Source organism: Pantherophis guttatus, chromosome 2, assembly GCF_059756535.1.
Source record: "Pantherophis guttatus breed Tessera chromosome 2, ASM5975653v1, whole genome shotgun sequence".
Lineage (NCBI taxonomy): Eukaryota > Metazoa > Chordata > Lepidosauria > Squamata > Colubridae > Pantherophis > Pantherophis guttatus.
Genome location: NC_142064.1, coordinates 206,418,293 through 206,490,381, shown reverse-complemented (window position 1 = coordinate 206,490,381; position 72,089 = coordinate 206,418,293). Strand labels below are relative to the sequence as shown.

The following is a 72,089-nucleotide window of genomic DNA, read 5'->3' as shown; positions in this document are numbered from 1 at the left end:
TTCTTAAAAACTTCCAGTGTTGGAGCATTCACAACTTCTGGAGCCAAGTTATTCCACTCTATTAATTGTTCTAACTGTCAGGAAATTTCTCCTTAGCTCTAGGTTGCTTCTCTCCTTGATTACTAGCAGGAGAAAGGGGGGGATATTAAAACATCCTTCAGGAACCAGTCTTCCCATTGTGCCTAAGAAGATCTCCTATGTTTCAGGGGTATTCACTGGATGTGAAAAAAATGTGAAGACTGTGACTGAAAAATGTGGTTGAAGTTCCATTTTCTATATATATGAATTCCTTCAATCACATATTTACATCCACCATCTTGTTTTTTTTCCAATCACACCCCATTGACATTCCTGCTATGTTTCTTATTTGTGGTAGAAAACATACCTTACATTTTGGAAGAGAGTATGCTGTGCAGGGGCTCCCCAAGTGACACCATGAAATAAATTATAGGTTCATAACAGAATAACTGAGGAACCTTCCAGATATGGCTGAACTACAATTCTTGGCAAGCCTCTCTATTGGTCATTGTAATCCAGTGTATTAAGAGGGTCAGAGATTCCCCATTTCTGCTTATTGTTCTTAAATATTATGTATGAATTTTTTGAATTGAAAGACAAAAAGCAGAATGTGGAAGTAATGTATAGGATAAAGTAGCTCCTCTTTATTAAATTAAAGATAAATCATTTTTATTTAAAAAATAAAATTTATTTAGAAATCAATACTGTATTTTTCAGAGTATAAGACTCACCTTTTTCTCCCAAAAAGAGGATGAAAATCTGGGTGCTTCTTATACTCCGAATGTAGCCCCACCCAGCCTCGCAAACAGAGATTTCAGAGGCTGAAAGAAGCCTCTGAAAGAAGCTTCAGAAAAAAAGCCTCAGAAACGAAGCTTCAGAAAAAAAGCCTCTGAAAGGCTTTTATCTAAAACTAGCTGATAACCCGGCATTGCCCGGGTATTTATTTATCCCAATCCTGTATTAGACAGGAAAAGCCATCACTCACTGTGGTAAGAATTAGAGACCTAACTGCCCTGGCCAACAGCCTGGGAAAAATTCTACAGGGAACAGCCTTTAAGGTGATTATCTGCATTACCAAGCACTTCTCCCAACAATTTGCCCTCTTTGCTTGAAGCTGAGAGCCTGGGGGGTTCATTGTTTGTCTGTCTGTTTGTTTGTTTAAGAACCAATCCCCCTTACCAGAGGGAGCCCCCTTGTGGAGTACTGTGAAGACGTTACCATGGCAACTCCATTATGATGTACATTAGAAGCCATTTTAAGGCACAACAGACTGTATCTTAACAGAACCTGAATACAATATGCACACTATCACTGTCAAAAGTACTGTGATTTGACACTATAGATATAATTCATTCCTTTTCATTTCAGCAGGCCAGGCATTCCAGAGTTATGCTGGAACACACACACACACACACACACAGACACCCCCCCAAGGGGTGTTAGGGGTGTGTTACCTCCTCAGTATTTTTTTTCCAGAGAGTAAGTCATCTGGGTAGCAAGTTTGGTTAAAATTGCTAGAGGCGTTCCAGAATTATGCTGGAACACCCCAGGGGTATCTTACCGCCACAGTATTTGTTTCAAGAGAGCAAGTCATCTGTGTACCAAATTTGGTTGAAATTATTCGAACTGTTCCAGTGTTATGCTGGATCATATACATATATATACATACATAGATCCTTTTTTATATATATAGAAGATAATAATATGGCAAGCAACAAAAGAAGAATCAGTAAAGGTTCTAACTATGTTAACAAATCTGGAGAATGACAAATAACCAACAGATTGGAAGAGGTTAATCTACATACCAATACCAAAGAAAGGAGATTGTTCAGATCAGAGTACAGATAGTCCTTCAGAAAAAAAAGCCTCTGAAAGAAGCGTCAGAAAAAAAACCTCTGAAAGAAGCTACAGAAAAAAAGCCTCTTAAAGAAGCTTCAGAAAAAAAAACTTTTTTTTCTGAAGCTCTGTTTTGGAGGCTTTCAGAGGCAGAAAAGGTTTTTTTTCTGAAATAAAGTTTCAGAATTTTCAGAGGCAGAAAAAAAAAGCAAGGCACAGAGCTCACAACCAACCAACCTGTTGCTAAAATTCACCTCTGGGAACAGCTGATTGGGGGTATTCCGGGAGGCCGATCCACCCGCCAATCAGCGTTTTCCTTATTTTCCTCACCAAAAACGAAGGTGCATCTTATACTCTGAAAAATACGGTAATTGAAGGCAAAATAATCTTTTATTAGCAAGGATTTCTTTATTTTCTTTCTTTTTTGCTCAATTATTTATTTTTATGTATTTTTCATTATTATAAAGCTCAAGAAGCTTACAATCCACAGTTAAAATGCAAGAGAGTATGAGCGGATTAAACACTGCATGAAGGAGAATCAACCAAAAAACCCTCCATCGAACATTAATGCTATATACACGGAAGGCTGGATGAAGAAATAGGTGCTTTGTGAATTTCAGTAAGAAGACCATTCCGGACCAAAGTTGCTATTAGGGAGAACAGTTCTTAGCAGATGGTCCTTGCTATCATTAGTGGCATCATAGGACCAACATTTTCCTGCTGTTCCTTCTCTTAGCTATCGAGTTCAGAGACCTTCCTAAAACAGTGGAACTGGAAGAGAGTGCGGAACCAAATTCAGTTGTGACTACCTTCTCTGTCAATTGTACAAACACAAGCGATGTGCCTGATACATCCCTGAAAATCGTCGCCCCAGTTTCCTCTTTTTTCAACTTTCATATCTTATCTGCTGGCAACTATCAGGTAAACAATATAGGCCGCCAGCCTAATATATCTTGGAATAATTTTTGAGGAATAGTATTTGTATTGATGTATTGTATTGATAGCCAAAGAAATGCTAAGTGAAATGTGGCATTTTTCTAATAATTTACAAACAGTTTGGACTCTTACTACTAAGTGTTCCAGCTTCCTTCAACCCTTTGCACTCTGAAGTTTTCAGATTACAATTTGGAGAATCCCATAATGGGCTTGTGGTCCAACAAATCTGAGGGCTCAGGTTTGGGGGCAACTAGGAGAAAATATTGGGAAAGAGATTGTGGCTCTGTTGCTCTGATGCAGAACAGAAATGAATGGTGGATTTAGTAAATAATGCCTCTTCCAATGCTGAGAAGGTCTTAGGAGAGGCTCTATTTATGATGTTATCAGTGGATAGTGGTAATCTAAATAAGTACTTATTTACTTGTATTCATCCTCACTTTGGAACTCTCTTATGTTCAAAGTGCATGACGTAGTTCTTAATAGTATATTTTATGAATTAAGATATTTATCTATTTATTCATGTGAGGGTTTTTTTGATAGGTTCACTGATGACTACGGCATTTGACTGTTTTTTTTTTTACAATTCTTGGTTTTATATATTTTATATTCATTCTGTAAATCACTTTGCAGTACTTGATGAAGAGTGATGTGCACATTAACAGTAATCTCGAAGAACTGAAAGAATGAAATATAAGGTTAATAAAATCTTCATCATCCCAACACCATGTTACTGAGTTAGCAATAAATTGTCTAAGCTCTTAAACACAGCTGATGTTAAGAAATTATTGAGATCCAGGGTTGCTTTTGAAGTGGCTGACAGTCCAGGGGTGAAATCTACTTACTTTCCCTACCGATTCGGAAGTGCACATACCGCGTGCATGTGCTCACTCTGCGTGCGCATGGGTCACGTGCGTGCTTGGACCCTCTGTGCATGCACAAACCCTTCTGCACATGCGCAGAGGGTAAAAAACAGGTTACTTCCTGGTTTTAACCAGGAAGTAACAACAACCAGGCAGGTGGGTGGAGCCTCACGCTGCCGTCGCTACCGGTTCTCCGAATCACCCATTGCCATTGCTACTGGTTTGGTCAAACTGGTCCGAACTGGTAGCATTGCACCCCTATGACAGTCCTTTGGTGGAAATACCCTCAGAGATGTATAGGGGAGGGAAGAGGCTGGTGAATTTGTTCTAATGTAACTAGGTTCTAATGCTTACTTAAGAATCTCAGCAAGGTTTTTTCTTTTGATTCCCAGGTGAGACTTAGTCCCAGTGCTGGTCTAGATGCTAGAGTGGTGAATCTGTATGTCTTAATGTTCACTGCAAATTGTAGAGGAGAAACAAAAGATGCTCAACTCTTCGTTCAAGTTAATGAAACAAAGAGAATAGTGTGCAATGAAGGATATACTGAGATAGGTAAGAATACTGCAGCTTCCTTGATTAAGTTAGTTTTGGCACATTCGGCAAAAGATAAAAGTGCTTTAATTAATTAATTAATTAATTAATTATTTATTTATTTATTTATTTATTTCGAATTTATATACTGCACCTTCTCCCGAGGGACTCAGGGCGGTGTACAGCCAGCTAAAAACATACAATACAAACATTAAAAACAATTAAAAGGATATATATTAATTTGGCCCCAATTTAAAATGACAAACCAGTTAAAAATGTTTTTAAAAAATGTTATGTTAAGCCAGCCCGGCTTGCTGGAAAAAGAAAGTTTTAAGGGCATGGCAGAAGATTACATAAGATTATAGTGGAATTGGATGAGGTGGAGATTAGTCAGTAGTCAGTGGGATGCATTGAATTTTCCATCAACATGGAGCAGATCCTGATCAGCACAGGATAGCAAAATATTATTTTGACCAAGAAAGAAGAGAGAGTAGAGTAGTGGTAATAGAATAGCCCAAAAGGTCTCATAATCATGAAACGAGGGACTGTTCAACCTCAGCTTGCCCATGTTGCCAGGTTCAGTTCACTACTATGTTAGTTTCCCACCCATCTCTCTTATATCATAGGACGGTTGCGTATACAAGTTTCAGAGGATACTCGACCTGGAGAAACAATCTACACAACTGTCTTGAAGAGGCGGGGCACAGGCAAACTGACCGTAAGTGCAGTGGTTGGGAGAAAAAAAGCAGAAGTGTGCTTGAGAAAAGCTCTGTGATCACAAGGAAGGATAAATTGTTATCCACAAATGAGAGAAAAAATACCTGTGGATCATCTAAGATGAGGTGATCATCTGAGGGGAGCTGGCATTTTGAAGGGTGAGTCGGACAGGGTGAGACTCAGTGGCTGGGGTAACAAGTGGAGGGTATTATCTACTCTATAATCACCACATTGTCTTCCCATCCCACAGTTCACCGTTGAGAATTCTTCTTTACCTTTTGACATAACTTCAGAAGGAGTCCTGCAGGTACCTGCCACAGGTTTCACTCGTGAACAAGCTGGCAAGGTATGTGCTATTGTTTGCCTTGCACATATATCTGCTTAATATCCCAATGAAATAGTGGGAGTCCATTCAAGGCATGTTACTCCTTGGCTCTCTATCATATCCCAAACAATTCCAAGGAGAATTGCATGCCTGCAGGGAGCTTTCTGTTGTCTTCATCAGCATTTTGCCACTAGACTTTGATTTCCACATGTCTTGTCTCAGTTCTTTGGACCTTTCTAATTGTACAGTTCCTAATAGTTTCAGAGAATTATCTGTTTCTAAGGCTTCTGTAGAACCATAGGCTTATTCGTTGGGCCTCTTGGATTCAACTAACCTTTCCTGTATTGCCCCTGCAGACATTCTTTCTAAAAATTGTGGTCAAGGATGCTACCTCAAGAAGTTGTGAAGTGCCTCTGTCTATCCAGGTGAACCCTGTTTACCATAACAAAGTCAGTTTCAGGTGCGTTGGAGGAGGTGGGGATAAAGACATGGTGATATTTATATGTGCATGTTGGGTTGCCAGCAAATAGGTATGGCCCAAGACATCCTGCTCTCCCATTATATCCATTAAAGACATACATTACTATAGAATCCCTTGCAGCAAATAGCACAGAACTGGAATTATGTTATACAATAATTATCACTTCAGAGCTGGTCACATGAAATCCCACTTGATCCCACAGTACAATCTCAGAATCCTCTGTGATATTTACAGGTAGTCCTCAACTTACAAACACAATTGAACTCCAAATTGCCTCTGTTAAGCAAGACAGTTGTTAAGTGAATTTTGCCCCATTTTATGACCTTTTTTGCTATGTGTTGAGTGAATCACTTCAGTTGTTAAGTTAGTAACACGGTTGTTAAGTGAATCTGGCTTTCCCATTGACTTGGCTTGTCAGAAGGTCGCAAAAGGTGATCACATGACCCCACGACACTGCAACTATCATAAATACATGCTGGTTGCCAAGCAACCGAAGCTTGATCACGTGACCACGGGAATGTTGCAATGGCCGTAAGAATGAAAACTGGTCATAAATCACTTTTTTCAATGCCGTTGTAAATTTTAAAGGTTACTAAATAAATGGTTGTAAGTCGAAGATTACATGTATTGGAATTTGAAGATGCACTGCTCAAAATGATGCTTTGCTGGCACCTCTAAAATTTCTGTCTGCTCAATCATTCATGGCCTGAGGCAGGGCCACTTACTACTAATGGAAACCCCAGCACATGAGGAATCACCTAGTCTCCATCCATTGTACATGACTTATACCCTTCTCTGGGGAAAAAACTGGAAGAGCCAAAGCTTGAATCAAGTTGCACACTTCTGGAACTCCTGAGATGTTATGTTTTCTACTGAGATTTTTTGAAATCCCTGCCGTGTAGATCAAATTGTGGATCTAGAATGTATTGCAGAAAGGGGATGAGGAGATTTGATCCTCTTTCTATTGTCTTATATAAGAACAAGTTTCCTGTCTCTTCTACCTCATAGGTCTAGGACTCAGGGGTGGGCAATTGTGGCTCTTTTACAACCTGTGGACTTCAACTCCCAGAATTCCTGAGACAGCTTGTTGAAGTCCACAGGTTGTAAAAGAGCCACAATTGCCCACCTGGTCTAGGTCACATAGATTGAACAGACTGGAGTATGATCCATACTTGTAGCTCAACCAAACACCATTACATGAACCAAATATATTTGGAACTCTGAGGAAGACATGCATGGGGGCAGATTTACTTCAGGATATATCCTCGTCAATGTTTATATTTTTGGGCCCATGTAACCATATAACTAATTTTTTTACTTCAAGTAGGCAGAGTAAACAGTATTGCGCTTGATAGGCTTCTGACTCGGAAAGAGTTATTTACACTTTTGCCTTCATAATTCAGGGAATCATCAGTTGCATGTTCAATACTGGAAAATGTACCACCTTTGTCCAACGTCACACAGGTTCGAGCAAGTGGGGAATCTGTGCTCTACCAGATCATCTCCCCAAGAACAAACCTTTTCACCATTGAACCAGGTAATGAAAGCCCCAGGTAAGCCATAGCATCCACACCACCTCAGGAAGTCTCTAGTAGCTAGCTACGCTGATTTTCAATTCTCAGCCCTCTTGCCTTCAAGAGGCTGAGAATCATTCTTCCTTCATTATAGGGCAGGGATGTCAAACTCGATTTCATTGAGGGCCATATCAGGGTTGTGTTTGACCTTGGGGGCCGGGGTGGGCGTGGACAGGGTGGGCGTGGCCAGATTGATGTCACTCGTGTCGGGGTCATCTGTGGTGGCCTAAGTGGTCTGCCAGCAAAAACGGGCTCCTGAGCTCCATTTTCAGCCGTGACAGCCTCCTGCTGCCCTCTGCCAGTGAAAACGAAGCTCAGATGGGTCGCATGCAGCCCCCTGAGCTGTGTTTTCAGTGGCAGAGGGCGGCAGGAGACTGTTGCAGCTGAAAACAGAGTCTGGGAGGGCTGCTTGTGGTCCTTCTGAGCTCCGTTTTCACTGGCAGAGGCACCGTGGGCTGGTCCTTTGTTGTTTCTAGGATGGCCCTGCGGGCCAGATCTAAGTACCCCATGGGTTGGATCCAGCCCCTGGGCCTTGAGTTTGACACCCCTGTTATAGGGCTTCCAGGGGAGGTATGGTGAACTGAAAACAGCTCTGTAAAAGCAACAAAAGTAAAAACAAGTGGTAAGGACCAAGGAACCAAGTGAGTTTGGTTCCTTGGAACCTTTCCAGATAAGGAGAGGACAAGCTTGCCCATATGGCTGCTTCTCGCAAGGAGACTGGCAGTCTTCTGCGTTTGAGTACCAGGAATTGAAAAGATCAACCATCTTGCTTACAACCATGGAAGAGCTTTTAAAGGACACTAAGTTTCTAATTACTTTTGGAATTTGCCTACAAGTTCCTTACGACCACAAAATTGAACCTAAAATTTCCTTTGCTAAGCAAGACAGTTGTTGAGTTTTGCTGTATTTTATGACTTTTCTTGTCACTGTTGTTAGTCACTGCAATTGTTCAGTTAGTAACATGGTTGTTAAGTGAATCTGGCTTCCCATTGGCTTGTCCGAAGGTCACAAAATGTGATCACATGACCCCGCGATACTGCAACATTATAAATACATGCCAGTTGCCAAGCGTCCAAATTTTGATCACATGGAGATGTTGCAATGGTCATAATTGTAAAAAACCATAATCAGTCATTTTTTTCAGTACCATTGTAATTTTAAATGGTCATTAAATGAATGTCAGTCAAAGGACTATCTGCATTTATTATTCTAAAGCTACAGTATTAGAGACCTTTGGAATAACAGGTTTGAAGTCTTCATCAGGAAAATGTATCTTCAACTCTGAACAAAAGAAAAATTAACTACAAACTTAAGAGATTAAAGAATTTGAAACAAACAGCAAAAAGCTAAATAAGTTTTTGATCTACTGTAAGAAAGTTACTGTACAGATGGATTTTTATTTATTTATTTATTCAATTTATATGCTGCCCCTCTCCGAAGACCCAGTGCCGCTCACAATACACTCAAAAAATTACTATAAAAACACTTAAAAATTAAAAACCTTAAAGACATTAAAACCCATTCACACCATTCATGGCCGGATCTCGTCAGATCGCAAAGCGAGATCAACGGCCCCAGGCCTGCTGGAAAAGCCAGGTCTTCACCGCTTTTCGGAAGGCCAATAGGGTGGGGATGGTCCGGACCTTGGGAGGTAACTGGTTCCAGAGAGCTGGGGCAGCCACAGAAAAGGCCCTCCCTTGCGGGCCCGCCAGCCGGCATTGTTTAGCTGACGTGACCTGGAGGAGACCAACTCTGTGGGATCTTACTGGTTGCTGGGAGCTATGTGGTAGAAAGCGGTCTCGAAGATTAGGGGTCCAGATAAATTTGAAGTATTGACTTTTACTATAAGATTTTGGAATTAACTCTAAAAAATAACAACTTCTTGTAGGAAACAGTTGTTTTGATTATTGCAATTGGAAGTGAGATAAAAGATAAGTTATGATTTTAGAAACTAGATACTAGAGCAGAGGTGTCAAACTCGCGGCATCACATTGTCGTCATGTGACATATCACGACTTTTTTCCCCTTCGCTAAACCAGGGGTGGTTGTGACGTGTCTGGCCCGCGGGCCATGGCTTTGACACCCCTGCACTAGAGGGAACTAAAGATTTTAAGCAGGAGACAAACAGTACTGATGTCAATTAATACTGGGACTTACAATATGATACAAAACATTATAACTTCAGAAATATTAAAGGAGATCTTTGAAGAATAAATCCATCAGTTAGTAACTAGAGTATCAACAGTGTCAGTAACAATGTCTGCTTCTATAGGTAATTTGTGTCTAAAAGATGTTAATGAAGGAACAACAAATGTGATCAGAAATTTTATCTGATAAGACAAAGTACAGAATGTGGAACTACAAATGGCAGACCAAGAGAACAATTTAGAAAAGGACAGATGATGAGCCAAGGGAATGGCTTGAAAAATGTTTTCTTATTGGATCTACAAGAAATCTGTGTAATAGGATAAAAAAAGAATTGAAGAGAAATAAAATCCTATGACAGTATTCTATTGAATTAAGACTGCTAGAAATAAAAGGAAGGAATATAAAGTTGTTTATATAATCAAGGTTAAAATTATTTTTTGTAACGTTCTAGCAACTCTTTATGAGCTTATTAATGATACCAGGGTTGAAAACTTGATTTTTTAAATGAATTTGCATATAGCTAAGACAGTGGTGGGCTGCTGCCGGTTGTAACAACCGGTCCGCCCAGAACTGAAAATGTGAGTGCGCGCCTTCCGTGCATGCACGCAGCATTGAAAAACTGGTGATTATATGGGACGTGATAGCGGGTGGGCGGGGCCAGTCGCTGGTCGGAACTACCGGTTTGCCCAAACCGGTCTGAACCGGCAGCAGCCCACCACTGAGCTAAGGGATGGGATATGAGAAAAAGAGATATCTGTTTATAAACATTGAAGAGTTATTAAATTTGTTTATTGGTGTTAATTTATTTCTTTTCTTTTTCCTTATTATACAGGTAATCCTCGACTTACAACAGTTCATTTAGTGACCGTTCGAAGTTACAAGATCACTGAAAAAAAGTGACTTATTTCACATTTTGACCATTGTAGCATCCCTATGATCACATGATTTACATTCAGATGCTTGAAAACTGACTCACATGTAGTATGGTTGCAGTGTCCCAGAGTCATGTGATTGTCTGAGAAGCAAAGTCAATGAGGAAACCAGATTCAATTAAGAAGCGTGTTACTAATTTAACAGCGGCAATGATTCGCTTAACAAATGTGGCAAGAAAAGTCATAACATGGAGCAAAACAAATCACTTAACAAATTTCTTACTTAACAACATCAATTTTGGGCTCAATTGTGGTCGTAAATTGAGGACTACCTGCATTTTCTTTGCTTTTCTTCTTTCTTTTTATTTTTTACTCCACTTTTATTCTTACTTTCCATTCTCTTCTCTTTCTCAAGTTTAGTTTGTATATGTTTTTCCAACCGTAATTAAAATTCTTAATAAAATAATATTTTTTAAAATTATGCAGATACAGGCATCATCAGGACCACATACTACTTAGATCTGAAAAACAATCCAATCTTAGCCAACACCCAGTTGGAGGTGAAAGCTTACAATATGTTCAACCACGCTGATCATGCCATCATCATTGTCAACATTACTGTGAAACAGGAGAACTTGGAAGGACCCTTGTGTTCTCCTGCTGTGATTGTGTACGTCTCTGCAAAGGAAATTGTGGTAGCTTCAGCCAAGATAACATAGAGTACTAGAATCAATTTGAGGGTGTCTAACTTTCTGCATAGGGATGCATGTGTGGTAGATTAGGTGATTAGGAAGGCTACTATTTCTGAAGTGAGAAGTATAGGAGTTAGATTGCTGAGTGGGGAGAGAGTTTAGGATTAAGGTAAAGGTAAATAGATCCAGGTAAATTCCTTAATCAATTAAAGTTCATCATCTCCAAGAACTGTGGTGGTTTTGATTGTGTAATCCAACAAATCTGGAGGTCACACAAGTTTAATTAACTGTGGGCTAATGGTTTGGAGAAATCAGAACCCAAGGTACATATCTTTTGACCTCATAAACCAAAACTAAATTAGTGGCCCTGTTGGAAATCTTGAAGTTCTACCTTTTCTTTTAAAAGCAGTCTTTTAAGAGCAACTTCTGAAAATCAACGGGAGAGGAGAAAGTGGATATATTCTCTTTTTCTACCTTCTTGTTGTTTCTTCTTCTTCTTGTGATTAGTTTTATTTAATTCCAGGACTGAGGTTCCAGAGAACTTTTTAATTGGGAGCACCATATTGCCTCTGTCTTGCTATGATCCAGAGAACATCAGTAGCAGCTTGACGTACAATATAGTCAACCAGAACCCACCTTATGCCTTCAAAATGGATGGCCCAAATTTTCAGGTGAGTCTTTGGAGTGGAACATCAGTTGCTAGGTATATATCAGGGGAGGCTTGAATAAATTCGTCCACAACAATTCATATGAGCAGTACTGAAAATGTACATTTAAATGAAGAGTACATTTAGTACAAAGCTCAAAGAGACCTTGATTGGAGCTTTGGATCTTAGCTGACTAAGGATCCCTCTTTTGTAGAAGATGCCATAAGCTTTTCTGCCGTGGGTTAATAACTAAAGGTAACTTCTGACCTCTTTCTCCTGATCTTTCTATCCTGTGGACTGATAGGTAAATAGCAGTTTGGACTATGATTCAAAAAGTATGGCCGCTCGTAACTTTCCATACAAAGCTGACATTCTAGTGATAGATGAAGGAAGTCCTGCACAAACTAGTAAGTACCACATTGCTAAAAAGCACTATTCAAAGTTTGTCATTCCTAGATATTGATGAAATATCTATTGATGAAAGAAACCTGGAAGAATTCTAGAAGATATCTCTCCCAAATGTTTGGACCATGGCTGCATAAATAGCTATTTGAAATGTGTTGATAAAAATAAATTTAGAATGTTTATCACTGTTGTCTGACCTGGAGTAAAGTACTACTAATATGTAATTTTATGCAGAAAAGCAAAGCTAACTAATATACTATTGTGCAATTTCCTGCCCTTTGTATAAAACAAAAAACAAAATAAAAGTTTGTATCAGGGTAGTTGAAATTACAGACTAAATTACTAAAGAATATATTTTTTCCCAAATAAGGAGAATTATTTAAGCATGAGAAATAAAATTTGAATCGAGTTTCACATTTAGTGACTAATAGATCATATACTTTTCTTGACAAACATCTTCCTGTTTTCCTGGTCATTGTTCAGAGTCAAATGTTCATACTTTTTTTTCAGTACTATTGAAATAAAATAGGACAATTATTAGTTTGCCCAGAAGCAGTTATCAGCATTGTTAAGTGTGGGAGTTGAAAGAAGAGGCAGGACTCCAGCAAGTAACTTCAGCTTTTTATTTGCGGCTTGGAAAAACTTCTGCAGGGCTTTAAAGGGAGCTGTCCAGCAGCCTAGCCACTGACGTTGCTTTAATTTTCCCACCGTTTGAATGGACTAATGAGCGGCGAGTATGCTAATGTCCTGCTAAATCCGGACCTGAGTGAAGCCTATGCTCCAGGCTTCACTCTCTCTTTACATATTCAACAAGCATATTAATGTAAAGGCATCAAAGAGACTGAAAGAAGCAATTGAAAAACAGCAGTTGGTTGAGACTGATGGGAACCATGCATTGGTGCCTGACTGGAGACAATTGCTAAGTAAATTTGTGATAGGCAAACAACAGCTACATGTGATCTGTGTCCTTCCCCCATAGAAAGCAGATCAGTCGGAAAGCCCACGATAAACTACCAAGATGTATGTTTGATAAATCCATCAAAAAATTAATACAATTGAAATAATAAAATTATACCAAATGGGAAATGTTCAGAGGCTATTTAATACAACTGTGTTCTTCCTATATGTATTAGAATAAGCCTTTCCCCAATGGAACATAACTATTAATTTTAGGGTACAACACTTAAAATACATATACAAGTTGAGCAAATTTAGCAGAATGCCGGTATGTAAGAAAATCAAGTTGTTATACTAAGTTCTAACCATATTAAGCCAACATATGAATCATTCCTAAAGATATGCATACTCATCCTCTATGTTATGGTGCTTAGCCGTATTTGTCTATATAGGCCCACCTCATGGGTCTCTAGTGTGGATGCCAGAGTGGGAATGTGGCCACAGACATCTCATTTAATGGCTGCCAGGCTCCATATCTTTCCTGATCTTATTTTTATTTTTAGATTTCTTAAAAAACCAAGGTGGTTTGGTTCAGAACAAAACACCAGCCTCAAGCATTATCTTTGTTTCCAGCAGTGTTTCTGAACTTCACTATACACCCAGAGGCATTAGAAATGACAAATGATTTGGTAGCTAGAGCCAGTGTTTTGTTTGGCAGTATGCCCAGCTGCCCAGAAAAATAAGGACAGATGTAAGGTGAAATGGTAGAGATGGGGTCGCAGGAATTAACCTCTTTAGTTTGCCTTCCAGTAAATTGGCTTTTTCTCACTAGTTGCCCCATAGTAGCTATTTTATGAGAATGCTCATGGCAGATTTTAAAAATTCCTAATATATTATGGGTCCCAAAAGATTGGGGATCACAGGTCTATGCCCATTCATGTATAAAGTATGATTAAGGGCAAACTTTCCAGTGAAATGGACAGAAGAATGTTGAATTCTTCTCCATGTGACTTACATCCCAATATGCAGTGGTGGGATTCAGCCAGTTCGCACCTATTCAGGAGAACCAGTTGTTAACTTTCTAAGCAGTTCGGAGAACCAGTTGTTGGAAGAAATCTTATTTTGTTTTTTTCCACTTTACAGGGCTAATCCTGTAAGGAATGCAGGAAGGAAACATTCTGGTGTTGTTTCTAGCTTACTCTTTATTGCCCTGCTTACAGAAACTGCCTCTCTGCTTATCCCTTTATTACATTGTAACAGCTAAGGCAAAGCACCCATTGACATGAGTGATATTGAGTTGGCCACACCCACACAGTCACATGATCACTGAGCCATGCCTACCCAGCTGGTCATTAGGGCAGAGAACCGGTTGTTAAATTATTTGAATCCCACCACTGCCAATATATATATATAGGGAACTACAGAGATGGCCTTGAAGAAAACATGCAGTAACCATTAGCAAAACTTGAACTTAGTCCAGGAAGGCAGAAAAGTATGCCAAGGAAACCCAAGAGTAACTGTCTTTGATATAAGAGAGACAGAAGGAGAAATTCTGTCAGTCTTTTGTGTTATTATAGCTTATATAGAGTTCTAGTATTTCTTGTGGTCGATTCCTGACTGTGCCTTTAAGAACGGACAATAGCACTGTGAAAAGTACCTAGAAGGAGTTATCTCTGGGAGATAAGCAGATGATAGTTTCTCACTCATTTTCATCCCTGCTTTCCTCTAAAAATCAAATCACCCACTTGATTGGCAAACCTAGGGGTAAACCTTCAGATCTACATCCTTCATGTATTACTGTATTTGAGTTTTGCTTGCTGTCTGTAATTATGTAGATTACTTGCCAATTACAGTGTGCTTGCTGGAACTTTGTCATCATATAAGATTTCTGAGTTTCTTTCTCTATCTTGCAGCCACTGTTTCTGTGCTGGTGACAGTAAGACGAGTGAACGAATTCCCCCCAAAGTGCTCGAAATTGGAATTCCATGTACCAGAGAATACTGAGTATGGATACAGCATTGGCAATGTCAGTGGCTCTGATCAAGACTATCCATTCGACAACATTGAATACAGCATAATGGATGCGGATCCTAGAGTTTTCTACATTAATAGCCGTACAGGTAAGTTAATGGTGATCCTACATGGCAGGGCCTCCCCAGGCTTTATTTACTAAACAGCTTAAGGCAGTGGTGAAATCCAAATATTTTTATTACCGGTTCTGTGGGTGTGGCTTGGTGGGCATGGCTTGGTGGGCATGGCAGAGGAAGGATACTGCAAAATCTCCATTCCCACCCCACTCCAGGGGAAGGATACTGCAAAATCCCCATTCCCTCTCCATTCTTGGGGGAAGGATATTGCAAAATCTCCATTCCCACCCCACTCTGGTATTTGCTGGTTCTCTGAACTGCTCAAAATTTCCGCTACTGGTTTTCCAGAACCTGTCAGAACCTTTTGTATTTCACCCCTGACTTAAGGGTCTTCTTTCACTAATTGTTTCACCTGTCTGAAACTGACTCCATCAGGACTTCCTCAGGGGGAATACAACAATACACTGAGCTCCCATATTTAGAATCAAATTATGTTTAGCAACTGCATGAGGAAGGTAGGTTCCAAACTCTGTAAAGTATAAAATAGGCACTACCATATATTTTAGGTCAAACAATTCCTAAAGAAGAAAATGAAACTTACAAAAAATAATTAGTGAAAAGACAGAAAGCTTGTAGGGTTTTCTATTTTATTGGACAGAATGTCAAATAGCTTAATTACAAAAGAAAGAACAAGAAAGAAAGAAAGAAAGAAAGAAAGAAAGAAAGAAAGAAAGAAAGAAAGAAAGAAAGAAAGAAAGAAAAAGAGGGAGGGAGGGAGGGAGGGAGGGAGGAAGGAAGGAAGGAAAGGAAGGAAGGAAGGAAGGAAGGAAGGAAGGAAGGAAGGAAGGAAGGAAGGAAGGAAGATTGATTTTTGACCATTGTTCATGTTTCTTTCTCTCTCTCTCTGCTTTTGCCTGCCTTCCATCCCGGCTTTCCAGTTAAATGTTTTGATATTTTATATGTATAATAAATAAGCACCAACTATATTTTTGCTAGCTGAACTGTGTGGCATGTGGATATAGATACTGACAAGGAGCAGGCTCGGTCTGGATGCAGACTAAACTGGAAATCACCCAGAATAGTTTTTTTTATAAAATGTCACAGGTCAGCTGCATGTACTTTTGCCCCTGGATTATGAAGATCAGAAAGTGTATCATCTGGCTGTCATTCTAAAAGACCTGGAGAATGAAGCAGCTCGCGGCACTCAAAAGACAACGACATGTAATGTCACGATTTTCGTGACGGTAAGTTGAAAACAGAAGAGAGGCTACAGTATGTTGATACAGACAGAGCATTGACTAGCCACTGCCCTGCCCCAGCTGCACCATAAATTATATCCCCCAGATCAAGCAATTGATTAAGTGAGATGACTGGAGAACTCTGACTTGCATGCTGGATTCCCACCTCACTTGGTAGCTCCTGAAACTCTGCTGAACAATTCAGCAGCAGCAGCAGATGCCAGCTTTTGTGGGACATAATTATTGGTTATTGGGGTGGGGGGAGGAATGTGCATATGTCTATGGATATATATGTTTCAGGGGTGGGTTCTAAATTTTTTTACTACTGGTTCTGTGGGCGTGGCTTATTTTGTGGGCATGGCTTGGGTGGTGGTGGGTAATGTGACTTGGTGGGTGTAGGCAACTTTTTTTTTAAAAACTTTTAAAAGCATTTTTTCTACAACCTTAAGTGGTTGCAGAAAAAAATGCTTTCAGAAGCCTCTTGACGATCCCAGCTGAGCCGCGTGATCATCAGAGGCTTTTTTTTAACTTTTAAAAGCATTTTTTCGACCGAAGAGGTTGTAGAAAAAATGCTTTTAAAAGTAAAAAAAAAAAAAGCCTCTGATTAGGTGGGCGAGGTAAGCGAGGTGCGACCGGGCCGGGGATCAGGCCGGGGACTGGTTCGGGGGTGTGGCCAGCCAATGTTATTACCGGTTCTCCGAACTACTATAAATTTTTACTACCAGTTCTTGCGAACCGGTGCGAACCGAGAGCAACCCACCACTGGTATGTTTGAATAAAAACAATATTAAGGCTATTAAATGCTTTACGCGGCCTGGCCCTAAAAAAGAAAAACCCAAACAAGGCAACGTGTTCAGCTCTAACCTGTGTAGCAGCATGACTAAACGTCCCCCTCTAATTTTTAAAAGTGGGGAGTGCAGCCACTCTGTTCACAGAAAGGTTGGCCCATCTTGTGCTAGGAAAAGCTGAGCTTTGAACAGGCTCCTTTTCCTATGATTTACAATTACTCATCTGCTATGTGAGTAGTGGGGGCAATACGCAAATGTATCCTGTGTTATATATTTGTATCTTTCCACTTCTGCTCTTTAATAGGCTATACAGCAGGGGTGTCAAACTCAAGGGTGCTTAGATCTGGCCCACGGGGTCCCGTGAAAATAGTGAGGGACCGGCCCTCGATGCCTCTGCCAGCAAAAACAGAGCTCCGTTTTTGCTGGCAGACGGTTGGAGGAGGCTATCGCAGCTGAAAACAGAGCTCTGGAGCCCATTTTTGCTGGCAGAGCACTTGGGCCACCACAAGCGCCCCTGACACAAGTGACGTCAAGCTGGCCACACCCACCCCGGCCCCCTGAGGTCAAACACAACCCTGATGCGGCCCTCAATGAAATCAAGTTTGACATCCCTGCTATACGTTAATGTATTTTATTGGTTTTAAGTTATCACTCTTCTAAAATATCCATTTGTTAAGGACATTTGCAAGGAGAAACATGGCCTGTTGTCCTCCCTGTTGCTATAAAGATGCCTATCTATGGGTCCTTTCTGTCAGAAACCTTGAAAACAAAAATTGCACTGGCATAATTGTGTTTTTTTTTTTTTATTCAAGTGGGAGTAGAGAGCTGTATAGAGTAGCCAAATTGGTGCCTTCTAAATGCATCGGAGTCACTGCCCATTCTCTCACAATCCCTAGACCAATAGCTGTGCTGGTTGGGAATTGTTGCCAGAACATCTGAAATGTACAAAGTAGGATCATCTCTAAAAGCTTTGATTTTATAGCCCGGTATTTGCATGCAACTTTTAAAACTGCATACAATAGTAAATAGCAGCCATGAAACCTGCTTCAGATCCAGAGCACTGTAATACAAGAGAAAAGCAGGGTAGCCATTTTCCCTTTTGTTGCTCTGCTAACAAAAATAAGTTCTAAAACTTCTGCAAGGCCTGGATGGAGCAGGTTTTCACTGAGGGCAGTGGGTTGCGATCTTAATACCATATCCATCTATCAATGGGCTAGCAGGAATGCCTGCTAGCCCATTGAATACAGGTAGTCCTCAACCTACAACCACAGTTGAGTCCGAAATGTCTTTTGCTAAGCAAGACAGTTAAGTGAATTTTGCTCCATTTTACGACCTTTTGTGCACAGTTGCTAAGTGAATCACTGCAGTTGTTAAGTTAGTAACACGGTTGTTAAGTGACTTCACTGACTTTGCTTGTCAGTAAGTCGCAAAAGGTGATCACAGACCCCGGGACACTGCAACCATCATAAATAGGAACCAGTTGCCAACTGATCTGAATTTTGATCATGTGACCATGGGGATGCTGCAAACTGTCGTAAATGTGAAAAACAGTCATACTGTAAGTCAATTTTCTCAGTGCCATTGTAACTTCAAATGGTCACTAAACGGATGGTAGTAAGTCAAGGACTACCTGTGTTGTAATCTCATCTGGCAAATAACCAACTGCAGAAAGTCATACTTTTCCAGCCCAAAATCACTTCTACAAGTATCTGCTTTATGCTATTATTTAGTCTTATTTGATTTGTGTAGATTTACATAGCTAAGCTATGCTGGCTGGAGAATTCTGGGAGTTGAAGTCCACAAGTCTTAAAGCTGCCAAGTTTGAAGACCTCTGGTGTAGAATTGCACTTATACACATGTTGCAATAGCTTAATTCCCTTTGTGGCAACAGGGGAAGCCTGAGGCCTAGAAATCTTTCTTGCTTGGAGGCTTGTGTTTTGGAAAGCCTCTGATCATTACACAAGGAAGAGAATGTTTGGAAACCTGTGAGCTGTCTACCATGAAACCTGGTATCTTTTTTATCCCCAGGATGTGAACGATCATCCTCCTACGTGTAAAGAATCATTTTTGATGCGTTCCATATATTCCACTGCAGCCAGAGACGTAACCAATATTAATTGTGAAGATAAAGACACGGGAACCAAACTGACCTACAACATTGTTCGCGGTATGGAATGGGTTGCAAATTGCCGGGACCTGTTTAAATAAATTAAAAGTTATTCGTACCAGGGTCTTCTTTTGGACCTGGAAAAAGAAGGAATAAGCTGAACTTGAAACAGGGAAAAAGTTGGAGAATAGAAGCTCACCAGTGAGGGCTGTTACTGCTGCTACTTATAAAATGATTCAATAATTAAATTGCAGGAAAAGTGGATTTAGCAAGATGGACCCAGTTAGTGCTGGATAGCAATGATAGAGGGAATGTGCTGGAAATAAAGCATATTTTTTCATAGGGATGCTCTCCAGGTAGGGATGTCATCCAGCTGGTTCAATCCAGTTTCTGCAAAATGATTGTTAACCATTTTTGTCCCCTGAGATCTGGAAGGCTATGCCTTTCCTCATTTTGCCTTAATTGCCCTAGACCAGTGATGGCGAACCTTTTTGGCACCGAGTGCCCAAACCGGAACGTATGTGCATGTGTGTGCATGTGCCAGAGTGCTGGAAACCCGAAGACCAGCTGGCTGGCTCATGCATGCCTGGCTTTTGGCCATTTTTGGTCATTTTTCAGGCCACTTTCAGGCCGTTTTTGGCCCAAAAAATGGCCCCGAAACAGCCTGTTTTTCAGGCCTTTTTCTGGTCATTTTTCTGGCCGTTTTCAGGCACTCCGGCAGCCGCGAAGACCAGTTGAAAACCAGAAGAACAGCTGACAACGGTGCATGTGCCCACAGGGAGGGCTCTGCATGCCACCTCTGGCACGTGTGCCATAGATTTGCCATCATGGCCCTAGACTTTTTGATGATGATCTGAAATGGGGCTCCTGACCTCTGGGAATTATAGTTCAAAGTAAGCTAAATGGAAAGTGATGGGGCTTCTGTGAGAATTTCTTGTGGACGACTGGCCCAGCAAGTGGGAAAGCACTCAGAATGGAGGAATATAAAACAAGCAGGCTGGCAGAGATGGGATCATTTTTCAATGTGTGGCAAAATCTTTTGCCTACTGAACTGAAAAGAGACCAACTTTTTATAGGATCATTCTTGCTGCAGGGGATAGTCCATTTCCCAGCTGGGGGAAAACTGGTCTCTTCCCACATCCTACTTCTTTGGCTCAAGCCAGGAATAACAACAACCTTTCCCCCTGGAACCTTCTCTGCTCCCCCTTCCAAGTTCTATACTAAGGTGTCTTCATTCTGGAGCTTGTCTTTTCATGGATCTCTGAAGGTTGACTCAGCCTTCCATCCTTCTGAGGTTGGTAAAACGAGGACCAAGATTCAGTGGTGGGTTGCCTCCGATTCGGACCGGTTCGCAAGAACCGGTAGTAAAACCGATGGGAGGCTCCGCCCGCTGACCCCGATGCCATCAGGAAACTTCTGTGCATGCGCAGAAGCGCGCACATGCACACAAGCGAAGCAAGCACATGCGCGCGGCCCCGTTGTGAATCGGTAGTAAAGGTAAGTAGAAAACACCCCTGCCAAGATTGTTGGGGGCAATATGCTGACTCTGTAAACCGCTTAGAGAGGGCTGTAAAGTACTGTAAAGCGGTATATAAGTCAAAGTGCTATTGCTATGGTTTCACAATTCACAGAAGGTTTTTAATGCAACAGTGGAGTGGAAGTCCTGTCAATGGGAAGTTTTGGAGACATTTGGATGGATTTGTTTATATATTTTTTAGAATGTACACTTCTACAAGTTTAGGAAAAAAAAAGATTAATGAGGCAGATCTTTATGTGGAGTGTGGTTGTGGGGTTATTACTCATTAAATGCCACTAGTAGTTCAGAAGGTAACTGGCTGGATTTTTGCTCCCAGTACTGGCCAGCTGTAGAGGAAGGAAGGAGAGCACTAATTGGTTCAGGAGGGTCTGTGACAATTCGCCATGGCCAAGTCGCCACGGCCATCTCACCACAGGACATCTCGCTGGGGACAAGAGTTACACTAATATCAAAGAAATGTTAGAAAAGAAAAATTAAAGAAAGGATGCAAAAGGAGGGACATAATAAAATGTGAATGGCAAAAATTAAAATATTTTTTATTTATTTTAAATAATTAAATAGAATTGTTACCATTAGAATTGTTAGAATTGTCCCACAGCAAGTTGGCCATGATGAGTTGGCTGCAACAAGTTGGCTGTGGTGAGTTGGCCGCAGCAAGTTGGATGTGGCAAGTTGTCCCATTCCTGGCTCAGAATGCTCCCAGTGACTATCAGAGTCACAGGTGTGAATATAACAATGCCTACTGTATTTTGGTGTTGACAGAGATCTAAAATAGTGAGGATGATTGTGGATCAGTTTCAAAGAGCTTTCCTAAAGATTTCTGGCAGAAAGTTACAAGCAATTAAATTAGGAATAAATTTAACACTCACTTAAAAAAGCAATGCTCTTTTCTTTTCTAGGCAATGTAAATGGCCGTTTTCGCATGGTAGAACAAAGCCTTTTCCATAACACCTTTTCCTACAGACCTGATGGTATATATGATCCTCTTGTTTTTGTGCTTCTGGTGGAAGTGACAGACGGTCACTTCAGCACCATGGTCACAGTTGTTGTTAATGTGATCCCTTGGGCCACAACTGTATCTACTACCACCATAACTACTACGGTGAGCAGTCATATGTGTTGCAGGCGCAGACTTTTTCTTTCATTTGCATCACTGGAGTTATCACACATTTTTGGTATTTGTCCCACAGACTATTCCCCCAGTCTGTGAGGTAAGTCATGAGAATGGATATTTATTTCTCTATCTACATTGCTTCCATAATGAAGCATTTAGATGCCTCCAGAGGAGTGGCATTTAAAGATTGCTTTATAGGTTCTGGTAATGTGAAAGCCCAGTGGATTGTCTGAGGCACTGGGAAATTAGCACTATTTATTTTTATCCCACCACAGTGAATATACAGTATATAATACTCCTATTTTCCCTATAACAACAACCGTATGAAGTGGTTTGGGCTGAAAGAGAGGGACTGGCCCAAATTCACTCAGCTAGCTTTCATGCCCAAATTGGGATTTAAATCAGTCTTCTTGTTACTTTATGTTACTTTTTTCCCTCTCCATGTGATTTGGAATATGTGTGTGAGAGTGAATGACTCTGAGGCTGTTACTCAGCATGGTTTTATCTTGCTATTGTAAAGTATTCTGACTTAGCTACTGAGAGAATGTCAACAAAAACTCCTAGAGCTGGTAGCATTAATCATACTAGTTTGGCTGCTGCAAATTGTAATTTGCAATAGGCGTAGGGCTAAATATTCCCTGGCATTGTTGAAGCACTATTGCAGGCTGAATAAGGAATAATAGATTGAATCGGAGTTATGATGAAGAATGAATTGAAAAGAAATGTCCATAAAATTCAAGAAGAATCAGCACCCAATAATTTAGCTCTTTCATGAGCTACATGGGTAAAGTTTGGCTGGGCTGAGTTTAGCATCTGAAAAAGCTGTGTGTCTCTGCATACTAAATTTACACCATGATTATGATTTCAGACAACCCCCAAGAAGCCGATTGTTTTGCACAGAACTGTGACATATTGGGCACCAGATCCATGGTTTGTGGTGGTTCTTACACTCACTGGAATCCTCTTATTTTCTGCGTTGGGTTTGCTGTTTTGGCAATTCTGCCGGAGGTGAATATTCAGGAAAATCACATCTGTGTTACTAGCTTGAAATCTAATATTAACTACAGATTGACTTATTGATTTTGTGTCATCAAGTCAATGCTATTAGCAACTACTTAGATGAACCTTCTCCAGGATGACTACAGTTACCTGTTCCCTGAAAATAAGACATCCCCTGATAATAAGCTCAATTGGGCTTTTGAGCGCATGCGCTAAAATAAACCTCCCCCCGAAAATAAGCCCCCCCAAAAATATTTAAACGCAGAGCTGGAAATCAGGTAAGATGGCAAGAGGAGCCCCATCTTGCTCCACACGCCCCGAAATAATAAGACCTCCCTGAAAATAAGGCCAAGCGCTTATTTCGGGGTTAAAAAAATATAAGATTTATTTTTGGGGAAACATGGGTATTAGCATCAGCTATTTCAGGATGCATTATGAAAAGGTATTAGACTGAAACCAAAGATGAGTAATCCTCAACCAAGGAGCATGATACTATTTGGTAAAATATATTGTAGCCCTTCCCCTGAATGGAAACCTTGATCTTTTCCAGTTTACTCTATGCTCCAAGAAACCATTCCCTGATCTTCCAGGCTGAAAAAAACATTATAATTTATTTCATACCATCTCAAAGCTCCGACTACATTCAAATAGGAGATGATGTCTTCTGAAAATTGACTCTGTTCTTGTTTGGCTTTCAGAAAGTCACCAGGAGAGATATCTCAGTCTCTATTGCAGAACACGTAAGTGCTTCTTGTCATGAATAACTTGTAATCATCATGTGAAAATACCGTTTCTATATTTCATGTCTAATTTTGGGGAGAAAGCATTGGAATAAGCTACAGATACAAACTATTAATTAGAAGCCTTTTATGTTTAAAGTCCAACAAAGAAAAATAAGATAGCATACCATCAATATCAAAGCTGTATGTGTGGAAGTAGAAACGTAATTTGTAAACATTGGCATTTGCTAAAGATTATACCTAGAAATAGGAATACATTACAGGCCAATACTGACTGGTAAATACAGTATTTGAACCGCTATCAATATAATAGTTTTACAAGTTCTGCTAATAATAGAACTCACAATTTAAGGGAATTTTCATCTGTCCATCTAAAGAAGTTGTCTATGCTATCTAATGGCCATGTTAACTTACTTTGCATGGGCATGACGTCGCAGCTCTATCAACAAAAGCAGCTTTCAGATTCCATTAGAAAAGCATGATTTAGAAAAAGACCACAAGACACAGATTGTAAAATTTTGAGAAGGTTAAATGTGAAAGTGACAACTTTCAAAACACTTTCTTAAAGTGGGAATTCTAAAAATTTAAAACATGTCTTTCCTTTGGACTCAATAGGGGAATGGAATGCCGTAATATGGAGTGATTGTTGTCATTTCCCTTTATTTCTGCCTTGAAATATAGTTGGTGAAAGGAATTTACTACTGCATTTCTCTGTGTGGCAATTATATTCACCTTTAACCCTCACAACATTACCAATAACAGTCTCATAGTCCTTACAGCTTTATAATTTCTACAGTAGTTTTGGCATTTTGTTTTGTTTGATCTATGGATCAGATAGTTATGAACTTAAACTCATGTTCCTGTATATGTATAAATATATGTATATCAGGGGTGGGTTCTATTTACCTTTACTACCGGTTCACAGCGGGGCAGAAGAAGCTTCTGCGCATGCTCAGAAGCGATTTGATGACCTTGGGGTCGGTGGGCGGAGCCTGCTGCCAGTTTTACTACCGGTTCTATAGAACCGGTGCAAACCGGGGGCAACCCACCACTGATGTATATGCATATGTATTTGTTTATTTACGCACACACACACACATAATGATGATGTTATCCTCTGTCATGTCCGACTCTTGGTGATTCTATGGGCCAGGTCTCTCCATGTCTTCCAATCTTGCACTGATTCTTTGAGTTTTTCTTGCTCTGCCAGCTTTTATGGTGTCCAGCCATTGTGTTCTTTAGTGGCCTAGTTTCCTTTTACTGCTTTTACTGCTAATCTTCCAAACATAGTTGTTTTTTTTCCAATGAATTCTCCTGCAGCACATGGCCAAAATAAGTAAGATGCAGTTTTGTGATTTTTGCCTTCTAGGGGCATGGCTGTTGTTATGTACTCCAGTACTTGCTTGTTAGTCATCTTTGTTGTCCAAGGAAGACACCGGAGCCTTATCCGGAACCACAGCTCAAACGAGTCGATTTTCTTCCTGTCTTGCTTTTTTAAGGTCCAGCTTTCACAACCATAGGTAGCTGTGGAGAACATGGTAGAATGGACTAACCTACATTTGGTTGCCAGGATGATGTCCTTGCTTCTTCATACTCATCATTGCTGAATATGAACATGGCTCAAGTTCATCATTGCTGTGCGAATGGGATGTTTTATTCAGGGGTTGGTTCTACTTACCTTTACTACCCGTTTGCAACGGGAGCGTGCGCGTGCATGCGCAGATCACCTTTGATGACATCGGGGCAGGTGGGCGGAGCCTCCCACCGGTTTTACTACCAGTTTTATAGAACCGGACAGAACCGGGAGCAACCCACCACTGGTTTTATTTCTGGGCTGTATCCACCAGTTTGATCCATTCAAACTTCCACCCATTCTATCTCTTCACCTTCAATTTCTATTGTTCCACCCATTCTATCTCTTCATCTTCAATTTCTATTGTGATGTTTCCATTCCTTGCAGTGGTCATGAGCTTGGTCTTTTTAATGTTCCGAAAGAGACCAAAATTTCCACCCCCCTCCAGAAGAAGGATACTGTAAAATCTCCATTTCCACCCGACTCCAGGGGAAGGATACTGTAAAATCTCCATTTCCACCCCACTCCAGGGGTAAAGATACTGTAAAATCTCCACTTCCACCCCACTCCAGGGGAAGGATACTGTAAAATCTCCATTTCCACTTCACCCCACTCCAGGGGAGGGGAAGGATACTGTAAAATCTCCATTCCCTCCCCACCCCACTAACTTGCTTTCCAGCTCCCTTCTCCTGTGCAGGGCAACAAAAGAAGACCCAGCCAATCAGCTGCGACTCGTTCAGCTGGGACTCGGGAGGCAGCGAATAGATGGGGGCAGTCAGAGGTGGTATTTGCTGGTTGTCACAACTACTCAAAATTTCTGCTACCAGTTCGCCAGAACCAGTCAGAACCAGCTGAATATCACCTCTGAGTCACATAGTTGTTAAGTGAATCTGGCTTCCCTATTGATTTTGCTTATCAGAAGGTCGCAAAAGACTGATCACATGACCCTGGGACACTGCAACTGTCTTAAGTATGGGCCAGTTGCCAAGCATCTGAATTTTGATCACGTGATCACGGGGGTGCTGTAACACTCGTAAGTGTAAAATTGTTATGTCACTTTTTTCAGTGTTGTAACTTTGAATCATCACTAAATGAACTGTTGTAAGTCAGGACTACCTACATACATGCACGCACGCACGCACACAGACATGTATATTTATATAGACTTAAATGGCTACTTTTGAGAACGGTACAATTGAAAACCATTTGTTCTGCTTCTACATGTTCCTTTTTGTTATTAGGAATTCCATTCTTCTGGTCTTTGTACAGTTGTGTACAGTGGTGGCTCCCTTGCTGGTTATACTAATATTTACATTTTTATAAATTTGTGTGTCTATAAATATGTGTCTGTATTACATGCTGGTCCTTTCATTTGAAATGAGCTATTGGATATACACCATACTAACAGACTCCGTTTTTACATTAACTGATGGTGGAACAAAATCTTTTGCAAAGCGTGATGTGGATGGGGCTCTGTTGAATACACCCCAACAGATGAAATTCTGTGCCAGCTTGGAAACTCTACATCAAAGGCTCTAAGAAAAATAACATTCTACCATAAGAATGTTTTATGCAAATTCAGTTTATTGGCTTTTTAATTATTCTGCTTCTGGCAGTCTAGAGGGAGGAACCATTATAATATGCTAAGCATCAGTGCTTTATTCTTTAGTTCTGTGGTTCTCACACTTTCAGGTATTTTGAACCCTTCAAATAAAATAAATGTATATTAATTCCCCTAGGAATTAATGGTTTCATTAATGTTAGGATTGGGCAAGAAGTGAATATATCACTTCTAATAATTCAGTTTTAATCTATATACCATATGGCCTCTCAAACATTATATTATATGACTTCTCAAACTTTATGGAATTGCTGCCCACTGTGATCATTTGGGTAACAGAGAACAACACCCAGAGACAGTTTTAATAGTGTCCCATGTCACTTGCATAAGCCTGATCAGGTTTTTAAAAGTACTGTGATCCCCACTTCTAAGTTGTTTATGATTATTCAGGATATCCTGACTCTATATGAAACCCCTTCAGTCTACCCCATTAAACTCTCTTGCCTCACGCAGCCGTAAAAAATTCATCAGACTGTGCCATTTTTATTTCTTTGCAATCTTTCCTTTTAAAAAATGATAAGAGAACAGTTTTCATACTGATGTTATTCATTTACTGAAAATATGGACAGCTATAGCAATGAGATTTTGCAGTTGCTGAGAAGTCGGTGCTGCCATTTTTTTGATAATCTGTCTGCAGCAAAGGCCTGTGGATGACTCTTGATGTCCAAATCCTACATTTCAGATTTAAAGGATTAACAGAGTTGGAAGGGACATTGTAGGTCATCTAGTCTGACCCCCCGCCCAAGCTCTAAAATGCTTCTAGAAAAATTTGGGGTGGATTTGTGTGGCCTAAATGTACTGGGCTATAATTCTTACTACACCTACCCATACCAGCATGATCATGCTGTAGTCTCCATATATTTGTGGACACAAGTTTGGAGAAAACTGGAGTGGAGCATCAATTAATTTGTGATCGAGCTCCAGGCTGTATCTTTTATTGTCGGCGTTTCTCAACCTTGGCCACTTGAAGAGATGTGGATTTCAACTCCCAGAATTCCCCAGCCAGCAAAGCAAAGTCCACACCTCTTTAATTGGTCAAGGTTGAGAGCCTTGGTAGTACAGTGGTCTAAAGCACCCTGTTATTAAGACCAGCTACCTGCAATTACTGCCGGTTCGAATCTCACCAGGCTCAAGGTTGACTCAGCCTTCCATCCTTTCTAAGGTAGGTGAAATGAGGACCCAGTTTGTGGGGGCAATAAGCTGACTTTGTATAAATATACAAAAGTATGAAGGCTATTGCTTAGCGCATTGTAAGCCGCCCTGAGTCTCCGGAGAAGGGCGGCATATAAATCAAATTAAAAAAAAAACAAAACAACAACAACACTGTTTTATGTCATTCGTTCTGCTAGACTTCTCTCAGGACATTAATGGAAGAGCTCTTTTTTTCATGGAATGTCTCGCACTCTGTAGGAGCAAAGAAGTGGGAAAAAATTACAAGGTGACAGAAGAAGCAAGGAAGCAGAAAAGGAAGGATGTCACTGACTTGCAGAGTCTGGTATGTTATCGTGGGCTAGCTTGATTTTTTTTTTTTTACATTCAAGACTGCTAAAGCTGCTGTTGTCTCCTGTAGTTGATCAGTTGCAATCATCCTTGTGGCTATATGTAGCAAGGGAAGTATCTCATGGAGTACATAAAATAGCATTAGCGTAGGCAAAATGGCACTGTCCGCTCGATGCATTTATGTAGGACTTTCCTCTGGAGGATGTCAGGAAGTTACAAGCAGGTAAAAAATGGCTATAATGTTATTTACTACCTCAGCTGAAAATCTTAAGTATTCAGTGGTACATTGGTGCTTCACCCGAACAGGAAACACTGTAGCAGGGTTTCAAAACACTAGGATTTTCAGATAAACAAGGAATCCATATAATGCCTCAGACAGGTTCGGTCTTTTATGGGAAGAGTCTTTTTCAAGGAGGATAGGTATCCCAGCAGCTCAAGATGAAAAGTCCTTGGAGGGAAGCTAACGGGGATTGTAGGGAGGGGGCACACCCACAGATGTGTATATGAAGCAATTGGAGGGGAGGCATTGCCCATAACAAAACGAGGTCATGAATGAGGCTACACTATGCTACTTGAGCCAGCAACATGGAAAACACCACATTTGATGTATAGCAAGAGAAGATTGATAAAGGCTAGGGATAAATTGAGAATGACATTAACTTCTTGATAAACAGGGAAGTGCCTGATTCCACTGCAAGCAGGACATATGGATGAGACCTTTGTATTGCTCTGGGAGAGGCACTAAATGACAGAAGGTCTCTCTCTCTCTCTCTCTCATTATAGGAGCACCAATTTGATGGCCGGGCTCAAGACCCAGGTAAATTTAATCTGTAGTTGGTTTTAAATCATCTTGACCTCTAGAGCATAGTCCAATCAGTCAATAGAAAAGACATAAATTCTCAATTTCCCATAAGAAAGGAAATACCAGAGTTCATCTTTTAGCTAAAGCTGGATTTATTTGCAAGAGGCTGAGAGCTGCAATTGCTGTCACATACAGTATCACGTGCTTCTACAGAGACTGCAGAGCTTAGGCAGTTGAAAACCTTTGTTACTATATGTTGCTGGTTTCCCTCCACATAATAAGGAATGATTGCCAGAGACCATACTGGATTTATGCCATTGTTATGCTCTGCAGAGGGTAATACACTACCCTAATTCCTTGCTGGGAAGTCTGACTTTAGATGAAGGACGTCCTGTCTATGCCCTTTCCCATAATTGTTAACACCGGATTGTGCTTTTTAAAAAAATTCTACAGAAAAATTATATGAGAATAGGTCACCGTATTACATGAGAATAGATGATTACACATGTGTACATTGGTTCTCATTCAGTTCTTTGGTCACTTTTGTCTCTTTGTGGCCTGATGGACATTCTTTTGCCTAAATTGTCTATCAGAAACCCTTAAATTTTTGTAAGCTCATGCTTGTGTCGTCAGTGACAAGTTTTTCTTCCTCCGTGTCTCACCCATTTTTTGGCTGCAGCCCACCACAAATCATTCAGATTTAGTCCTGGGGCAAAAAAATCCCCCCACTCCATCATCTCCATGTATTGGGTAGTTTTCTTGACAGACCCACATTAGTGATTTGGCTGCTTTTTTAAATTCCAGTCTCACTTGCAGCCCTTGTATTCTCTGCTGGTTTTGTATTAAGTATTAAGCAGTTTTGTATTCAAGTATTAAGCAGCCCAACCTTATGTAGCTTTGAAACACAGACATTTTGCCAGATGATGTTACCTGCTGTAGAGCATGCAAAAAGGATGAATAATTACATGCCTATTGGTGGACCACTAGGAGTTTTCTGGATCTGTGCATAGTGTTACAAAGTCAAACCATTTCATATTTAGAAGTGAAATTGTTAGCAACTCTGGATAAATTGCTATTTTCCCCAATTCTGTAGAGGAACAGCTTTTAGGTATTTCAGCACATTGCATAATATTATGAAATTACCTCTGTCTTAGAGCTGAGTTCGGAGATGGGCAGCTCTACAAAAATAAATAGAGCAAAAGATAGGAAGATAACTCTAAAGCAGGCAAAAAAGGTAATACTATCTCTTGTTTTTTGTTTCAAGTCTCCGGCCAGTATTATCTGTTTGACAGCAGCACTGGAGCACGGCGTTGGGTGTGAACATGGAGGAAAATGAAGAGCCAGCTCTCTGGACACCAGCAACTCTCTGTCTGGTATCTGCTGTATCTGCTGATAAGGTGGCATAAGAGTAGCTTTCCATTAGTTACATGTATTTTAATAATCAGAGGCTGTCACTTTCCTTTCTTCTTTTGCTCTGGTTTCCATGGTTGTTTCATCGGTGAAAAGTTCTTTCCACTATTTATGGTACCCCCATATCTGGAAATTCTCCATATTATACGAGATGGTAACAATGGTGATATGATATTAGATGAAACATCAATCACTTGTCCCTCCTTACAAAGCCATGTGTCTATATGAGAAAGTGCTGTAATAAAAGTTCTTTTAGTGTTGCTTGAGTGCAGAAGAATCATATGTCGACTATAAGATCTGGTTCAAAAACAAGGGATAACAACTGAGTTTAATATTAAATTATCTATATCTCTGGTTAGGCATATTCACTTCTGTTGTAGCTCAGTGGTTCTGAAGATTTGTGGCATTTCACAATATAGCATCATGTATATATTTATTTCCATCGATTTCATTTCTCTTGCTGATTGTTGGGGATACTTGAATAACTGAGAAATAATAACAAGAATTATGCAGAGCAACAACCTGTTGGTCAGTATTCCAAAGTCAAACACAGCAACATGGGATACAGTAATTGAAATTTTCTAATACTTTATTCAGTGCAAATTAGGTGTATTCATGGTGAGGCATATTTTTTCCAGGCGCTCCCTAGGCAAAGCTTCACTCATACTAGTGCTATTATAATATAATAAAGTAATAAAAAAGAAATAAAAAATCTTTCCCTGACAGATAAAGCTATCAGAAGTCAGACATTTTTAGGGCATGAAATAGCAACTTCCAGACCAGCTGTGGTCCAAATGCCTGTCAGATTGATTCCCTTTTTACTTCAAGGGGATGTGTTGTTTTTCTGCTCAAAATCTGGGGATTAGTACTGCAGCTTGCCACTAACTTGTAACTAAGCCTATTCTCCTTGATATCCTAAAAAAAATCTGCCTACAATGGCCAATGATTGTATTTACAGCATTGTATTATTTTAAATATTTGGATAATCTAAATTTTGATTATGTATGTAGTCCTAACATTACAGTTTATAGTAACTTTTTTTTTTTTGGGTGTGCAGTAGTCGCCAGGATAAACTTGTGATGTGAAAGTGCCCTCTGCTGGAGCAGCCAATTGAAACAACTTGATTTGTTACTGGAACTAATATAAGATTATACATTAGGGATATTCTCAGTGTTGCACAATAAAGTAATTAATTGCTTAATTAAGTACCCTGTTTCCCCAAAAATAAGACATCCCCTGATAATAAGCCCAATCGGGCTTTTGAGCGCATGTGCTAAAATAAGCCTCCCTCCGAAAATAAGCCTTCCCTGAAAATATTTAATCGCAGAGCTGGAAATCAGGTAAGACAGCAAGAGGAGCCCCATCTTGCTCCACGCACCCCAAAATAATAAGACCTCCCCGAAAATAAGGCCAAGCGCTTATTTCAGGGTTCAAAAAAATATAAGACAGGGTCTTATTTTCGGGAAAACATGATAATTAATACAAGTAATTAATGACAAGTAAATATGTTTATAGTTCTATAGGATTCTATGATTTCTTTTTAATAGACTATTGGTATGTTTAATTGTTAAATATATTGAAATACATAGTGGAAAAAAGAAATTATTGAAATAGAAAGTAGAAAAAACAAAAAAGATGGCTGTATTTGAAATAAAAGAAAGCATGGTGAAATTAAGCCAATTGTATATTTTTCTTATCCACCTGAGCAGCTGCTAGCTGAAGCTGAAGCAAGTGAGAGAAGCTGAACAAACAACAAATGAATCCAAGAAATAAATAAGAGCTGAAATAGGGAGTGCCTTTTGGGATTATGGGTATCCAGGAAAAGTCAAAATGTCAAAATGATATTGAACTACATAGTGAGGACAAGATTGAATTACCAATAATTTACTATGTGTATTGGCTGATATGACTGTAACTTAAATCCTTTCTGGAGAAAAGATATAAAGGTATAGGCACCAAAGACACCATAACTATTTTTGAAAAATTAATAACTATCCTTCTCAATTTAAAGGAACAATCTCAACAAATTATACGTTATTATTGAACTTGGAATTAGGTAACCTCTATTAATAGTGACTCTTCTTGATAGCTAGCTTATGTACTACTTGCAGACTCAAGGGCTCTTTATCTTAAAATACCAACAACTAAGAAGCAAATTGAAAAAGCAATTTACATTTAACTTCTACACTTCTGCTTTTACTTTTGCTTCTAATTGGTTGACAACTATTACATACAATGCTGGATGCTGGATCCTGTATAGGCCTCCAGTTAAATCTGTTAAGTTCTGTGTATTTAAGATTTCCAAAAAGGAATATTCTGTGAAATTTTATTATACAGTCAATGTTTCATATATGCAATTATGTGTAGGCTGGAAGGCCAATATTAAGGTTTCACATACTACTGACTTTCAGATGAGTGAAAAGCACTTTCTGGATACATGCAGGAGATGCGGCTACAATATGAATTTCACTAAAAAGGTCTATAATTTAAAAATAATATTTTACTTGGATTGGTACTTTGTATGTGAACTTACTTTCTAATACTGATGAAACAGCCATGTTCAGAAACTCTCTTGTCATTGCCTTGGTCAAAAATAAGGTTCCTTTAATCTTATTTGATGGGCAAATATTGTATTTCTCCCTGCTTGTTTAGAAAACTAGCAGAAAGCCTACACCAATTATATTTCATTGTGATACCTTGCATTATTGTCATAGCTGACAGTTCATTTTCCTGCTGTGACCTATTTTTAAAAAATCTGGTTAGATGTAACGAACAATATTAAACATGTTGTCTTCAATAATTAAAACAATTCCAAATGTCCGTAGCCTCTTCGTTTAATACCAACCAAGAAAACTTCATGACTTTAGTACTTGGGGTTTTTTAAACAACAACAACAACAACAACAACAAAATCAGGAGTGAAATGTATGTACAACTATGAGCAACTGTGACATTTCCCTGCATCTCTCATTACTGCAAGTTTGAACTGAAATTTGATTAAATTTGATTTAAATAAAAAATAAAAAAGAGGACAGAGAAATGTTTTGTAAAGGTATAAATTATCTGATGGGTTGGGATGTGTGCAATGGGTTCCATTTGACCTGGATAATTTGCCATAGGACAACCATAAATTGGCAACAGAGAAATTTAGAAAATACTTTGTTTTTTCAAAGACCGGATGAAGTACCAGTAGTCTGGTACTACTAGTACATATATTCAGTTATTATTTATTGTAAATGCTTGAATAGAATAGAATAGAATAGAATAGAATAGAATAGAATAGAATAGAATAGAATAGAATAGAATAGAATAGAATAGGATTAGATTTTTTTTATTGGCCAAGTGTGATTGGACACACAAGGAATTTGTCTTGGTGCATATGCTCTCAGTGTACATAAAAGAAAAGATACGTTCATCAAGAATCATAAGGTACAAACTAGGAACTTTTTTTTAAAGTAAAATTTAAGGCAATCTTAGTCAGAGGGCAGGTTTTGACAGCCCGGATAAGGCTGGAGTTTGTAAAACATTTAGATTAGAAAGTCTCCTAAGAGATAAGATAGTATGAAAAATATGTCATGCCAGAGTTCAGAAGCTAAGCGGCGGAAAGTTAGCTTAAGAATCACTTTCCTAGGAAGGCTCAGAGGTCAATTGTTAAAAGAGCAGCCTCAAGAGGGACATACAAAATAGCAGCGAAAGGCTTTTATGATTGGTTGGTGAGTCACTCATCCTTAGCCAATAGAAAATAGCCCCCGCAAAAAGGTTGCTTTCGTCACATTTGCGCAGCGTGCCTTGGAAAACCGGAGACGGGGAAGAAGGCGCAGAGAATTTGGAGAAGTGACGGATACGTCATCCAATAAAAATGCGAACCAATAGAAAGCTTGGAATGCATCAACATGCGATTGGTTTAGCTTCCTTGGAGGTGGACCTTGGGCGCCACGGTTGCTATGACGGCAGAATGCCCACCTTCCCGGCGCCGCCATCTTGTTGTTGATTCGAACTGTAAGGGAGCAGGTGAGGGAAGTCTTGAAGCCGGCCTGGGGGGACCCAGCAGCAGCGCCCCCCGGCCAGGCAGGGGGAAATTTTACGTTGGTGAGTTTCGGGCCCTTGTTCTCCGTAGGAAGCGATCCGGACCCAAAAAGGAGGGCGCCTTTTCCGAACTGGATGTGGGAGGGGATCGGGGAGTGAATGAGTGCTGGTAGGGGAAAAGGTAAGGCCGGTTCCGGAGGTGTGAGGGATCCCGACGGGTAGGACAGCAAAGCCACCTGGCTGAGGGCTGCTGCCGAAGGTGTCCTCACGACGACGATTCTTCTGGAGCTGCTCAAGAGAAGCCTATGGCACAGGTGTCTGTTGAGCAGCTTCCCCCGTTTGGCGCCCTCTAGACGACTTTACCGAGCTTCACCTCAGATCCCATCATCCCCGACTGGCGCTATGAGGGTCGGGTGGTCGAATATAATCCAAGTAGGGAGGGCACCAGGTGGGGGTTGAGGGAGAAGCTGTGGTAGAAGCTAAAGAAGTTGTGGCTTTCCGTTCCGCTCTTTGCCTCCCCTTGATGAATGAAGCCTGGCCGTGAGATTCACCGGCTCGTTTTGGAGGGGGACTTGTAAGGAATGATAGGGACAGATGTTGGTGACATCTGCAGGATGATAGGTGAGTGTGTGTGTGTGTGTGTGGTGGGGGAGAGTGTGCTGAGGGTACAGAAACTTTTGCTCGGGGGGGGGGGTGGTACTTGGGATGCCATAAACTTTCTCCCATCCACCAGGAGGACTAGCAAGAACAGTATTAAGTTTCAAAGTTGTCTAAATTTATTGAGAAATTTGTGTTGGTTTTTGGCAGGAGACTTTTTGGCTTGGAACTTCCATCCTAGCAAAAACACCTTGGCCCCGATCCAAAGCACTGTGGGAAACAGCAAAAAGGTTTTCCTCCATGGACAGTGAATGTTTTAGAGTTGTGAAATAGTAGAAAATGAAAAAAAAATGATAATTGAATTAGGCTGATTCTTGTTTATATAACAGCTCTCTACGGGGAACTAGTACTGAACTGTGATGAATTGGACTTTTTCCGAGGGCCTCTCAGTACTGCAAACTTTTTCCCCATTTATATGTTAATCATTTTAACGTTATACATATGCTTATCCTCTACCGACTTGAAGCAAGTTTCAGATATTTAGAAAGTGTAGATAATTCTTCATTAAAATAGTTTTGCATCATGTTAACTTTATTTGCTGTCCATCTCACATTTCAGGGCAACTTTGAGCGGCTTACAAGATAAAACACTTAAAACATTAAGTTATAAATATAAAAACTGATTAAAATAGCAAAAAGTAAAACAAACTAAAAACAAGAGTTTGGAGGGGAGATGTGGGGATGCTTTGTCTACGGGTAGACAACAGCTCCACCTTCAGCCAACAGCTTCTCCTTCAGGACCCCATGTCAGCTGGCATGGCCAGGTTTTTCTTGATGGCTGAAGAGAGGATCTTATCTTCTGTGGCAAGATGTTCCAAAGAGCAGGAGCTGTGGCAGAAAAGGATTTTCTCCAGTATCTCACCAGCTGAAATTCCTTGGTTATTGGGATCTGCAATAGCCCCCCTTTTGCCAGCATGAGTGGGGCAGGCCAATTCCATTGGGGAAAGACAGTTCTGCAGATACCCTAGACCAGGGGTGTCAATAGAATAGAATAGAATAAAAAATTTTATTAGCCAAGTGTGATTGGACACACAAGGAATTTGTCTTGGTGCATATGCTCTCAGTGTATATAAAAGAAAAGATACATTTGTCAAGAATCATAAGGTACAACACTTATTGATAGTCATAGGGTACAAATAAGCAATCAGGAAACAATATCAATATAAATTGTAAGGATACAAGCAACAAAATTACAGTCATACAGTCATAAGTGGAAGGAGATGGGTGGTGGGAACGATGAAAAGATTAATAGTAGTGCAGACTTAGTAAATAGTTTGACAATGTTGAGGAATTATTTGTTTAGTAGAGTGATGGCATTCGGGAAAAAATTGTTCTTGTGTCTAGTTATTCTGGTGTGCAGTGCTCTATAGCGTTGTTTTGAGGGTAGGAGTTGAAACAGTTTATGTCCAGGATGCGAGGGGTCTGTAAATATTTTCACAGCCCTTTTTTTGACTCGTGCAGTATACAGGTCCTCAGTGGAAGGCAGGTTGGTAGCAATTGTTTTTTCTGCAGTTCTAATTATCCTCTGAAGTCTGTGGATGTCTTGTTGGGTTGCAGAGTCAAACCAGACAGTTATAGAGGTGCAGATGACAGACTCAATAATTTCTCTGTAGAACTGGATCAGCAGCTCTTGGGCAGTTTGAGCTTTCTGAGTTGGCACAGAAAGAACATGGCAACATGTGGGCTGGATGCATCACAAATAGGCCACACCCACCCCAGTTCTGGGGAAATGTCACGATACGTCACGTGATAGCAACGTGATGCCATGAGTTTCATTACCTGTGTCATATACCCATGGCAAAAAAGTCTTTAAAGGTAGTAACAAGCACCTTGAATTGCCCCAGAAGCAGATTGGCAGCCAGTGCACTTTCATAACAGTGATGTTACATGTGCCACCCTAGGGACCCCCATAACTGTCCATGCTGGACCAATTGAGGCTTTCAAATACTCTTCAAGAGTAGCCCCATGTAGAACATGTTGCAATAATCCAAGCAGAAGATTACCTGGACATGAATGACTGAAAGAACAGAATGATCCAGGATACAGTTGACGTACCACATGAAGGGTTTCCCAGCCATGACTGCCACCTGCTCTTAGAGCAGGAGTTGCAAGTCTAGGAAAAGTTTGTTATGAAGTCTAGATCTTTGTTATGAAGAGCAAGTGAGTATGCCTGAAATCAGCTAATTAATTGCCTGGAACTATTTTTTTAATAAACAGCATCTGTTAAAATTGCATATATATAAGTTTATGGATACATTTGGTAAATGATCTTGTCAGTCCACTGACAAGTGTCAAGTAATTAGCAATGAGATAATATTGATAATTATGATTATTAGATTATTGCTGGAAATAAATTCTCATTGCTTAGAATGCTGTTCTTATTAGCATATCAAGATAAATAGGAATTGCCTTTCAGTTTCTATTTAAAATTCACTTATTACTGCCCTCTAGAATATGTTAGGTTCATAATTTGTTCAAGAATCTAGGCAGCATGATATGAATGCCTTTCACTTACTTGAGATCTGGTGAATGCTATGCTTCTCTTGAGATTGAAGAAGTGTTTGAAATTTCAGGCAATAGTGCTCTACATGCGATTTGATACAGTAATCTTGAGAGTATTTTCTGTATTTATGCATCTGTGGTACTATTTTCACGGTATATCTGAAGGAGTTTCTAATCTCTCTCCTCCTAAATAGTAGGTGCCATTAAGTCGGGTTCAGTTCCTGGTCATCTTGACCTGTCTTCCCTCTGATGCAGTCCATCTACCTTATCTGTTTCCCTTTTCTGTTTTCCTTGGCCTTGGCTAACTGCAGTAATGGAACCACAATGAACTATCTTATCACAGTAGGATTTCTTTAAAAAAAAAACATGCAGTTTCAGAAAGAATTTTTTTTGTTATATTCCTTGCAGGAATATAAAAAGTTAGCTTATATTTTCTTCACTGTCTTTAGACTGCCAGGCTTCCCCATAGCTGGTGTTTATGGGATAAAAATGCAATTAATAATATGACTTGTTTGACCTCAGTTTTATTTTTAAAAGTATTCTCTTAATTACATCTGCTTTTAGCAGAAATCATTGCTTACCAATGGAAATACCTAGATAATCTTTTGCTTGAATGTGATTGGATAAGATTTGGTTGTTTGTACTGTTTGGGAAGGTCTCATTAATACATAAAATCCATATATTTAAAAAAAACAAAGTAAAAAGTCATTTTTCTTAAGATTGGGGGGATTTTGTGTTCTATGAATGATGCATGGACCTGATTTAATTAACCTGATGTAGGATTGTTTAAAATAGAAATCATTGTGTGTAATAAATTGTAATATAAAGGAAATGTACTATTTAATATATATTTGTTATAGTCAAATGGTAAAGCACATCAAGATTGGCCTTTTTGATCCATCTCAGATTTTAAACTCTTGGAAGCTTCGTGGAGCCTGAGAACATTTCTTAGAAGCAGATCAGTTTGGCTGGCTTTGGAAAACAATGGATGGTTAAGACATTGATTAAGACCTTTCAGTGCTAGATAAATCATATCTTAATTGCCATTTGCTTGCATCACTGCCAATGTAAGTTCTTAATATTTTGGTAAATTCTTCAAGATGAAAAATCAGATGAGATATAAATCTTCCTGAAAATGAAACTTGAGGTTGAAATAATTAAAATTTATTTAACACTTTCATTGTCTATGCTAGACTTTAAATTTTGATTCCTATGCCGCCTTTCATTCCTACACCTTGTCTAATATGTTTTCAGTTTTCCCCTGTTCACTGTATAGAATTTTGATTTAAATATGCCTGAAAGAATCTGAAGCAGTGACATACTGGCAGTGCTTACATAATTGATGTCAGTAGAAATCTAGTCACAAACTGTGTTCAGATGGAATAATATTCCTATATTTTCTGTGTCACATGTATGGAAACTTGAGTTAGTGAAGAATGCAGTGGTTGGTACAGAATTTTGTCTAGTGGGTCTTATATTGCTTGTCAGATTAGTTTTAAAAGAAATGTACCGGTAAACTTGTTTACTTCTGACCTAGTCCTAAATGGTAGTGAATTCCTAAACTGTTGGGTTCTGATGCCTAAGAATACAAATTCTTACATTAATCTGCCTGTGCTTTAGGATTATCTGCCCAAATAGGTGTTTTGGAGTGTTTTTCTTGTTAAGCAAAGTGGATAAAAAAGTTTTAATATAATTTGAATACCGCACTAAGTGGTGTGTGTTTGCAGACTTTATAGGCTAAATGATGCCTTCTAGTAGGAGATTTTTGGCATTGGCATGCCAGTTCTGAAATGATTTTTCCAAGAATGTTTGCTAATGTAAATGTTAAAGTACATTTTATGAACCAAGGCAGGTAAAATTAATCTGTTAGTCTGTGTTGAGATTGCACCTACAGTATTGCTTTTTATCTTTGATCACTGTCACTGAAAATTCTTTATATAAGAATTTTATTTATATGAGAACATAATATTTGTATTATGATATACAAATTATGTAATGGAAATGTTCATATGTTTGAGGCAGTAAGATTGCCTTGCCATAGTGGCTCTATATTACTTTTGCTCTTGGTATTCCTATGGAACTGTGCTGAAGTTTGGTTTTACAGGCAACACATACCATTCTAATTTGGAAAAATATTTGATAGCAAATGAACATGGTATTATTTCATATTGCTTAGGACTATATTCAGCTTTCTTCTGGAGAGAGGTCTAGTTTTTCTGTCTGTGACTGCCAACAGAAATTCTGTTAGAAACAGAATTTATACAGTACCATGGAGTACTGTTTGAGATGCAAGGATTTTCATCATTTTTGAGAATAAAGTTTTCACATTAAAAAATGGTAGAGCTTATGTTATTCTTCTGCTGCTTCACATTACTTTAGCAGTATATATAATTCAGCATACCATCTAAATAAGATGTTTATAAAAGGTGAATAATACAACATTTTCCTCTGCAAAGACATAACAGGAAGAATAAGTTTCATTCCTATTAGGTATTATGCCAAAACACTAGGATGGCCCTTGGGCAAATGTGAATCATTTGCTCTCATTTGTTTATGCAGTGTCTCCAAAGGATTTATTTGTAACCTTTCATTTATAGAGTAAGAATACCATGAGGACTTCTGCACATACTTGCAGCATTTGGATTAGATTGGAGGAAGTCTATAAAATATTTACTCTTGGCTGGTTTAGGAAGAGTTGATGTAGTGACGTATGATATAAGGAGACTGGGCAAAAGGAGGAGCTGAAAAACAAGGAAGTCTCAGAAATTAGTTCAAAATTTAGAATTTGACTTCCATAAGCCTTATTTTGATAAGTCCTGGGATAGGTACCTGTGGTCTGTCTGATTTTCAGTGTTACTTTAGGTACAGCTTTTGTCTCCTAAAATACATTGTTATTAGTAGTACAAGCAGAAAGCAAGAATGACTTACTAAAATGTAACAGTTTTGTATTCTATGGGATATCTAGTCTTTTCATGACAAAGAGGATAGAAAACAGTGGCACTGTTTCTCCAGCTTCTAAACTGCAACCGGATCTTGCTTTCAATAACTGATAAATTCTGGAATAGTATACAACCCAGCCAGTCTGCAGTTGCATTTTGTCCTGTCCTGCTTTGCTTTGGTAAGCAAAGGAGTCCCAAGTTACACAGCTGTGTTGTGCCATGAATGATATTAACTGTCTGAATGAAGACTGTTTCTGCACTGTGGTTTTGATTATCATATTATTACCATATCACTGACAGTAATTTTAATGAAGATGTCTTACTAATGGAAATAGCTTCCTGTAGCCATCTAACTGCATTCATCTCACAATGGTGGTGATATAAGTGTAGGCCAAGTTCCACACTTTATGCAATAAAAGAACACCATCATGATAACTGTGTTTATACCTCTATATGCTTTCAATTCCTGAAAGAAAGAATGCTACCATGCTACATATGTTCTCTGTTTCCTCGGGATTATTGGAAATATGATTTGTGCAGGAACTGAATAATTTTCAGTCCATGTTCTTTGAGTAAGATAGTTACAGATAAGCAAGGTAGTTTATTAGCATAATTTAAAGGGTTGCCCTTTCTTAATCTAAACTCTCAAAAGGGAATTTTAGATAGACCCAGTTACAGTAGTGATGAGTGCATTGTTGGGAGACTTGAAAGAAATCAATAAATCAATCAAATGTTATAAAATAATAACATGGAATCTTATGTGAGAAATGAATTCTGTACTAGGAAATGGTAAATTTGGTGAAAAGAAGAAGTGAATTTCACAGTGATTTGCTCAAAAAATGGTTGTTCTTATGCAAATTAGAAAAAAATAACAGAAGTAATAGGTTGTCATTAAAAAACTTAAGTTGTTAATTCAAATTTCTAATATTGAATTACATTTGTAACAAGGTTAACACAACCTGTTTTCACATTGCAGAGAAATGCTTGTGTAAACCAGTATAAAATATTTGGAAGCCTGTTTTGTGTACACCTTCTTTGTATTGCTTTGTATTGCATCCTTACTCATTTCTTTATACAATACCAGCATTTGTAAAATCCAGGTGACAAGTTGGAGTAATCGACATGCACATTATTTTAATTATCTGATTATAGAAAGATGTTCATCACTATATTTTGTGCTCTACTTTATAGCTGTGTATAACTTATGCTCTAAAGATACCGTAGTGATTTCAGAAAGATTTTTAACAAAAAACAGCAGCTTAACAGAGAAAATTGACTGGGAAAATTGAGGCTAATGAAAGAATGAACAGATGATATGTACAGATAGTCATTTTCATATCATTAAGGTAGTTTACAAATTCCTTATACTTCTAGTGTTTAATCCTTTTGCTTAAATCTCAAAACAGCTTTTCTCAAGTAGGTTTAGTAAATGATTAGGGCCACCTGAGTTTTACAGCATGGATCACATTGGGTAATCTGACAAATAATTTTGATGCAGAGTTGTTGAGCATGATATATGTATATTAAACTTCAAAAATAGTTATGTTGAATATTTTATATTGCCTTATTAATTTTAAATATAATATTTGTTTTCATTCATTAAGGATAGAGTAACAGGGCAGAATATTTGAATTGTGATCTTAATATTTGCACATGAACACCAGTGGCTCCTCCAATTTGATCTTTGCAGTCATGTCATTTATAGCTCTTAGTTATCTTGTGACTGATTAGTTTCCTCTAAATCTTTCCTAATTATTTAATTAAAGCCTTTTGTGCTTTTGAATTTCTGTCTGATTTCTCAAGTTCATAATACTGTTCCTTCATTTTTTTCCACTGTTCTTTCTGTGAATAGTAACGGCTATCTTGGTGTAGCCAACTAGACACATTTTGCTACTTCCATTGCCTACAGGATATGGTTTTAAGATTTAGGTGGCAGTGTTGACAGAACTGAGAACACCATCCACTTCCTGGAGACTTTCAGGTTTAAGGTTCTTCCAGATAATATTTTTAAAAGGGCTGCTGGTTGGCAATCTGACACAATAGTGGTGGAAAAACAACTGTATTTTGTCATTCTTATTGCTAGAATGTGGCATAAATGGGCTCATTTACATATATTCATTTGGATTTATTCTATGTCTTTCTCCAGAGTGTTCTAGATGTCATTTGTGCTGCTATATTTCCTGGTGTTCTTCAGAGAAACAAGGAATCCCTAAGGATCAGGGTTCTGAAAGGGGCCATTCATGTGCACTTTTTATCCAAGATTTTGTTCCAGGAGGTAGCAATAACAGTAGCACTAAAGCTGCACCATAGCGCTTTACAGCACTCTCTGAGTAATTTACAGAATCAGCATATTGCCTCCAACAATCTGTGTCCTCATTTTACCGACCTTAGAAGGATGGAAGGTTGAATCAACCTTGAGTCGGTCAGGATTAAACTCCTGGACAGAGTTAGCTTGCAATGGAGGTAATGACAACCTCTGTTACACTGATCACCGGAGCTCAAGGCAAACACACCCCTCGAGCTCCTCTGAAAAATTTTAGATCTCCCAGGTGCCCGAAATGGATTGATCAAATTCCTGGAGCACTAAAAAGCTCTAAAACAATCAGAGAGTGATGTGACCCTGGCAAGGAACAGGTGTTAATGTCTTCTAATTTCATACCATATTGCAACTATTCTGAGACAAAAAGCAGATGTAATGTGTTACTACCTATGTGATTTGGCTCCTGAGTATCAGCTCCACTAGGTAGACCAGGGAGAAAAGAAAAAAACTGCACAGGAAGTTTAGAATTGTTGTTAGTTTGAAAGACAAATCCTTCAAGACATGTATGAATGGTGAGAACTGGCTCTCTTAAGTAAGGGTCCTCAGCATGCAAATGTAGATACGATCTGTTTGGAACCCATAACAGTGTGCATTTAATATTCAGACTATAGTTAGAGAAAAGGAAATGTTGTCTATTTATGCTGTTTTGTTGATTTTGTAAATCTGGAGTCATTTAGACTGCGTCTGTTTTATGTTTAGTTAGATTGATGATTAAGCTTTTCCCCTTTAAGGTTACGGGTTTGTGTGTGTGTGCTGTTTCATCAGAATGTTCGGGTAATGTTGTATAATTCTCCTTGAGCTATTCCTTCTTGTTTGAAGCTGAAACATTTGGATTATTTTAGCATGGCAAGGTCAATTAAATAAGAACTAGAGCTCCATTCTCCCACTCCAAGTTCTCTTTTGAATTTTTTATTCCTATCTCCACTGTTGCACTTTTAACCCACTTTGGTTAATGCTTCGGTATAAAAATATCTCCATGTAGGCAATCATTACATGTGAATGTCACTTAGATGAAATTGTGGAGAGTATGAACAATTGCAGATGGTTATCTAACGGTTTTTAGATGGCAATGTCATTCAAAAATCAGCTAGTGTTTTAGTTACAAATAGGCTGTGTAACTAGTTTAAACACTGAACATTTTATTTTGGCCAAAGCTGTCAATATAGCAAAGTGACAAGAATTGTTTTGAAGTGTTTCTATTAATTTGTTCTTGAATAGGGATGTCTCTGAGCCATTAGTAGCTATAGTACCCACTATGTTATATTACATCCACATCTTGATTCCTGTATTTTGTGCTGAACAGTTGATTGTATTCTGAAGTCTCTAGAATGGACTGAAATGTAGACATGTATAACTTGCGGGGGGGGGGATTGGGGGGTATTGCCAGCAATTACAGAAAAATATATAAAATCAACTTTTCATTTTCATTTATTTTACTAGACTATATAATACAAGGACACTTGTTTTCTGTTGCCTCTGTGGTTAATAAAAATGAAGTCTAAACTACGTAATCCACATATGCCTAGGCCAAAACTAGTTACACATTTTTTAAAATGTACATGTGGTACAAAGTATATCTATTTATTTTGAAGCTGATACTTCACTCTAGTGTCACATTTTGATAATGGGTGATAAATTAATTAAAGTATAATAAAACAAAACTACCATAACTATTTTACTCAATATACGGTAATCTGCATTGGTGCTATTGCTGTCCTAAAAAGGGGAACTTGGCCTTCTTCCTTCTTTTTTTTTTTCCTTTTTCCTTCTCTGCACTTCTATTCCTTTTCTTTCCCGAGCTTTCTTTTTTCAAATTTTTTTCTGTTTATCTTTTAACTTTGTATTTCCTTAAAAATCAAGAAAGCTGTACAAAAAAGAAAAAAGTATGTGACTAAACGAAAAGAAGTTAAAGACCCAATAACTAGTCATCTGTATATAACTTTTTTTTTCAATTTTAGAGGTTGCTATAAAAGACTATATTGTAGATTTCAGAGAGAAGTAAGTCTCCCAACCAATAAACTTATTTTTCCTGGAAATCTCCTGAAATAAAGAATTTTGCTAAGCTAGTGCAAATAAAGCTCAAACCTCTAAACATACCTTAGGTCATACACCTGGATAATTTAACACATTCTTTGAAGAAATTCTTCTTTCGGTCTAGTTGGAAGGAACAGAGAGAGAACAGAGAAAATAAAAGGAAACATATTTTTGGTAGTTTTGCCCAAAGCCATAGAACTTAACAAAACTTGTAAAAAAATTATGAATCCAAAGGGTTACTTGTACAGTTATGCACAGTTGCACTTGAAGGTTTTACTGGGAAAAGTTAAAAATGCAGCCAAATATACAATGTATAATTTTAATCTAAAAAGGAGTAAAACAAAAAAACAAAGGGTGGCAGCTATCATATACAGAACTCCAAATCAGTGAAGCCAATCCGATTTAGGGATCATTATAATTTTACTCCCTCCTTAATTTAGTGAGTGCAGAATTTCATTTTTTATAGGAATTGAGATTGGTGAAAGCCAGAGTGCTAGTGAGACTTTTTGTTAAAAAGAAATAATGCATCTTTTTCTGATGTTAGAGATCTATTATTATAAATCAGGAAGCTACATGTTGGTAGGACCACGTCTTCAGTTCCCATAAGCTATAATGGTGAAAGAATTGCCTAGTTTATATTGGACAAATCATTGTAAATAAGAGCTTAACTGTATAATTGGATGTACTGTACAATTTAGAACAAATCTTGCCCATTCAGACTTCTTGACATGGGATCAATTCATCAGATGCAATAAGGACAATTGTTACAGCAAAATATAGGATTTATTACGTTGCTTTTGACCAAAATCTGTGGCATCTCTTCTCTGTTTTGCAGGCTGTTGGTGCTTAATCATTTATTGGTCTAACTGAGGGGTGATAATTTTCTCTTTGGGAAACTGCTCCTTCCACCACATGCAGCTCTCCCCATGCCCCAGGTGTGTGACTTGCGCCCTACGCAATGTGTGTTTGTCAAACCATGGAGGTGGGGAAGCATGGCAAGAACGCAACCCACACAGGAAGCCGAGGGGTCCTGTTGGAGCCTTTCATCCATCAGGTGGGCGGCCACAGCAGCATGATGCGCTACGATGACCACACTGTGTGCAAACCTCTCATAACCAGGGAACAACGCTTTTATGAATCTTTGCCTCCAGAAATGAAGGAATTCACACCTGAGTATAAAGGTAAGCATCCAAAAACCTTGAAAAAACACCTGAAGATAAAAACAACAGAATTTGTATTTGATTCATTTAAAAGAATTACCAATTTTACAAGGCATATATTTATTTCATTGAATCTTTTTCCTTTGGTATAAAACTTAAATAAGCATAAAAATTAGTATAAATAAGCTATTTGCTGATATATATACTAGCATACTACAGCAAAAACATGCATAATTAATGGAAGTAGCTTGCTTAATGTTTCTGCTCTGCTACAAAATTAAAAAATCAGATTTTGTTGAAAATTAACAAAAATCCTTATAATCGGTAGAGTGTACCGACTTATTCAAAATGAAACACGTATAAGTTCTGATGAAGAAGAAGAAGAATAGCTATATCAAACAATATGTCTGCATTTGTATTAGGAAGTGATGATTAATTGGATCTTTTTAACTAGTGTTATAAATAACTGAATTGTGTCATTCTAGTTAAAATCATAATTTTAACAGGCCTACAGTATGTCAAACCTGTCCTGCTTTAAATTGTTAAAAGTGTGGGCTGGGTAGACATAAAGTCTTCCTTAAATTTTCAGATCACGCATTACTGTATCACAAATAATTGCTACATTCCGTTTCTTGAACCAATTGTGGACCAGAAAAGCTGCTAATCCAATTTATTTTAAGTCTTTCAAGAAAAATCAGGACTGATAAATTTAAAAGAGAACAAAAATGGAGCTCCATCTCTGGGTATCACTTACAGGTATAGATGAGACTTTACAGCTACAAGTCTGAAAGCTTAAAAAGGAATGAAAAAACACACAGACATAAATGTCCTAAAGGTGCTTTTTCAAGAAGCAACTGGACTTTCTGGCTTTTCTTTGAAGATGTTTCGCTTCCCATCCGCTGAGAGCAGAAGAAGCTTCTTGGATGGGAAGGGAAATGTCTTTAAAGAAAAACCAGAAAGTCCAGTTGCCTCTTGAAAAAAGCACTTTTGGGACAACTGTGACCTGGATGACTGAGACTCTCCATAGACACACAGACATAGGCACATCTTCAGACCTTTCTCTTTCTATAATGCTTCAGATTTTTTAAAATATTCAACATATTACAGCAAATGAGGAAAATAAATGTATCAGAATTCCACATAGCTTTTCCTATTAAAACTGTTGGGAAAATATTTAACAAGGGAAAGGCTTTAATATTACGTTTGGTGTGCAAGTTGTGAGTGTGCCATCAAAGGGACAGGAATGACTTATGGAAGGCATTATCTGGGCACAAACTCAGTAATTAATAACAAGCTGAATCTATGCTAGATATACTGAAATATTTATTGTACCTTTCATAGAACGGACTCCAAAGTACATTTAGTTGCTCTTACAGTGTATCATTAAATTGATTAATGTATTAATCATTATGTAAATTGCTGCCCTATATTTTCCTCTAGTCCCGAAAAAGGCACTTATGCCACTTTGGAATTTGAAAGCTGGTTCTTTAAATATATACCCTCAGCCTCATTTTGTTTACCTCTGTAACAAAAATTTAGTTATACAAATTTATTGTTGCATTAGGTGGATCAGTGGTGGCCAATATTTATTGTAGACAATGTTTATCTGGGTGGAAAAGCTGGATATAAGTTGGATGAGGATGTTACCCCGTAAATTGATCCCTTCACAAAAAATCAAACTTGATAATAGTTTCTGCCATTTGGCAGAAAAGATTTTGCTGTTGTGGAATATACAGGTAGTCCTTGATTTAAAACTGGTCACTGAGTGTCCATTCAAAGCTACAACCTACCATAAAAGTGGGAGTTACAAGCTGAAGTTCTGATTTGCCCATCCCCCCCCCATGGTCATGTGACCACATTTCAGGTGCTTGGCAAAATGGCTGCATTTGTGAATATGCTACAGTCAGATGATGGTTTTGCTAAAACCCAGCACTTCTGAATTTGGGTAAAACCGTGCAACAGAGAACAGTGGGTTCGCTTAACAAACGCTGCATTCATTTTATGACCGTTATTTTCACTTAGCAACAGCTGAACACCCTCCCTCCCCCCTAAAATTGGATCAGTCAGGCTGCATTATGGTCATCACTCAGGAACTGCTGTGCTATTGTCAGGTGCAGAAGACCAGGTCCACATGTGAAGGTTCAATTTAACTGATTTACAGTACTCCTAAAAGTTTACACACAGCAATCTTCTCAGCTAATGGTCAGCACATGGTTACAGTTAGGTAAGAGTCAACTGCAATCAAGGGGGAGGGCTTAGTTTGTTTATGGCTATAATGATTCTAGGCCAGTGATGGCTAACCTTTTTGGCACCGAGTGCCAAAACTGGAGCGCACGTGTGCACATGTGTGCGCAAGGAGCACCAGAACCCGGAAGAGAGCAGCTGGCTGGTGTGCATGCACACGATGGCCAACTGGTCTTCCGGGTTCTGTTGTGCGCATGTGCGCCGGACAGCTGCTCTCTTCCGGGTTCTGTCATGCGCATGTGTGCCGGACAGCTGGTCTTCGCGCGAAGACTAGCTGGTGATAGTGCACATGCCCACAGAGAGGGCTCTGCGTGCCACCTCTGGCACGTGTGCCATAGGTTCGCCATCACGGTTCTAGGCTGATCCTTCTTTTTACTCCTCCCCCTGGCTCTGCCAGTCCTTCTCTTACACCTGTAGACTTTTACCTATTTCATATCTCTCGCCTGCCAAATCAAAAGAAAATTTTAAAGTGTGGAATTTCAATCTCTCTCTCTTTTGTATACATTCCTTTTTCCATTGGTCAGTTTTTCCAACAGTTGATGGAAAATTGATTGATTTAGCTCTTCAAGCTAAATTGTCCCATTCTGCTATCTCTCCAACTTTGGGGAACCCTGGTCTGGGGGAACAAGTCAGACATTTTACTGTGATAATTAAACTACGGTCAGACCTCAGTACTCAACTGCTTCAAAACTCATTGAATTTGGTACTTGTTTTGAAGCAAAAATCTCGTCTCAATACTCGTCTTTCTCCTGGTACTTGACATGTAAGGTAAACTTGCTGGCATTGGCTGCCTTGTGACTTGCTATTTCTTCCAGCCAAAATAAAGGGTCATGTGGTTAGTCATGTGGTTTGCTCAGTACTCATTGTTTTTAGTACTCATCACTCCTCCCAGAACAAATTAGCGATGAGTACCCAGATATCATTGTGTGAGGATTAGAAACAGTTAGTGATCTATTGCAACTCATTCAGAGATCTACCATTATTTTTTCCAACCCCTAGCAGCTTTACATAACCCACTGAAAAGAGGAAATACTTAAATATTTATAGAGAATATTTTTTAAAAAAAATTATATAAATACATTATGGTACGAGATATTCAAATTGGAGAGATTTGCTTCTTGCCCCTCTCTTTTTCTTTTTGGTAATTCTACAAATGGATTTCTGAGCCTTATTTTCATTGTCCAGTCTGCTCCTTGGGAAAATCATTAGTAGTTTTATTATTTCTAATCTACTAATTTAAAAATCTGATGTGAGGCATGCTTCATGTGGCTGATTTCTGGCAGGTGTAGTGTCTGTCTGTTTTGAGGGAGACAGTGATGGCTACATTAACCTGGTAGCATATCCGTATGTGGAGAGCGAAGTCTTGGAGCAAGATGATACACCAGAGAGGGACCAGCCACGTCGTAAACACTCCCGCAGGAGCCTCAACAAATCAGGCAGTGGTAGTGAGCATAAGGAGGAGAAAGCAGGGCTCACTTCTGAGACCTCGGAAAGGTACTGGATTATGTTTTGGGGGGAGGTTGTTTGCGGTTGGTTTCTTTTGCTTTCCTTCTAATGAGTAATTAAGAAATTCCTTTTCTTAAGCATCCTCTTGGATTTCTTTTAAAAATCAAAGATCCATGATAAGAGATTGGCATTGGCTTTCTGGCAGGTACGTCCAAACGCCTTAATACCATGTTTCCCTGAAAATAAGACCCGGTGTTATATTTTTTTGCCACCAAAAAAGGCACCAGGACTTATTTTCAGGGCATGTCTAATTACTGACTCACCGACTGCCCTACCCAGCAGGAGCACGCTGCCGGCCCACTTCTGTGGCTACTTGCCGCTGCTCATGCGCGTCACCCCTGGCCTCCATTTCACCATCAGATGCCTTCCAGGAAGGCTTCTGCAGTTGAGAAACGGACTTCAGATTGACACGCACGGAGCCCTCTGGCTTTTGTTTTGCTGTCAGGGGCCTTCCAGAAAGCTCTCTGCAGTCAATAAAAGAGCTCAGGATCGATCCGGAGTTCTGTTATCGGCTGCAAAGGCCTTTCCAGAAGGGCCTCTGATGGCAAAACGGGGGCTGAGGGCGACGCGCACATCAATCCGGATCTCGTTTCTCAGCCGCAGAGGCCTTTTGGAAGGCCTCTGACAGTGAAACGAGGCTGGGGAGGCACTGTGCGCGTCAATCTGGAGAGGCCTTTCAAGAGGGCCTCTGCCAGTGAAACGGAGGCTAGGGGTAACGCGTGGGAGCAGCGGCAAGCGGCTGCAAAAGAAGTGCCTGCAAGGTGAGGCAGGTGTTGGGGTATGCTAGGCCTGGTAAGTAGGGCAGCTCTACCGCCGCCATCCCAACCCTAGCTTAACTTTTACCTGTGCGCCTCGCCCTGCTCCGTATACTCTGGAGTGGGCAGGGTCTTAACTAGGGCTTATTTTGGAGGGTAGGACCTATATTGGGCGCATGTGTAAAAATCAAGCTTGGACTTACTTTCGGGGTAGGTCATATTTTCAGGGAAACGCGGTACTTACACAAAAAGAATATAATATTCGGCCAATATGTTGATGATATGGTAGAGAATTATGTAGAAAAACAGAATTAAGCTTAGCAACCCAAATGTTATTCTGTGCTGTAACAATTCTTATAAATGATTGCAGAGCTTTTTAATGTCATGTCATATTATGTTGTACCAACAGCATCCAGGACACAAAGAGCCTCAAGAGCTTCCATTCAGATGTTCCATTTCAGATGCTAGATGGAAATAGTAGTGTTAGTTCTGAGAAGATCAGCTTTAATCCCTGGAGTTTGCGTTGCCACAAGCAACAACTGAGTCGCATGCGCTCGGAGTCTAAGGACCGAAAGCTCTACAGTATCCTCCGAATGGCAAAATCTGCCATATTATAGTGTTTTACAACATGATCACTTTTATCCAATATCTGTGAGGATTCTAAAAGCAGAGTGTCTGCTTTTGTCCTTCATGCCATGGGTACTGACTATAATGGTGCAAATATGTTCCCTGTGACATTGTTTTCTTCTGTACATTTCCAGTACTCAGTCATGAATACGCAAATATTAGTTCTGACAGGGAAAATTGACATTCTTCATATCTCTTGGTGGCCAGTTGTACATACAGTACCCTGTTCCTCCTTTGAATTCTTTGGTCTGTCTGAACATATGCTCAGTGATAGGATGTTCTCTAGAAAGCAAGAGACAAGCCCTAATGTTTCAATGGAAACCAATAGAGAGATAAATTATCCTTGACCAGCACCTCAGAATTTCTTTTGCTGGAGAATGTGGTGCATCATTTCAAATTTCCCTGTGTGCTTGACTTGAAAATGGGGACCAGACAACATGGGGATGATGCCTCCGAGGAGAAGGCTGCTCGGCAGATGAAGAAGTGTGCACAGAGCACCTCGGCTACACTAGGAGTCCGAGTTTGTGGAATGCAGGTACTGTATTAACCACAAACAAAATGTGGCTGCTGGCCTCTTCCTGTGTACGGAGCATGGGATATTTTGCCAACTTCTGCAGAAACCTGGAATCTCTTCCTTCTCCACTTTTGAAAAATGGTCCAGCCAGAACAGATTTGGGAAACAGGGCATGCGTGGAAGGAGAGGATAAAAAAAACAAAACTGATTATATTAACAGAATACATATCGCATTATTTTTCCCTAAACCAATCACATTTTTTTAGACTTGTTTGAAAGCATATGAGCAAATATTGCAAAAAAACCAAACAAACTTCAAGCTCTTCATCCAAGTTCAGCCTTTCAACTCTGTGAGGTAAAAGGAAAACCTAGAGAAGGAATGCTTGAGACCACTGAACAATGTTCAGATCTCGGTGGAGGAAAAGAATGACAAATCCTAGGCGAACTAGGATCCGTGGTGGCACAATGGTTAAAATGCAATATTGCAGGCTAATTCTGCCAACTGCCAGGAGTTCAGTCCTGACCAGCTCAAGTTTGACTCAGCCTTCCATTCTTCTGAGGTTGGTAAAATGAAGACCCAGATTGTTGGAGGGCCATATGTTGACTGTAAATTGCTTAGGGAGTGCTGTAAAGTACTACGAAGCGATATATAAGTCTTAGTGGTATTGCTATGTGAATTGTCATGGAATATATCCATAAGGCATGATATGATTTATTTCCAAATAAATATAGAATTGTATTTTTAAGTGGGGTAGAACAAGGTTCCTCAACCCCCATGCCACAGACTGATACCAGTCTGCAGCTTCCTGGGAATCGGGCTGTGCAAGAAGCAGACACGCATGGGAAGTTTCATTTGCGCATGTGTGAGATTAGGTTGAGAGTATGAATGCATCCCTTCCTCCCATTGCTGCCATGCACTGCCACTGCCAATCCTTGCAGACAAAGGATTGGGGACCGCTAGGATAGAGGAATTGCAGAATAATGCAGTGTTTGTGAACTTCCTTTGCTAAATGAACTTAGTCCTCTTGAATTCTGAGCAGCAGAGGCACTCCAACTGATAAGAGTTTATTTCCCATAAAAGTAATGGGGCTTTCTGGAATAACAGGCCTGGCCTGAGATTATAAAACAATCCTTACTATACTGGGCTAGTATAGGAAATTGCATTCTGTTTTGCCTCTCAGAATGAAAAGATGTAACATGGATCTAACCTCCTTTTCTAAGTCTGTTCATTCAAAGCACAGGGAATGTAGGTTGGTCAGAGCACTATCTCATATTGATCTCTGGTTTAGAGGATTTGAGACATTTTTTTAAGATAGGTATTTTTTTATGCCTTACATGCTGGTGCCCTCTGCTGGATGGTGACAAGGTGGGATAATATTTTTGTTGTAAAACTTTTTATTGATTTTACAGCCATACTCTGACTTTCCAAGGTGATGTGAATGGCCTGACTTTAAAAGAAATTGTTCCTTCTGTAACTTGTTTGATTAATAGCCTTTGTGGGATGTTTTACTTAGGAATGAGAACACCCAGGGCAATTAGTTTGAAAAGCATTTATCTACCCTGTCAACAGTTTTCTCCTTAGGCTTTAAAAAAAAAATCTAGCAGGGTTTTTACTAATTCCAAGAAAGAGATTGAAGAGGTTTTGTTCCTCTGTGGAAACACTAAAGCTTCTACTCTTATCCAATAGCAATAGCACTTAGACTTATATACCGCATCATAATACTTTTACAGTCCTCTCTAAGTGGTTTACAGAGTCAGCCTATTGCCCCCAACAGTCTGGATCCTCATTTTACCCATCTCGGAAGGATGGAAGGCTGAGTCAACCTTGAGCCGGTGAGATTTGAACTGCTGAACTGCAGCTAGCAGTTAGCTAAAGTAGCCTGCTAGCGTTATGTAGCGGAGACAAAGCAATCTGCCTGGAAATACTGTTGAAGTATATTGCGTTTGATTTAGTACTATGGGCTTTTTGGGCTACTTAGTCTAATGGAGAGGAATGCCCTTAGTAATAATTTAAATTGGCAGAATAGGGCACTTCCTTTTTTTCTGATTGGTATAAACTATATTTTGAAGGATTGATCCAATGCTTGTTTCCTCTTGCCAATCCTTATGAATGCTGCCATCTCAAAATACAAACATTTCCATGACAGAGGCTAGAATATAATAATGGATCAGGAACCGTCCTAAAATGTGACTCTGTTTCTAAACTAATGCATGCTTTCTCCTTGTGTTGTAGGTCTATCAGATGAATACAGGGCACTACTTGTGCAGGAACAAATATTATGGCAGAGGTCTTTCCATTGAGGGTTTTCGCAGTGCCCTTTGCCAGTACCTGCACAACGGCATAGAGCTACGAAAGGACCTTTTTGATCCCATCCTCAGCAAATTGCAGAGTCTAAAGGCTGTATTGGAGAGGCAGGCCTCTTATCGGTTCTATTCCAGCTCCTTGCTCATTATTTATGACGGGAAGGATACCCGATGTGAGACATACCTGGAACGCAAAGCAGAGATGCGCCTAAAACAAGTGGACCTCTCCCTCGCTGACAAATTACAAGATATCGGCAGCACAGAATCCGTCTCCTTCCAGCCCAAGGTGGATGTACGTATGATTGACTTCGCACACAGCACATTCAAAGGCTTTCGGGATGACCCCACTGTACATGACGGCCCTGATATGGGATATGTGTTTGGACTAGAGAGCCTTATCAACATAATAGGACAGATGAGGGATGAGAATCAGTAGCCTTGGGCTGGACTCTTCAATTTTCTCTCCCAAGGATAGGAAGAGACAGGAGGACCACTATTGGTACAGAGAAAGTGGACTCTTCTGCTTTGAAAATACAATTTGTTTCAATGTATTTGACAAAGGACTTGATATCCTGGATGATCCTGGCAAAATGGTTTTTGGTTTTCACTATCCAGCCTGAACTCCTTGTGGGAGAAATCAATTCATGGCCCCAACATTGGGCATTTTGTCTGGGGCTTGCTGTTTGTTGTGTATAGCCCTTGTCTTTCAGAAATGTGGAAACTGCCCCCCTCCCCCTCCCCAGAAAAAGATGAGTGGGTGTAGATGTTGGGATTCCAATATTCCACTGCCTTTCAACTTTCCAGCGAGGCACAATGGTTTGAACTTCTCTTTTTTTGTTCAAAATGGGCATTCACATTCAAGCTTTGGGGGCTGATCAATGCACATGATTTACACAGGCCCTACTCTGTTGTTTTTGCCCCTGAGCAGATGTGAAATACTCTTCTAGAGGGAACATATAATATTTCATTTATCTTCTCCAACCTGGTCATTACCAGATCATCCCAACTGGGGAAATAAATGACCAAAGGGAAACCAGTGCAATGCTTTAATGATTTTGCTTTGCATCATTTTGATGAAGCTTCCATACCTCCCCAATTTCCTGCAGTTGACTGAAATGATTAATTCCAGGAGTACCTAATCAGATGTCCACAACAGTTGGTCTTGATGTCTGTCTTCACAGGACACTAAAAATACTTAAAATACTTTCTGGGATTAATGATGTTTTATCAGGTATGAATTCTTTCCTCTGGTAGACCCAATAGCCTCTTCTCCAGTCTCAATCATACCTAAAACCTGTGATGCTGAATGGTCGTTCCCTTTCCCTTTCTTTCCCTTTCCTTTCAACAGCCTTCCCTGCCAAAATGATACTTCCCACACAGCTTCCATCCACAGTAGTGAAGCACTCAAGAGGCAGTTGATGAAAAGTTGACCTTTTTGTTTTGGAAACTTGTTCCCATTGTGGATGGAAGAACCTGTTTGGCTTTGAATGATGGCCTTCTGGTAAAGAGTACTACCACCTGTGCTTGTCTTCACCTCAGGGAGCTGGTGTTTGCTGGCCTTATTCCTACAGTTGGTAAATAGTTGAATGCAACTAAATCACATTTTGGGGTTCTGTCACATGGGGTGACACGCCAATAATTTGTAAAGTTAAACTTGACAGCATTCTGAATGGAAAATCATAATAGAAAATTTGCAGCTCTTGCAAGCAAAAACAGCACCAAGAAGGGTTTTATGGACTATAGAGAATGGTTGCTGTGGTTAAGGCTAGACCTAGCAGAGATAAATGCACTACTAGACCTCTTGGAAAATGCACTTTGTGGGAAGGGATTTGCTACCATGGGGAACTGATGTCATGTCATTAATATTGAGGACAGTTATCTCACGATGCTATTGTGGATGTTCTTAAGAAGAACTAGTATTGGACTAAAACTCGTGTAGAATCTGTGCCTCCCTTTGGATGTTTATGGCCTTTATAGATATACCTGCAAGCATTTTTGGGATTTTTTTTCATCAAAGAACTTCTGGTTGAACTTTTTATAGTGCCAATATGGACCTGCAGAAGCAAATCTTGCTGAGGCCATTTGAAAGGCAGGTGAGAGAGTCATCTTGGTGCATTGACCAATTCAGTACTAATCTTAGGTCTTGCTTTTTTCACAAGGCAAACATATTTATGCTAGGAAGAAAGTAATGAAATTCTTCCAGCACTGTTCTTGATTCTTGGATCTTAAAAAAAAAAGTATTCTGTGAGTTACTTCTTGATGTTTTGAGATTGTGGCATCATATCTGTGTTCTATTTTAGCTAAACAGTACCTTTGAAAAATCCTTAAAAGTTTGAACGGTAGAAGGGAATTTTTATCCCTTCAGCTATTATCAACAAAAATTGATCTAGAAAGCCACTCTGCAGAGTTTACTTCCTGTCTAATGATTGCCTCATTTTAAAACAAATATGTATAAAATACTTTTGAACCATTCAGATTTTTACACTGCAAGTTCTAGAGCTTGTAAATAGCTTTTTTCCCTTTTCTGTTCCAGGTTTTCATTAGATTAATAATTCTTTTTGCTTAATACAGAAGTAAAAAAATAGTAAGAATATGTTTTTGTCAGTATTTTAGCATTGTGGTTTGCTTTCAAACAGTGTAACTGCAAAGCACACTTTTGTTCTACAGCAATAAGCTTTCCAGATTCAAATCTTTAATTTCAAGATAAGCAAAAGGACAGTTATTGTTTTTGGTGAGTACCTTGTATATTTGAAGATTTTTTTTACTGTTAAAGCAACCAATGTCAGAAATTGCAGATGGGGTTAGTTTATCAGCTTGGGTGCTTATTAAACACATGCCCTTAATTTGTCTTTTGCAGAGCTTATGTATGAATGTGTACATATGCTTCTGGGCAGTTTATCAGCACTAAAATAGCTGGGAGAGCACTGGCAAAACTGTAAGGAAACATTTGTAGGAATTATTAGGAAAAGAACCAGATTGTCAATACAGGTGAATTCAAATAGACTTCATCATACAAATTAGATTTAAGACATTTGACAAACCCATCTTCTGCAGTCTGGCTTTTGCTTTGAATTGAAATAATGTCTGTAGAGTAATAGGGCCTTCTAAAAGGCAATAAAAGGTATACAAACAAATCCAAAGGTAGAAAATTAAATATTTGCCTTCATCAACTTTCCTCTATATGCCTTGAGGAATGTAGAAGTTAGTTCAAAAGTGCACATTTCAAATGAAAGGAATATACTGGGTCTCTTGTAAACCCTTCTGGGGCTTATACTGTTAAATGGTTTATGGATCTCTTAACACGTAACTGCCAAGAAGATGTTCCCGTTGGTGCTGTTTTACATAACAGCTGTGGAACTTTGTCCAAGAAAGAATAGGTCCCATGGTGAGTAGACCAGAGATGCTTGAATGGACATCCATGGTCCATTCCTCAAAACAAATGGGATTCAATCTACCTAAAAACAAAGTTCTTGTCCTCTGTTTTTTCTACAGCATGAGTTCTTCTTTTGTTCTGTAGCGTTAATAGGCTAATATAATCAGTAAAGCAAAATGCAACATTCAAAGTTGCAGCCTAGCTCTTTTTTTTTTTTTTTAACCACAGAGGCCATTGACCCTATTGATGGTAATCTGCCACTTCTCTGTAGGTTCTACCTCATGACGGAAGATAGAATAACACAAAATAGTAATCAGGATTCTCATGCTATTTAGGGGTGTTGTCACTGAACTGGAAAGCTCTATTGCAGGGGTTGTGTAGATCTCTGAGATAATTTGCAGAAATAAAAATGAAACTCTCAGTGTGACATTTAGTTGGCTTTAAAGTTGATGTAAAGCAACTTGTCCTTTTCTTCCTGCGGTTAAGCCTGGGATATTGATATTTCCCTTGTATTTTCTAACTCTTCAGAAAACAGGAGTCTACTCAATCCAATATTAAAATTCACAGAAGGTCCGGACCACATGAGAGTTTGAACCTACTTGGTAAAGGGGATGCTGATCAGGAGAGCTGTATTCAATAAAGCCATTTTGCATGCATTATATACATTCAAGTCCTCTTTTGAGGACTCTTGTAAATAAACTTTTCAGTCTGTTCCTTCTGGAACAGCAGAGCCTGTTTATTGCCCTTTACGGTTTGCTGATACTTATGTCCAATAGTGATGGCTTTTATAGCAGGATTTTGCACGTACTGTGTAGTTGCCTTCATATAGATGATGAATCAGCTTTTCAGCCTTCCGGAATACATAGCCAGCTCTCTCTCTAGCAATACATAGGCACTGTTAGCATACATAGGCACGGTTCTCTTATCTTACTAATAAAGGCCAAATGAGAGTTCACCATTCAATTTATTTTATACGGATGGCAGTTAATTGCCATGGAAGTGTCTCTTTCTTTCCTCAGCTAAGGTTACTACTCACTGTGCTTTTCATCCATTTTTGATCTTGTTCAGTTAAGTTAGATTGTGCTCTTCCAGTTAGAACAGATGCTCTTTACTGACACCTTTTGTAGCCTGGAACTGCTGCATGATCTTTTTGAAAGATTTGTTCAGGTATTTCCATTTAAGTAGCAAGAGAGTTGATTTTGGAGAATCTTCCGTCTGTGATTCCAAAGAAGATCTCTGGGTCAAGGAGAACATGTTACATTCGAATTTGACACTCTTAACCGTATCTGTTTTTTGCACCTTAAGAGAGTTGAAAGAAGAAAAGGTTTCCAAGTTTCCCACTAAAAGCTGGTAGAGACTGAATGCTAGTTTCGATTTCTGTAGCCTTATCCTTTCTGCAGCTACGTTCCCATAGGCATCCTATCCTTCCACAGAGGACCAAATCATAAACTGAATCCGAGTCCAGCTGCCTACCTGCTTCTCACAGATCCAATTTGTTGGTGTGCTTTAAGAGGCCAAAAAGAAGCTCCCACTGGGGGAAGGCACTTTAGCTAGCTAGCTAAGTTCTAGTTCGGGAGCTACACCAGCAGCTTGCTGCAAGACCATGGAGCATACCTGACAACGCAACACAGTCTGCGGCTTTGGGGATATAACACGGAGGTACAATCTGTGGGCGTGAGTTGCCAGTGCAAAGGACCCTGCTTTATTGCTTGCTGGAAAAGGGTCTCAACAGACAGTTTACCTTTTAAGCTTAAAAAAGAGAGGCAAGCTTTGTTGCTTTCAGGTGTTTGTTTTTTTTTAACTTACTGATTGAGGGGAGGGGGAGAAAGGCTCTAGGCTTATGTATTTTCCTTGTTTTACAGTAAGTCTGGAAAGAGTCATTCATCAGGTTCCGGCTTTGGTTGTATTTGTATTATTACTGCATGCTTATCTCAGGAGCAAACTATTGTTTTTTATACTTTGAAAAGTGTAGGTGCAGAATGGTCTCTATGAGAACTGCTTTGAAAGGGAGGAAATGTTACCTACTGTGAGAGCAAGGAGCAGAACTGCACCCTAGGGAGCGGCTCCCGCCAAGCACCTTTTCGACTTGCTTGGGAGGGAGGCTGCATCATATTACAGATTTCTAGTATATTTTCCATAGTCTATTTCAGTGCTTTTGGGCATGAGAAATAACAGTATCTTACTCCATTCACTGCACCTTTAGCTCTCCTGTTGTGTATAAAGTTCTACGTGTATATAAATAAAATGTGGACATTTATTGACTGGCTTTTGTCTTTGTATGGTTATTTCCATGTTATCAGGCATAATAAACATAACCATGTCAGGGATACACACCATGTTAAAATGAATGTATTGCTCAGCAGAAAGTGAGTCAAAAAGGTTTGGAATTACTGCCTGGGAGCTGCCTGAGATAATAACACCCTAAGAAATCTGAGGCAGCTTTTACTGTGGTTCAGAATGTACTTTTCTTTCGTACTTTCTGATAGAGTGACTTCTACACCCCAGCAATAGCTCTTTGTAACAAAAATTGCTGAAAGGGTGCTACATATGCTCCCTTAGAGAACATGATTAGAAATGGTTCTTCAAAGCTGTTTAATGAAAAAGTGCAGCTCAAAATCTAGTTAGCAGAATACAGTTTTTTAAATGGATTCTAAAACAATTTCAAAAACAAAACATTGAATTCAATTTTAAACATACAAGCTTTAATTACCATTAATTTATTGAACAGTTCTGTCTATAATTGTATAACGTTTTGAATTCAGAAAGGAAAAGGCATAAGCACAGGTGCTGCCTCTGTCTTCACCTCCTTAACAAAAGCTGCCTCTTCCTCTAGGCTCCCAGGTTGCTGCCTGATCCCCAGGAAAGTATATATTTAAATTAAGAAAGCACCACTAGGTTGCACCAAGTACCTTGAAGCAGGTGTAAACATGTCTCTTATCTCCTTGCATGGCTCCTGAGTGAACCCAGAAAAAGGCCCAGTTCTTTAAGGGAGTGCGAACAGATGCAGGATGTGCACCCATGCCCACTGCAGAGTACTGCTTTGGATCTTAGGTTGCACATGTTCCTGACCTGACCTTGAATTAATTTTTATTTTAAAAAAAATTACAGAATAAAAACATTTAAGAAGCAAAGTGCCGAGAAAAGAATAAAGTAAGAGAAACAGAAAAAAAGACAAAATATAAAGAAATACAACTTCAGATCTTTATAGCAGTTATAAATGCATTTAAATTTTATCCTCTCTAAGGATATATCATAACTTTATAATTTATGCTATTTAATCATCAAAGCCATACCATGAAAAAGTAGATACACTCTGAGTTCTATTGTTTTTACATACCAGGACATAGTAAAAATCGTCTTAGCAATTCTTAAAAGTAGGTAAATACAACCTCAGGTGAACAACAACATGGCACATCACACCACATTGTCATTTATCTTGCAAAAAGAAAGCCAAAGTTGAAAAGCTATGTGTGAAAAAGTACATACTTACTGCTTCCCTATGTAGAATGAGGCTATGCAGCAGCCAGTGCTGCTAATCAAGTGCCCTTGATCAACTGATCATCACCCAGTGTGACTACCTCTATAAAAGCCAAACTTTTAGGGGTTTGCTGGTCTCCAGCATTGAGGTGTGTGTTAACACAATGCCAAAGAGGAAAAACATCAGCAATGATCTTAGAAAAGCAATTGTTGCTGCCCATCAATCTGGGAAGGGTTATAAGGCCATTTCCAATTTAAAAGTCCCTCATTCTACATTGAGGAAGATTATTCACAAGTGGAAAACATTAAGGTAGTTGTCAATCTTCCCAGATGTGAACACCCAACAAATTCACTCCAAGATCAATCCGTGCAGAACTCAAGAGAAATTGCAAAAAATCCAAGTTATATTCCAGCCTCTCAGGCTTCACTTAGCTTGTTAAATGTTGAAGTTTATAACGGTACAATTAGAAAAAGACAGAACGAGTATGGTTTGTTTGGAAGGGTTGCCAGAAGAAAGCATCTTCTATCTAAAAAGAACATGGCAGCATGGCTTAGATTTGCAAAGTTGTACAAGACTTCGGAAATATTGTGCTTTGGACAGACAAAACCGAAGTGGAGATATTTGGCCATAATGCACAGTGCCATGTTTGGCGAAAACCAAACACAACATACTAACATAAACATGCCAACTGTCAAGAGTGGTGGTGGAGGGGTAAAGATCTGGGCTTGTTTTACAGCCACAGGACCTGGGCACTTGCAAACATTGAGTCTACCGTGATCTCTGTATACCAAAGTATTCTAGAGTCAGATATTAGGCCATTTATCCAACAGCTAAAGCTTGGTTGACATTGAGCATGCAACAAGGACAATGAACCAGTGGTGGATTGCTACCGGTTTGCCCCAGATTGGGCGAACCAGTGGCGGCGGTGGGAGGCTTTGCCCACCTGCCTGGACGCTTCTGCGCATGTGCTGAAGCATTGCAAGCACCCATGAGCGAACCAGTAGCAATGGGTTTTGAAACCCACCCCAGCAATGAACCCAAGCATAACAGCAAATCTATAACAGAATAGCTGAAAAAGAAAAGAATCAAGGTGTTACAATGGCCCAGTCAAAGTTCAGACCTCAACCCAATTGAAATTGAATTGAAAGGAGCCTGAGTGGCGCAGCAGAGTAATGCTATTGTTAAAAGTAGTATTTAGCTTCCAGCTGCCTGCAATTACTGCGAGTTCAATTCTCACCAGGCTCAAGATTGACTCAGCTTTCCATCCTTTCTAAGGTAGGTAAAATGAGGACCCGGTTTGTGGGGGCAATAAGCTGACTTTGTATAAAATATACAAAAGTATGAAGGCTATTGCTTAACGCATTGTAAGCCGCCCTGAGTCTCCGGAGAAGGGCGGAATATAAATTAAAAAAAAAAAAAATGCTGTGGTGGGACCTCAAGAAAGCTGTGTATGAACAAATACCCACAAACCTCAATGACCTGAAGCAATGTTGTAAAGAAGACTGGGCCAAAATTCCTCCACAATGATATGAGAGTATAGAAAATGATTACTTCCAATTATTATTATTATTATTATTATTATTATTAACAACAACAACAACAACAATAATAATATTTCTATGCCGCCCACTCTTCCAGGACTCTGGGCGGCTTACACCAAAGACAGTATACTAAATAGCATATTGCCCCCAATAATCTGGGTCCTCATTTTACCCACCTTGGAAGGATGGAAGGCTGAGTCAACCTTGAGCCAGTGAGATTTGATCCACTGATCTGCTGAACTAGCAATCAGCTGAAATAGCTGCAGTACTGCACTCTAACCACTGCACCACTTTGGCTCTTATTGATAGTTAGGTGGTTCTATAAACTATTGAATCATAAGGTGTTCTTAGTTTTTCACACGTGACTTCTTCATTTTGGCTTTCATTTTGTAAAATAAATGATGACATGGTGTAATATGTCATGTATTGTTCATCTAAGATTATATTTACCTACTTCTAAAAACTGCTAAGAACCAGATTATTTTTACTATATCCTGAGGCATAAAACCATATAACTCAAAGAGGGTGTATTTTCTTTTTCACATGACTGTAAATCACAAATACATTTTTCCCATTTTTAGCAAAAAGTCCATAAAGGGTTTCCAGTAACTAACAAATGTAGTTAATAGTCTTTTCCATCTTTGTAATATACAATAAGTAATAATTATTTGTTATTATTTGCAGGAACAACAGTTTTATTACAAGTATGAATTAAAGACACTGGCAGCAGAATAGGCATTTGGGTTCCTAACAAAGTGAGCTTGAAGTTTATTCAAGACTGAATATACACTTTTGGCAGATGTAGTTTTTGATAAACATTTAGCCTTCTAGGTTAAAATGCCATTGCAAATCTTAAGACAGTTAATTGTCTTTAATTAAACAAGTCAATCTTGCAATCTGCAAATTCTGTCATCTTCATCTATCATTCCTTCATTGTAGGTATTTCAGAAGTTCTCCATCTTCATGCATATAAGCAACCTGGCAGCAGTTATCATATAAAAAAACAATTGCCCATAAGTCTTTTCTAATTGTTTGTCCTTTAGTTCCTAGTTTTAGTTAGTCCTTTAGCAAGAACAGCTCTGTTTTTAGATAAATATTGGTTTTTAGAAACATTTTTATTATTGTAATGGCTCAGCGGTTAAAGATGCTGAGCTTCTCATCTGGAAAATTGACAGCCCGGATTCTGGACCAACAGGAGCTGCACTAGGGGGTTAGCTCCCGTTGTTTGCCCCAACTCCTGCCCACCTATAGTTCGAAAGCAGGCAAATGTGAGTAGATAAATAGGTACCACTTCAGTGGGAAGGTAACAACACTCCTTGCACCTTGGCATATAGGCATGCTATCCACATGACCATGAAACTGTTTTCAGACAATGCTGGCTCCCTTGATTAAGAAACGGAGATGAGCACACACAAACATACACACATCAGAGACAGACACGACTTTTATCTTTTATTTGAACTCAGAATGTTCTGGCTTTTTTACAAGTCCACCAGATATGATAAAATGACTTTATTTTTTCCACATTTCCAACATAGATTTGGACTCAAGTAATAACTGTACTTGCAATCTTTATTACAAAAATTCTCTTTTATATTACAACAATTTTATAAAAATTCTCTTTTAAATTACAACAATTTTATAAAAATTCTCTTTTAAATTACAACAATATAAGTTTCCGACTGTTCAGTCCAGATGTTTTCCTATTATTCCGTCAGTATATAGTTCTTAGCCCATTTTATCATACACTTTTCCCTTCTTGTTCTTCCATTTCAAATTTAAACAAATCAGCCAAATCACTTTTACCAGATTTGGCAGATTCAGATACCATTTTCCTCATCTCTTCAAATATTTTTTTCTGGAGTAATCTGTTTTTCTGCCAGTGGCTCTAACAATCCTCCCCTCCCCTTACCAAGCTTTGCAGCTTGTCTGGTAGTCCTCTTTCTTGTAATTGTAACCCAATAGGGAAAGTGAGTCAAAGGTAAAAGCAAAGGCTGGGCTTCCTTCATCCCGTCCCCCTTTTGCCTCTTCTGTATCCTTAAGGCTTTAGCTCCATCTGTCTTTGTAATTTTAATTATATATTCTATCCTACATTCTAGCTGTCTTCTTATTTTGTAAAATGCACCATTTGTCTTTTGCCTTTGAGGTTGAAAAATTAACATTCCCACCAAGGTCTAGTCTATTTGTCTGATTAATTCCAAATAGCATCAGAAACACTTTTGTGAAAATATTTATCTTTCAAAAGTATATTCTTCATTTATAATTTTCTTAAGTTAAAATCCCATTAAGCCCTTTTGCTATCAATTGGTAATCTTTAAAAATATTATTTTCCTCTTTTCTTTCTGTAATTTGGAAAGAAGGCTGATTCACCAAGTGGTGATTTTCTTTGTTCTGCTGTTCCAGTTAACTCCTTAACTGTACATTGGTTATATCCAAAAGTGATTTACAGCATGAGAGTGAAGGTTTGAACAAACTTAATGTCCTTAAAAGGTTGTGCTCGGGTGCAAGCATGCTGCCTCTCCCTCATCCCCCAGCTGCTCTACTCAAGGAGAAGACCACAAGGCTTCAATTTCTGCAGTCTCCTCATGAGGAGCAGCTGTCCAGCATGCAGGTAGGTGATCTCTCAGTCTCTTCTTTATCTAGATCAGTGTTTCTCAACCTTGGAAGCTTGAAGATGGGTGAACTTCAAATCCCAGAATCCCCCAGCCAGCAGCGCTGGCTGAGGGATTCTGGGAATTGAAGTCCACCCATCTTCAAGCTTCCAAGGTTGAGAAACACTGATCTAGAGAGATGCTGCTGGCCACAACCACAGTGCCATCTCTGCTCCTTTGAAGACATTGCATAGACCTCACCCAGAAGACACCCACCCTACCCAGTTTTTGAAATTAGATGGAAAGAAAGTTTAGTGCAGTCTTACTAAATTAATCTCATCAGAAATAAGTATATTTGATATAGTTATCCAGTATATTGAAATATTTTGGGGGAAGTGCAAAGAAAATATGTTCTGGATACAGAAACCTTAAATTGAAATACATTTAATGCAGGAGAGAAAAGTTTGTTTTAAAAAAGGGAAGGTCAGGGCAATTCAAATTTCCAGTGGGCAGGCCCTATGGCAAAATAGACTCACCCACCATTGCGCCATCAGATGACACAATATTAAGGATGGGACCTGGAGCATGACCAACCTATCAAGTTCACATCAGATAGAAATAATCAGAGAAATGGACAGTCCATATGCTACTGTATAAGAACCCTATAGATCAAAAACAGCACTTAAATTGTAGCTTTGTACAAATGCCATCTTGTTGGATCTCATCTTCTCAGTAGCTATTCTTCTAGGCTGGGTGTCGGCAACCTGTGGCTCCAGAGCCGCATGTGGCTCTTTGACTCCTCTCCTGCAGCTCCCTGCTGACCCGGTCACACAACCTCCTCTTTGCCCCAAGAAGGTGCGAGCCTCTCTGCAGAGCTGCTGCCTGTGACCAGCTGCTTTTTGTGATTCCACATCCTTCACGGGCAACTCAGCACCAGCCATGGTCTCCTTCATGTTGGCTCAGGAAGGAGGGGAACAGAGAGGAGCAGCCGCTGCTGCCAGATGCAGGGAGGGAAGAGCTCTGGCTCTCCTGCACAGTGTAGCCAGCTACTCACCTGAGCGCGCAGTAGCGGCAGTGGGAGGAGGAGACACCACCACTGTGATCCCGGCCCAGGAGGGTATCCCGCTTGTGTGCGCACACGCATGCGCACAACAGCGAGAGATGAGAGAGAGGAAAGGGGAGAAAAAGAGAGAAAGAGAGAGAGAAATGAGAAAATGACGGAGGAAGAGAATGGGAGAGAGGAAAGAGAGAAACAAATGAGAGAGAAGGGGAGGGGGAGAGAAATGAGAGAGCTGGAGGGAGAGAATGAGAGAGAGGGAAAAGAGAGGGAAACAAATGAGAGACATAAGGGGAATGAAAGAAAGAGAGAGAGAGAAAAGGAGAGGGAGAGGAAAAAGAAAAATGAGAGGGAGAGAAAGAGAGAGATAAGGGGAGAAGAGAGAGAGAGAGAAATGAGAAAATGATGGAGGGAGAGTGAGAGAGAGGAAAGAGGGAAATAAATGAGAGAGAGAAGGGGGAGAGAGAAATGAGAGAGAACTGGAGGGAGAGAATGAGAGAGAGGGGAAAAAATGAGGGAGAGAAGGGGAGAGAAAGGAAGAAAGAGAAAGAAAAAGAAAGAAAGGAGAGAGAGGGAGAGGAAAAAGAGAGAAAAACAAGAGAGGGAGGGAGGGAGAGAGACCCATTTCCCTCAGAAAACACCAGGAGCCACAAACTCTGGGTGGGCATGGCTGACTGGGTGGGAGTGATGTTGAGTTGGCCACGCCCACCCAGGTTTTGTGGCTCCCGGTGTTTTCTGTGGGAAATAGGTCCTAATGGCGCTTTGAGTGTTTAAGGTTGCAGACCCTGCATTTGTGTCAAGGGGTGGATGAACTCAGCTGTTGATGGTGAATTGAATCAACAATTGCTTGTTTGAATCTTGTAAGCCATCCACAGACACTTGTGTGACCTGGGCAGCTATTTAAACTATATAAATAATAAATCAATCACCAATCTACACAAGCATGCATGAACTATAACTTATAAAAGTCGATATAAAATTTGAAATATTTACAGCAGCCTCCTCCTCCTCCTCCCCATTTAAGGAATGCTAGGAGAGACACTCTAACATACGAAGATGGAACGGTTGGGAAAGACTACAGCATTGTTATTTTCATTGAGGCAGTTATTGACAAAGCATTCTGGTGGAATAACATCTACGGGCCATAAAGGGTTCAAAGCTGCTGAGCTTTTCCCCAGTGATAGCTTTACACAACAAAAGTGGGCCTGCTCTGGGAGGGAGACCTCTGTCTGGGAAAGGGAACAAGAACCAGAGGTTTACCTGCTCAGTGTTGTGTCTGAAAGGGGAGCCCTTGAGTTCTTGAGCTAAGTGGGGTCGCCGAAGAATTTCAGTCTAAAAGCTTTTCAATTACTGATCCTTCCAAAACGTCCGTGTGGTTCCAGGTGAACAAATCATCATTTGGAACAGGGGTCTCTGGGCTAAAGAGCCCAGTAGTGACTTTCATTAAGGCACTTTGTTTGTCTAATTAATATTCCACAGTAACACGTGTAACTTTTATGTTCAGATCAACAACAATAAGAGACCAGGGCACTTTTCCAAATGATTCTGATCAATTATTGGGTACTATTAGTTAACTATGGACTACATTTTATGACACGAACTGATCAGCCCACGACATTTTAGCTACATACGCTGTTTGAACCCCACCCAAGGGGGTTAGTTTATGATTTTGTACAAATCATAACATGGGTCAGGTAAGCTGTGGTTACAACTTATGATTCTATGTGTCATGTGAACAGAGTCACCATAAGCATGTTTAAAATGAATGACAGTAAAAAGACAGTAAAAATGCAGTTATCAGGAAATTGCTGCTACTTAAATTATTATTTTGATTACAAAGTCAATATACTTTCTTTGGTTAGGCTTGCACCATGGTTTATTAAAATAACCCAGTTGCCTGAGATCATGCCACACACTATACCCATGATGGTGAACCTATGGCACGTGTGCCGTAAGTAGCACGCAGAGCCATCTCTCCAGGCACACTAGCCGTTGCTCTTCCAGGTTCTGATGCACACATGTGCACTGGCCAGCTGGTCTTTGCACATGTGGGAGCGCCAGAAACTGGAAGAGCAGCTCCCTGGCATGCATGTGCACACTGGGAAGCTAAGCTTCCGGTTTCCAGCTGGTGTTGCGTGCGCATGCATGCCAGAAACCGGAAGACCAAGTGACCGGAGCACATGTGCACACCAGAAACCAGAAGCTCAGCTTCCTGGCATGCTCATGCGTGCTGGCCAACTGCTCTTCCTGTTTCCGGCACTCCCCTGCACGCACGCTCCCATTTCAGCACTTGGTGCCAAAAAGGTTCACCAACACTGCACTATACCCAGGGCCGGATTTAGATTGAAAGAGGCCCTAGGCTATTCCACTTATGAGGCCCTTTCACCAGTGGTGGGATTCAATTTTTTAACAACAGGTTCTGTGGGCGTGGCTTAGTTGGGGGTGTGGCTTGGCAATCATGTGACTGGGTGGGCGTGGCTAGCTGGTCACGTGACTGTGTAGGCGTGGGTAGCTCGTCATGTGACCGGGTGGGTGTGGCTATGTGCATAGACTTTTTTCAGAGGGCTGAAAAAAGTCATTTCTGACTGGGCCTCGCACTTTTGACCGGTCCTCACACTTATGACCATCCTCACATTTATGCCCGTGCAGCTTTCTTAACAACCATGTCACTCATTTCACAACTGCTTCTCTTCACCATGGTGACAAGATAGGGCAAAAACGTAAAATGTGAGGACAGTCGTAAGTTCGAGGACTGGTCAAAAGTGCGAGGACCAGTCAGAAATAACTTTTTCAGCCCTCTGAGTAGTCCATATGCATAAAAAGATACAGCAATAGAGAGGGATGAAGGAAGGGAAGGGAAATTAGAGTAGGAGAGAGAGGGAGGAAGAGAGGAGGAGAAGGAGAAAGGAAGAGGAAGTAGGGAGGAGAAGAAGAGGGGGAGGAAGAGAAAGTAAGAAGGAAAGAAAAGAGAGGTGGTAGGTTTGAGGAGAAAGATTGCTATACAATAAAAAAGATGAAAGGGAAGAAAGCCAACCCCAAACAAATATAAAGATATTAAGATAAAGAATGAATTGTTAAACTTTAAAGAATAAAAGAGAACAAATATGAATAAATAACAATAATTAGAAACACACATACAAACATACAATGTATTTTCTTTGAACAGAGTATTTGGCCGGTTCACAAATTTAAACAGTGTTCAGTCATTTCAATTAAATTTACAATTTCTATATTTCCTTTTTGCCATATTTATTCCTCATCTATTTTTGTAAAAAACCAATATTACCCTCATCCTCATCTCTAATCTTAATCAAATTCAATTTTTCCCTTCTATTCTATATTATACCCCTTCCCATTGTCATCTATTTTTATATCCATCCTCACATTGGTTAATTATGTAATATTAGTTGTTTAATATAAATTCAACATTTTAATATAAATCAATTAGTTATATAACTACCTTTTTTGTATATTAATCAATATGAACACAAATATTCCAATTATTTCCATGCAATCCAATTTCTTACAAATCCATTAATTATATTTACCAATAATAATAAACCAAATAATTTCCCCCATATATTCCTCCAAACCACAACTTAACCATTTCTGCTTTCAGAAATATACAATTAATAGTATCTCAATTATTACAATTCCCTAGTTAAATACAGCTTTTTTTTCTTTTGTGTTTTAAAATCCTGAACTCTTCTCTTTTTCCCTAAATGTTTGCACGTACCTTTTTTGGTGAGGAAAAAGAAAAGAATTCTGCCTGCCTAATTTTCCAACCTTGCAGCAACAGCAAAGCAGTTTCACTTTCGTTTCTCAGTATAGCTAGTGGGAAAAAAATCAGCACTCTTTGGAAGGAAGCAAAACAGCGGAGACAAATCAGCTGAGAGCCGGGAGGCCAATTAGCCTCTGCTGAAGCTCCGGGGGCCAATAACATTACAAAAAAAACACCGAACCCTTTGTTAAATTGCTGGCTCCCCCGCCCCTCGCCCACCACTATTTATTGGCAATAAATAGTGGTGCGGAGGGGCGGGGGAGCCAGCAATTTAACAAAGGGTTTGGCCGAGCCACCTAGAACCCCCAGAATCCCACACTGTGTAGGCCCCTCTGGATCTTGAGGCCCTAGGCTGAAGCCTAGTTAGCCTATAGGAAAATCCGGCCCTGACTATACCATAAATTTGCATCATTATTTGGGTAACTCAGTATGCTGAATCACAAACTAACCAAACACATTTCTTTAATGTAGTAAGTAAACTCAGTCATGTTCTGTGAGCGGCTGTGACAGGGCAATGACTTCTTCCAGTGCTGGCCTCCACTCTGGTCTTGGCTGCCAAACCAAGTGGTGTCATCGGGCTCCAGCAAGTGATGCCAAGAAAGGAAATCACTTCCTGAAGCTCAGAGTCCTGAAGTCACTGCAACTCCTACCCCTTTCCATCTCTCAACTCAAGCTGTTGTTTAAAACAGCCACCACCAGATTGCACTGAAGAGAGGAAGTGTGATCATCTTGAGGAAGACTCAATTCAGAAGCAGTTCTTGCTCTTCTGCTCAGGCAATGCATATGTTTTTAGGAGGTGTCTGCTGAAGGTGGTGGGAGGTTTGGGTTTTATGAAATGTGTGGATTTTTAAGAAATTTGTGGCAGAACTGCAAAATCTCTGCCTCCTGTTTTGAAAAGTATGCTCTGTTACTTGAATCTTCTCAACCGGTGCTCTGGCCAAAGCTATGATGGAGCATAGAATGAATGTCTGAATGGAATACAAGTTCTTGAGAAGGGAGAGGGCCATAAATATAGCATATGTTCACTGTATTTCATGTTGAGAAATACATGATACAAAGTATATCAATAAGTAATTATATGTATAGAAAACATATGAGTGAAATAACTGACTTGAAAACCTCAGAACTCCATGAAAGATCTTGCCTGGCATGAAGACTTTCAGCATGAGTAAGACATCTGAGACTTATCTTGCTCCGTAAGGTGGACTTCAAAAACTAATTCTGTACAGTCACTGACTTCGAATTACCTGCTTCATGCTGCAGTTGATGCTGCTTCTGTTGTCTTGTTAGACTCCCTAAACACAGCTATGCCAAACATTGAGTATTATAAGCAGAACCTATTTTCATTTCTGCTGAAAGAATACAAAGCAGCTACAGAACAATTCTGAATCACTCTGGGCAGAGACCACATTACTACAGAATAATGACAGTTAGAGAGCCCAAGTCTTCCTAGGAGCAGAATAACTTTGATATTTCTCAAGAAAAGGAATAGTTTGTCATAGAAGAGGATGAAAGTGCATACATTGCTGTTTTACAGAACTGATCTGGGATGCTTCTCAAATGCAGTTTCATTGCAGCATGCTAATGGACATCGCCAAAAAGAAAAATGGAAACCATTCAGGTCTTCAGGATATAGTTGACTTTTCAGTGGAGAAGAAGGAAACATTCAAAACATTCGTGCCAGAATTGGCAAACCTGAAAAAAGTATATCAGAAATGTATCATTTTCATTCCTTTGTAGAATGAACTTTTATGTGGTTAAGCACAGGGCAAACCAGGCTTAGACATAGCTTGTCACAGCTCTTGTGCATGTGCATGCAATGAAGTCTTGTGGGAGAGAGGTATGTCCAACACGTTCATGCACAGATCAGCAATTCAACAAAGCCATTCAGTATGGATGGAACACCCTAGCTTTCATACAGATACTGCATCCTTCAGCTCACTATGCCACACTAAAAAGTACTAACACTTTTCTTTTGTATTTTTACCTGTTAGGGTTTGAGGGACATCTATTACCTGACTCTACTCAGCCCTGCCAAATTGACACCTATGATTCAATCAAACCCCCTTTTACTACCGAACAGTTTAACCTTTAATACTTAACAGTTTAACAGTTAAATCTCCCCTTTTACTACCGAACCAGTTAACAGTTTAACCTTTAAAACAATTTCCATTGTTTTAAAAAACGGTAGGATTAGAGTCATGCCAGAGGATAGTAACTGTACTTG

General features: G+C 39.5%; 2 protein-coding genes across 4 annotated transcripts in view; both read left to right on the top strand.

The window, feature by feature from the left end:
- CDHR4 (cadherin related family member 4) overlaps positions 1–30,715 on the top strand; it is a 37,650-nt gene extending 6,935 nt beyond the window's left edge. Inside the window, exons 1-19 of one of the 2 annotated variants that reach the window (XM_087887669.1) lie at positions 1,301–1,497; positions 2,591–2,775; positions 4,043–4,202; positions 4,808–4,899; positions 5,149–5,244; positions 5,580–5,683; positions 7,108–7,241; positions 10,785–10,968; positions 11,514–11,661; positions 11,942–12,044; positions 14,853–15,059; positions 16,131–16,270; positions 19,081–19,219; positions 21,596–21,798; positions 22,679–22,818; positions 23,508–23,549; positions 28,154–28,238; positions 29,027–29,060; positions 30,310–30,715. In XM_087887669.1, the coding sequence (XP_087743795.1) occupies positions 4,100–4,202; positions 4,808–4,899; positions 5,149–5,244; positions 5,580–5,683; positions 7,108–7,241; positions 10,785–10,968; positions 11,514–11,661; positions 11,942–12,044; positions 14,853–15,059; positions 16,131–16,270; positions 19,081–19,219; positions 21,596–21,798; positions 22,679–22,818; positions 23,508–23,549; positions 28,154–28,238; positions 29,027–29,060; positions 30,310–30,365 (2,010 nt within the window). In that variant the 5' untranslated portion in view covers positions 1,301–1,497; positions 2,591–2,775; positions 4,043–4,099 and the 3' untranslated portion in view covers positions 30,366–30,715. Of the gene's footprint in view, positions 1–1,300; positions 1,498–2,590; positions 2,776–4,042; positions 4,203–4,807; positions 4,900–5,148; positions 5,245–5,579; positions 5,684–7,107; positions 7,242–10,784; positions 10,969–11,513; positions 11,662–11,941; positions 12,045–14,852; positions 15,060–16,130; positions 16,271–19,080; positions 19,220–21,595; positions 21,799–22,678; positions 22,819–23,507; positions 23,550–28,153; positions 28,239–29,026; positions 29,061–30,309 lie in introns of those variants that run through there. The other variant, XM_034441345.3, reaches the window with a different exon arrangement.
- Positions 30,716–34,216: 3,501 nt separating this feature from the next.
- IP6K1 (inositol hexakisphosphate kinase 1) lies at positions 34,217–59,676 on the top strand. Of its 2 annotated transcripts, none has more exons than XM_034441368.3 (6): positions 34,217–34,465; positions 45,767–46,112; positions 49,619–49,829; positions 51,006–51,178; positions 51,583–51,758; positions 53,971–59,676. In XM_034441368.3, the coding sequence occupies exons 2-6, from the start codon at positions 45,890–45,892 to the stop codon at positions 54,475–54,477; spliced, it is 1,290 nt and encodes a 429-aa protein (XP_034297259.1). In that variant the 5' UTR covers positions 34,217–34,465; positions 45,767–45,889; the 3' UTR covers positions 54,478–59,676. The 2 variants fall into 2 exon arrangements, with proteins under 2 accessions (XP_034297259.1, XP_034297249.1); XM_034441358.3 differs by having other exon boundaries at positions 34,272–34,543.
- The last annotated feature ends 12,413 nt before the right edge of the window (positions 59,677–72,089 follow it).

Coding starts and splice junctions, on each gene's coding strand:
- IP6K1 (XM_034441368.3), top strand. CDS start 45,890: ATGTGTGTTTGTCAAACCATGGAGGTGGGGAAGCATGGCAAGAACGCA. Junction 49,830..51,005: donor ACTTCTGAGACCTCGGAAAG/GTACTGGATTAT, acceptor TTGTACCAACAG/CATCCAGGACACAAAGAGCC. Junction 51,179..51,582: donor TAAGGACCGAAAGCTCTACA/GTATCCTCCGAA, acceptor CCAGCACCTCAG/AATTTCTTTTGCTGGAGAAT.